The sequence below is a fragment of the Phaenicophaeus curvirostris genome, chromosome 25, assembly GCF_032191515.1.
Source record: "Phaenicophaeus curvirostris isolate KB17595 chromosome 25, BPBGC_Pcur_1.0, whole genome shotgun sequence".
In the NCBI taxonomy this organism is placed as follows: Eukaryota; Metazoa; Chordata; class Aves; order Cuculiformes; family Cuculidae; genus Phaenicophaeus; species Phaenicophaeus curvirostris.
The window spans coordinates 5,788,140-5,858,921 of record NC_091416.1 but is presented as its reverse complement, the minus strand read 5'-3'; the positions used below and the strand labels follow the sequence as shown (position 1 = coordinate 5,858,921).

Sequence of the window (70,782 nt, the reverse complement as noted above, 5' to 3'; positions counted from 1 at the left end):
TGTGGAAGGCTGTCAAAAAAGGGATTTTTCCCATAACTGCCTTTCTTTCAGGGGAAATGGTGGAGCTGCAGCCAGCTCTATTCGAAAGCTCTTAGGTTTCCAGTATTAGGCTGGGAAAATAATAAAAATAAGCTTCTTTGGAAGAGGGTTGGTATTTCTAACTCTTAATAGAGCTGATTTTCGGAGCAGCATGAACAGTGATCAGTAGTTGTTAGAAAATTGTCAATGGGAGACACAGCAGCACAGATTAAAAATGTCAGTAGGAGCTCTGGAACACAGCTCAGCTCCCGTTCCCTTCTCCTTTGCCATATTTCTCAGACATATTATTAATTATTCTCAAAGAGCTTTTGTAGGTGTCTGTCTCTTCAACGTCCACTTAAAGGATGATCTATGAAACTCTGGCTGAAAAGCTTGATCACTTTGCTTCTTCAGCCCACTACTCAGCTATAAACACCCACCTCAAACCTCCCAGACATGCAAAAAACCAATCCTGACACACAAGTCCCCTCTTAAGGTAAGGTGGGAGCTGCTCACTGTTCTGGCTGCCAGCAGAGCTCTCCTTAAATCATCGCTGCTCCTCGTTTCTTTATCCCGTTTTCGGGTTGCTGTGAGGTCCCACCAGCTCCATGCTGGGCTGGGAGAGGTCTGCTGCTGACCTGCTGGAAGCAGATTTGCAGAAGAGGCAGCTTCTGCTGGTTATCACCCCTCAGCACTCAGTTTCTAGGTCCTACACCTCCACCAACTCATTATTAAATACCTCAAGTGAGACTCGATGCCTTGGTAATGCAGCCGAGGGATGACACCCTCACAGCTCAGATACTACAAGAGCATTAACAGCGTAGGGGTTGGCAAACAGATCAGTTCCCTAGATTTTAATGGAATTGTTGAATGGTTTGTGTTGGAAGGGACCTCAAAGCCCACCCAGTCCCACCCCTGCCATGGGCAGGGACACCTCCCACTGGATCCAAGTCTCATCCAACCTGGCCTTGAACCCCTCCAGGGATGGGGCAGCCACCACTGCTCTGGGCAACCTGGGCCAGGGCCTCCCCACCCTCACAGCAAAACATTTCTTCCTAAGATCTCATCTCAATCTCCCGTCTTTCAGCTTAAAATTGTTTTCCCTCATCCTATCCCTGCCCTCCCTGATCCAGAGCCCCTCCCCGCCCTCCCCCCTCCAGCTTTCCTGTAGCCCCTTTCAGTACTGGAAGCTGCTCTAAGGTCTCCCTGGAGCTTGCTCTTCTCCAGGCTGAACAACCCCAGCTCTCCCAGCCTGTCCTCATAGCTCCAGCCTTTGGATCATCCTTGTGGCCTCCTCTGGTCTCGCTCCAACAGCTCCATGTCCTTCCTGTGGTCACGACTCCAGAGCTGGACACAGGGCTCCAGGTGGGTCTCACAGAGCAGAGCAAAGGGGCAGAATCCCCTCCGTCGCCCTGCTGGTCACAATTCTTTGGATGCAGCCTAGGACACAGTTGGCTTCCTGGGCTGTGAGCACATTTTGAGCAAAGTTACGCCATTGTGCTAGGAATTTAATTGAGAAACTTGTTTAGGAGTTGCTCCCTGCATTCATTCACTGGAAAAAGCTAACAAAAACAAGTGGAAGAAGGCAAAGCTGGCCACGAGAAGACATGAGGGGTCTGTTAAAGTCAAGCTCTCGCTGTCCTGCAATAATCAAAATGACAATCCCATAGGGCTGTGCTCCAGCAAAACCCAAGGCACGTTTGCCAGAGCAGTTGATCTCAAGACCTAGGGACTGGATCAGCACTAACAACACGCAACAAGGAACGCAGGGCGTTTTTATCCCCACTTTCTTCCAGCAACCATTAACTTCCTTCCTCTGCTCTTGAACTGTCTGGGTTTTTAGCATTTGGTACCATATCCCATCCTCGGAATTGGCAAGAAGATTAAAGAGGTCTGTAACTCTTGTCTTCACAAAGCATTGCAAAGGGATCATGTCACGGCTAATCCCTCCCCCACCACCTATCAGTTATTATTACAAGAATACTAAATTGCCTTGGAACCAGAAAAGTCCTTTTTATTTCCCCCCCCCATCTTAAGATTGTCTCCACTTACAATCTACAGCGTAACGTTAAACTTGTGTCTCCAGTAACACCAGCCCCACTGGGCGTCTGATCTCACCAGTGAGGAGCCGTCCCACCAGAGCCACGGAAGTGCCGGCAGACAGAAATACAGGATCCAGACTTCAGCTCCATGGGACAGGGAGACTACCTTGCGTTCTGATAAGACGCAGCAGAAGGAAGAAAGAGCCTTAGGGATTTTTCAAGAGTCGGTGAAGCCTTACAGCTGGATGAGAGAGAGCGAACGCAAGGCCGGGCAGTTAGAGCTGAGCAGATATTGCAAGCAAATACATCGCTTCCCCTTGGAGATACCATCTGGGCCAACAAACAGTAACCTGAGAGGGGCTGTGGTTACTGAACTATGCTAGATAACACCCTCACTCTGTCCCCAAGACCTAGACCCACCCTTCTCCAATCCCTTTCCCAGAAGCCTAACCTTTTTCCAGGCTCTATGTTTTTTTCTGCTGAGAAGTTTGCTTGCCATTGCCCTGTGGATTATTTATTGCAATAAGCTTTTATACTCGCAGTGATGAGGGCATCCTCTCTGCCCCTTCATCAGTCACAACCGTCTGCAGACAGCCTGAATGAACCCCTGCAGCATCCCTTTGCTTCTTTAACCACTACGGGCATCAAGCAGATGTTACCAGCAGTGTTGAAGTTCACCAACACTTACCAAATCATAGAATCATAGAATGTGTTTGGTTGGAAGGGACCATGAAGGTCATCTACTCCAACCCCAAAGGAAGAACCAAGCCAGATACAAGCTTGGAATAAATAGAGGGAATGTATTTCATAGAATCATAGAATAATCAGGTTGGAAAAGACCCACTGGATCATCGAGTCCAACCATTCCTATCAAATACTAAACCATGTCCCTCAGCACCTCATCCACCCGTCCCTTAAACCCCTCCAGGGAAGGTGAATCAACCCCCTCCCTGGGCAGCCTCTGCCAGTGCCCAATGACCCTTTCTGTGAAAAGTTTTTTCCTAATGTTCAGCTTAAACCTCCCCTGGTGGAGCTTGAGGCCATTCCCTCTGGTCCTGTCCCCTGTCCCTTGGGAGAAGAGCCCAGCTCCCTCCTCTCCACAACCTCCTTTCAGGGAGTTGTAGAGAGCAATGAGGTGTCCCCTCAGCCTCCTCTTCTCCAGGCTCCCTCCTGCAACACAACAGCACGAGCAGACACCAAGGATGTTGACTCCCAGCCCTGTGGTCTGTCCAGTCTGGGAATACCAGGAATTTCGCCTGCTCCTTGGCTTCTTGCCATAAATAAAAGCGATCCTGCTTCGGGGGCTGTGCTCTCTTCCCATGGCCGAGCTGTCTCTGCACATTCCCAAACAAATCATTACACTATGTGAAAAGAAGGCCCAAGCCCCGCAAAGCCCATCCCGCTGGCTAAGACAGGAAATATCTCCCATCATCTCAGCTAATCCTCCACCAATACAATGAGAAATGATGTCCGACCGATGCCAAAAGATTATTAAGCAAAGAACAAAAATACTGCACCGCCCACTGCAGCAGAGCCAAAGGCAATAAAAGGGGAAATGCAAACTGCAGCCAGCGGCTGGAAGGAGGAGGGGGCGAGGAGAAGCAGCAGGCGAAGCCTTCAGTGAAGCCCGCTGTTGGAATACAGGTGGTTCGAGGACGTTCAAGCTTAACCCCAGCTCCTCAGGAAGCCGTATCATCCTTTTTGCTGCACCAATGCGTCCGTCTGGCTAGAAAACAGGCTTAGATTTCTGACAGCTTGATAAATACACAGGAGAGCATGAAAGGACTAAGCTAAAGCCAAAGTGCTGATGTTACGGAGCAGACTGACACATCCTAAGCTGCTGAATAGAATCATAGAATCACCGGGTTGGAAGAGACCCACCGGATCATCGAGTCCAACCATTCCTATCAAACACTAAACCACGTCCCTCAGCACCTCGTCCACCCATCCCTTAAACACCTCCAGGGAAGGTGAATCAACCACCTCCCTGGGCAGCCTGTTCCAGTGCCCAATGACCCTTTCCATGAAAAATTTTTTCCTAATGTCCAGCTTAAACCGCCCCTGGTGGAGCCTGAGGCCATTCCCTCTCGTCCTGTCCCCTGTCACTTGGGAGAAGAGGCCAGCACCCTCCTCTCTACAACGTCCTTTCAGGTAGTTGGAGAGAGCAATAAATAGAAGCAACATAACCAGAAAGGTGTCCTTGGCCATGCAAGCTCTAAGAAGCACCACGTTCCATAGCAACATGCCAGCTTGACGAGGCACCTTCTGTCTGCTCCACAGCTTCTCCCATAAGTTTGGCGATAAGGAAAGGACAGACAGGCCATGGCATGAGTTTACAGCACAGCCCAAGGCCTGTCTCCTACTAGCAGGGAGCTTCTGGCAACTGGAGACATCATCAGCAGGGTCCTACCTGCACATCCTACCACAGAAGCACTATTTTCCCCCTTTTATCAGCACATTCAACTAACAGTTTGGCTTTAGCCTCAAAGATACCACTAGAATAGCCATTTGCAATGTTTCTAACTACATTCAGTGAGCTGAGGTTGTTTACATAGAATCATAGAATAACCAGGTTGGAAGAGACCCACCGGATCATCGAGTCCAACCATTCCTATCAAACACTAAACCAACATAGGTTCCCACCAGAATATTAAGAGCTCTGGGTTACCTGGGATCATTGCACATCGCCCAGCACGAGAACATCAGCTCCTTTTATGAACAGGACACTTGGATGCTTGTGATAGAATCATTACAATATCTCCCTACTGCTCTTACCCCTGGTGCTCAAGATCTGTGAAATCAAACAGGGCATGTGGACTGACAGCACAGGGTGAAATGTGGCATCTGCTTCAATACCAGCCCCCAAAAACCAAGTTATTCAACCTGGGAGGTGACCTATTAGCAGTATTCCTTGAAGGTTTTTGTTTCTTTTCTAAAAAGTGCATTGAAAGCAAATAGATTTAACCCTTGCAGAAAGAGCACCAATATGGGAAGCCCTGACACAGGCCACCCAAGGAAATTGTGCTGCCCCATCCCTGGAGGGGTTCAAGGCCGGGTTGGATGGGGCTTGGAGCCCCTGATCCAGTGGGAGGTGTCCCTGCCCGTGGTAGGGGGTGGAACTGGATGGACTTTGAGGTCCCTTCCAACCCAAACTATTCTATGATTCCACGAGGAGGTGCTTCAGCCTTAATCACCTGCATAGCTCTCGGTGACAGAATATTAAAAACACCCAATTTTTTCAGCCTACAGCTTGCAGACACCCCCGGATACCCATGCACATCTACTATTTCATCAGCCCTTCTCTGTCTCTGCTGGTTTACGCTATCTGCTCTAGCCAGCAATCCTTCCACTGCCACAGCGCAGACCTCGGATTCCAAGGAAAGCTGTGCTCCAGTGGTTTGCAGCCTTGGAACAGAGCTGCTTGCCAACCCCTAACAGCTGAAGGCAGACTTAATCCCCTGTATAGACAATGGCCTGGGAAACAAACATAATCGGTTTTAATTTGTTGTTTGCTTACATTTTTGATAATGAACACGGAGATCTTGGCACCCAGCAAAGCACAATCTCTCCTTGGTGAGATTTTCATTGCTGTCTCATTTCCATGCAGGAATATTAACTGATCCCCTCACTTCAGGGAAACATTTCTGGTGTGCTTTAGAGCACGCTGACTCATTTCCTGCTCCACAACACCGAGCAGTCGTCTTCCTCCATAACGTTTGGGAACACCTATGGATAAGATTGGGCTCAGAGATGCAGGGCAAGGTAGCGCTGAGAAAGGTCATGGATCACCATTGGAAGGACCTACTGGAGAGAGTCCAGAGGAGGCCACAGAGATGATGTGAGGGCTGAAGCATCTCCTGTACGAGGACAGGCTGAGAGAGTTGGGGTTGTTCAGCCTGGAGAAGAGAAGGCTCCAGAGAGACCTTAAAGCAGCTTCCAGTGCTGAAAGGGGCTCCAGAAAAGGTGGGGAGGGGCTCCTGATCAGGGAGGGCAGGGAGAGGAGGAGGGGAAACAGTTTTCAGCTGAAAGAGGGGAGATGGAGATGAGATCTTGGGGAGAAATGTTCCCCTGTGAGGGTGAGGAGGCTCTGGTCCAGGTTGTTCAGAGCAGGGGTGGCTGCCCCATCCCTGGAGGGGTTCAAGGCCAGGCTGGATGGGGCTTGGAGCCCCTGATCCAGTGGGGGGTGTCCCTGCCCATGGCAGGGGTGGGACTGAATGGGCTTTGAGATCCCTTCCAACCCAAACCACTCCATGATTTTATGAAATTAAGATTGATGGAGCTTTCATGAACCACACGTGCTTGTCCTTGAAGTAATGCCTAAATTTTAGCTCCCACCCATTTTCACCCATTCAGATTTGAGGGCAACCAGGCACATCACAGTCAGTTTTGCAGTTGGATGCTTACAGACGCATTTGAGGAGACCTAGGGACTGACTGACTGTGAGCACGCTGCCTGCTTGGGTCTCATTTTCAGCCAAACTGAGCTCCCATCGACTCTGGTTAAGCTGCAAATTGCTGAAAATCAGGCTGTTTCCTTACAGAATCACAGAATAACCAGGTTGGAAGAGACCCACCAGATCATCGAGTCCAACCGTTCCCATCAAACACTAAACATGAATATGTGAAAAAACATGGGACCAAACCCCCTCACTGGCACCACAGTTATGCTAACAATAATAAAAAAAGAGAAGGATGTTCCCTCCCAGTAAGTTTACAGTCTGAAGAGACAGCCAGACAAGGCCAGAGCAAGGGATTATCATTATCACTCGTTTCTGTGACTCAGAAGGGCTTACCCAGCAGTCACATGCAGACAGTGCTGGGAAGGAGGTTCAGCATCCCTACCTCCCACGTGCCGTGCATCAGCATCTCCTCTCTCTACACCTTCCCCACCAGCAAGATTGTCCCCGTTTGGAGACTAAAGCTCTCTTTCAGAGGGAAGAACCCTGCCACCACTGAAGTTATCAAATCCTCTGGTTTCATAAATACCCAAGACACTTAACATCAAAGTCTGATTTCTGACATCCCCCAGCTCAGACACCCCAATTTCTCCACACAGGACACTGCAAATTGTTCTAAAATACAGAGAGATCAGACAGAACATGGAGCAATGCTCCACAACCCCTCCTCATCACCAGAGCAATTACAGAAAAACTGAAACACTCAGTAGCTTCCAGGAAATCTTAAAGGTGTTTTCCTTAAACAAGAGTGACCTATTCCAGTGTCTGGGTATTGCATTCCCACTGTGGATCTATTGCCAAGTTTTCCACATGAGTAATACTGAGTAGGTGGCACAGAGGGAGCGCACATCCTCACTTCTCATCAAGCTTGAGATTTGTCACAGGCTCCAACTGGCACGCTTCCACTGGGCCATTGTAGCCATCTGCCCTCCAACAAGGTACAGAACAAACTAGAGCACGGTGGTCCTGATGCTTTGGGTGTCACTGGGTAGCTTCACAGCTTGGGACTGGTCTGAATTCAAACCTCACATAACTGTACCCTCACCTTAAAGCTGCTGTCACCACTTAAGGAGAATCATTTTCTCCTGTGGTCTTCAGAAGAGGGTGGTTTCCAGTGGAGGTTGCTCTATTAAGCTGTCAGAGCTGTTCCAGCAGTGAAATCAAGTTTGCTGTGTGGGGATGGCTTTTATTCAAACGCCTGATGACTCGGCTTCTCTTGCAGAAGCTTCCCCCATCCAAAGCTCCCAGAGGAGCTTACTGAGAGAGGCAAGGTGCCACCAGGCACCTTTGTTACACCCCATCACTCCCTCAAAGAGTCTCTGAAGCCTGTGCAGAGCCCAAGCTGCACCTATTCCTGACACAGAAACGCATGTGGCCACGCAGCACACCCAGATAATCCCCCCCCACCCCAGCCCACGCTGCCAGCACCAAGTGACAGCTGACAGCATGCTAACGCCGAGCTTGAAGGCTTGCACGAGCTCTGTTTATACATCCCAGCACGATACTTGTCTTTTTTATTTGCAATAGAAAAACCACATGTGACCCAGGCCCAGGTCCACTCCAAACCCTCCCAGGCAGCGCTGTCAGCTGGCCAGCCTTTCTTCCTCCTCTATTTACGCACCTGATGATTTATGTGCAAGCTTCTGCCACGACAAGTTATATCCAGGGCTTGGTCCCCACCCAGGAAGGAAGATGTTTCTCTCCACCAGGACAGTCGCTTCAAACACTGAGATCTCCTCCTCACAGCACCTCCCTGACTGGCAGCACCAACACCCACGTTCCCTCTTCTATCACCCAGAGCCTCAGGGATTATGAAACACTTGGGTTTGAGTGGGTTTTTTTTCAGGCCTAGCAAAAAATCTCACTTAATAAAGCTTGCTGTTAATGGTTTGCTGCCAAAACAACTGTTCTGTGTCTGGTTTTCTCCTGCTTCCATCTACCTTTTTGCAGCAGCCCACGTTTCCCAAGTTAACTCGAGGTCCAAACGTAGTGCCAACAGCATTCAAGTCAAAGATATACAAGTTTACTCTTCCCCGTCCTCATATCTGGTTACCCATCAGGAAAGGCAATTAAATTACCTGGTTGAGAAAAAACCACCACGAACAGCCATTATTCCTTGACATATACTTGTTTTCTTCTGCGTCACAGCAAGGATTTAAGTAATAAAATATCAGGCAAACAACTACACAATTCAAGCACTCGATTTCAAAAGAGTTGCTGGAGTTCAAGTAACAGAGGTCACGGTGGCAGAGTTCCTTGCATCAATATTGCCACACGTTTACTGCAAGACTTCCACGGGGCAGATTTATGCAAACTGGGCTGTAGTTACAGTGAACTTTCCAAAAATTTCCAGCTCTGGATCTATTAGAGCTGAACCCTAGGGCAGTAAGTACTCAATTAATGAGGAACCAGAAAAGCCAACAGAAGGATTCATGGAAGTCCTAGGTATATTTTATTCCTAAATCCCAGCAGCTCACCTGTAACACTTATAGACTCTGCATATGCTTGTGGGAACACACAACTGGCACAGGAATCATGGAATGGTTTGGGTTGGAAGGGACCCCAAAGCCCATCTAGATCCACCCCTGCCACGGGCAGGGACACCTCCCACTGGATCAGGGGCTCCAAGCCCCATCCAACCTGGCCTTAACACCTCCAGGGATGGGGCAGCCACCACTGCTCTGGGCAACCTGGGCCAGGGCCTCCCCACCCTCACAGGGGAACATTTCTTCCTAAGATCTCATCTCAATCTCCCCTCTTTCAGCTTCAAACTTAACTTTTCACCTATCTTAACCAGAGATAAAAGCATCATTATAGGAACCTGGAAGCCACTTGGGTTTATTATAAGCAGTTACCAATCTTCCATGCTGCCCTCAGTGGCTTTTCACCTACCAAGACCGGCAGAAAACCATTTTCCCCCCCACAGGACACAGTATTCTGTTTCAAAAGATTCAGAAAAGAACTGATAAAGCATAAGAGGTAGCATCAAAAGTGATCCAGCAGATCTCTCTCTATGATGCTTTTCCAAAAACAATGCTTGCCTTTAAGCAACCGCCTACCATGAAGCACAGAGCAGCCGCCACCCCTCTCCCCAGTTTGGTCAGACAGGCAGTAGACACCACTTAATATCCTGCTTCCTATTTCATGCGGGAATCGCTGAGTTTTCCATGAGTCGAGACCTTCACACCCACATGGTACCACTCTGCCCACTCGCTCCCACTCCCCATCTGTGGCCAATGATTTTCCACATTCCACTTCCACAACCCTTCCAAGAGCTGTTTCGCTAACAGCTTGGTCCGGCTCATACTCAGATGTTCAATGCTAGTTACTCCACTGGTTAGCCAAGCTCTTCGCATCCATGTGGTAGCAATTAAAGAATGATTTTCATTCTGCCTCTGTTTTGCTTTTGTTTTCCTGGCTTACTCATAAATCACTGTTCCTTCGCTCCCCTTCTCAGCCTTGTATTTCCATGTTAGAAGTATCTTTCAAAGAAGAGTCCATGAGAGTTCCTGGAGCACTCTGGGTTTGACTGGTCTTCTCTTTGCTTACCCCTTCTACACGTGCAGATACTTTCTCTTGTGCCAGTGGTGCACGTAGATCTCACCTCGGTGCCATCCCAACAATCCCTTTGTACTTCTATCTCCACTCAATCATCATCTTGCTATGATCCAAGAGCCCTTTCTCCCCATATCCCACTCCAGTATCTCAGAGGTTTCCTAAGCGTGGAGATGAATGCACCCACCACCCTTCCACTATGCCATACCCTCTACTGCAGAAGAGCTTTCTTGCCTCTCTTCCTTTTCTTTATGCCCCTGGGCCACTCTGTGCTACCCGCAGTGCCTCACCTCATGGTGATCATGTCTGGAGAGGGTCCAGAGAAGGTCCACTAAGATGATCAGAGGACTAGGAAACCTTCCAAACAAAGTAAGGCTGAGAGAACAGGGTTTGTTCAGCCTTGAGAGGAGAAGGCTTAGGGGAGACCTTATGCCCGTGTACCTGTATATAAAGGGTGTCTGCCAAGAGGATAGAGACTCCCTTTTTACAAGGAGTTGCATGGAAAAGACAAGGGACAAGGGGATAAGTTGCTCCTGGGGAGATTCCGAGTGGATTCCAGAAGAAAGTTTTTCCCCAAGAGAACAGTGGAACATTAGAATAATGCCCCTAGGGAAGTGGTGGATTCCTCTACACTGGATACTTTTAAGGCTCAGCTTGACAGGGAGCTGGGCCATCTCATTTAAACTATAGATCACCTACAAGGTTGGACCAGATGATCCTCAAGGTCCCTTCCAACCTGGCATTCTGTCATCCTGTGCTATTTCCCTGCTTGGAAACAAGCAAAACATCCACATCATTCTCTTTGGGACAGACCTCTCAAGGATCTCTAAAGAAATAAAAACCTCTAACAGCAGTATCGGCTCCGTGCGTTAAGTACAACCACAATTAGCCAAGTAGAAGAAGGGTACATCCACTGCTCCAAGATATCGTAACCATAGAGGCAGCCATTCAGCACTTGAGGGAAAGCCTTGGGATTTACTTGTATCACGCAATGATGAAATAGCTTCTAATCCAACACTAACTAAGAAGGATGTTAAGCCACAGCTATTAAATGAGGTATTTTTAAATCAGCAAGCCCAGAGAACTTGTATTAGAGGTTTAAAAGAGACCTGGCCAAAGTGTACTCTGGATCATTAATGTTGACTTTTAATAAGGCTTTGGAACACCAGGGGCTGGAAGAAAGCTTATGTTGTGCCAGGGTTTTAAGACGATAGAACAGGATGACCCACAATTATCCACCTGCGAGCCTGACTCCTATCCCAGGTGAACTAATGGAACAGCTGTAAAAGAACTTCATTAATAAAGCATTAAAGGAGGGTAACAGCAAATGCCAGCAGCTCGGCTTTATAGGAAGCAGATTTGTCACTAAGTCGAAAAATTCTTCTGGAGTTGAATATGTACCTAAGCTTGCGAGCTGGATGTAAAAAGAGCACAAAGTTTATACAATTTAAAGCCAACTGAGGCCTTAAGAAAACCTCAGCCTTCCTATCCCTGTAGAAGGGCGACCAAACCAGTCACAGAAACCCTGATGCAAGCCAGGAAATTGTGGGGTAAGATGGGCAAGTGATCCTTGAGTCACCATTGCATGAGCAAAGGGAAAGGAGCAGCCATTGCAGGAATTTCCCCAGTGGGAAGTGCAAAAATGTCATCACTCCCTGCTCCGGCTTTCCTTGGCTCGGTGTTTCACTTCTGAGAAGCCCATTGGCCTCTGATTAGTTTTGTCTTAAGTGAAACATCAACACGACATTCATAAAAACTCAATTAGTTGAAACCAAACCCATAAACTGAAGCACACGCATGAATATCAGAGATATTTCCAGGTACACACCAAAAGATGTGCTTCTGACGCTCAGGAATGGCAGCAAGAGCCAGAAGAGAGCAATCTCCTGCTGGTAAGGGACTAGTAAATTCATTACACATCGCGAAGGCTTTGGGTCCTCGCCCAAGGGTAAGAAGAGAAACGTGGGGGGAAATAAAGTTGCTGTTCATGTCATCTTCTGGGATGAAGCAATGAGTGACGAACAGCCAAACTGCCTCACACTTTTGGGTCCAATATTACACAAAGGATGGGCTTCATCTCCAGCAACATCTCTGCCCTGCCTCAGGCTCCTTCCTGGGAGGTCAGCTCCGGTGTGACCTTTACTAAAAGGCCAATTTTCCAACCCTGGAGCCAAAAAAAAAGAGAGGCATTTTCAGTCATCTTCCTCTTGATTTATCCCTGCCAGTTCCAGGTGGAGCAGCAGCAAGTTGAGGAGACAAGTCATTCTTCAACTCTAAAGCCATCAGCACACAGCTATGAACATCAGATATCACCCCTGCTCTGCCAAACAGCTGGGCTACCCTGGGCATCTCCAGGACAGATAGAGGGGCTGGGAACAATTTCAAATCCCCCTGATGGTCATTGCTGAGCCTACATGACTTCATCTCAGTTACTGCTATGTTTTTGAGAGTCAAGAATAACATTAGTTTTCCATATCTTGTGGTTTTTGGAGGGTGTGAATAAATTCTCTTCCTGTGAGTTGTTTAGGTATCAGTAAACCCAACCCAGCAGTGGGGAAACCGTTGAGCAATACAGAAGGGCCATGGTGCAGATGTGGCAGGGAAGGACTTGTGTGACGCATCGTGAGGTCCTAAGTTGGAACCCTCAAGAAGAATTGCAGATACTTCTTATGGTCATGATTGGTCTGCTCAGAGAGGTTTCCTAGATACAAAGCCTGAGCAAAAAGAATTTCCTTTTCTGCACTTCCTTTTCTGTATTTGGTTTCACACCTTATACACATGCGTGACTATGAACTGCCAAAGGAAAACAGACTCACATCCTTCCAGACCACCAGGAATCAAATAACCTCCCAAAAACTCCAGAAAAAGAGCTTGTTGACATATCAACAAGAAAAGCTTCACCATCATGATCTCCCACCACCACGCAGTCTTTTCCAAAAGATGCCTCTTAGCAGAAGTGTCATTGGTCCTACGGTCACTCAAAGTCAAGCATAGCTCAGAAGGTCTTACAGATAGCATCTATCAACCTTATTTACCTCACGTTGGCTGCTTGAACTACAGAGTAGCCAAAAGCAAGGCCTACCTGTTAGGCCATGGCAATCAGAGGACCACAAAACATGCCCTGCAGAACCCAAAATCAAAGCTAGTTTTGGTCTCTGGTTTCATTCAGCTCAATCCCCATGCTTGGCACACATTTTCACCAACTGATCCTTGTGAATTCCCAGGGTTGGAAGTCCAGAGCAGGCTACAGAGATGACCCAAGGGCTGGAGCACCTCCCATATGAGGACAGGCCGAGAGAGTTGGGGTTGTTCAGCCTGGAGAAAAGGCAGCTATGGAGACCTTAGAGCAGTTTCTAGTACTGAAAGGGGCTCCAGGAAAGCCAGGGAGGAGCTCTTGATCAGGGAGGGCAGGGATAGCACAAGGGGAACTGTTTGAAACAGAAGAACGGGAGATTGAGATGAGATCTTAGGGAGAAATGTTTTGCTGTGAGGGTGGGGAGGCCCTGGCCCAGGTTCTCCAGGGAAGCAGTGGTGGCTGCCCCATCCCTGGAGGGGTTCAAGGCCAGGCTGGATGGGGCTTGGAGCCCCTGATCCAGTGGGAGGTGTCCCTGCCCATGGCAGGGGTGGAACTGGATGGGCTTTGAGGTCCCTTCCAACCCAAACCACTCCATGATTCCAAGCAGGGAAGACACAGTGAATGGGGTAACCCAAAGCCTGTAGGCTTCCTAAACCCATGGTGGTTAGGGCTACTTCCTCCCTCACCTTTGAGTTTCCCTTCCTCCCTCCAAAAACATCTTTTTTTTTTTTTTTTTTTCAACTGTGCTCCTCAGCTGAGCTAAAGCCCACAAAAACACATGGAAAGCTTTCAGTTCACTCAATGGATTCTTGAATCCAACTCAAGAGGAACGAACCTCCTACGTGAACAAGTGCAGAAAGAACAGGAGGAGAAGGAGAGACCTCATTTCTGATTCTACAAGGGGAAACAGCAAAAAAATTACCTAAACCTTTAGGAACATATTTATATTTTGATTTCATGTAATATTACTTCCTGGTTTCCAGCACGTATTCCCTGGGCGTCCCCTATCAAATATCAGGCAGTATTAAATCACTGATCCCTGATCCCCGTAGCTCTCAGAAAAACATCTGTACTAATTTGTTGGTTTTCCTTAACACGAGGGCCAGATGAACTCCTCCAGGGCTCAGCCAAGCGAGATCGCTGACAGATGCAGAATAGAAGTGCAAAGATTTTTCCTTTATTAAAAATAAGGTTCCACGCTCCAAGCCCCGAGCTCAGAGTTTGCCAGAGTGATGAAATGACACGCGGCAACCTTGATCCAACACTGTTGTGGATACAAAAACAGGATTCTTACCTAACGCTAGCGAATGATTCCTCACAGCACATCCAAATTGGCACAGACCAACAAGGTGAGGGGTCTGGGAACTGGATCCAGCCCCCTTTTACAAGGGGTCTCCAAAATATCTACACACCTTTGAGGCATTCAAGTTCACCGAGCTGTGAATGTAGCAAATTTGGCGCTCTCCTCAACACTTGTGGGACCTCGACTGTGTGGCAGTGGTTCAGCAAGAAGCTGCCTTCTCAAGAGGGGCAGCAGATGTGAAGGTTAAGCCAGCTCTTAGTCCTTGCTGTTCATCAATCTAGATCATCAGCAAAGGAATGAACCACAAAGCCCCAGAGGAATGAGTGAGAATCATCATTGGTGGGCAGCCCTTGGCACCTTTCAGCTCTTTCATCCTAGACATATCCAGGGAGTTAAACTCACTCTGTGGATGTATCAGCTAGTTTGTAGAAGCAAGCAGGAGCTCTGAGCCGCAAGCATCAGTTTGCTCCTACTGCTTTAGCCATAACGTTTTGCCTCAGTGGCCTCGTGCCCCCAAGTAAGGTGTTCACACAGGTATTTATTAATCATCACGAAGACGTCCGTCTCGGCTACTTCAATTTCCAGCCACCACAATAAGCAGATCTAGCGATGTTCCTACATTGCAGATGAACCTGTGGATCCTCTTCTGCTTTTGCCCTGCCCTAGGCAAGGTGCTGCATTCCAAATCCAGTTAACTGCAGCCCAGTTGAACGCCCACCCTGCCCCTGAAACCAAGTTCTTTTCACAGGAAAAGTGCCCTTCCAAGCTCAGAAGAATCCCATGGGAAAGTGATGCCTGCAAATAACAGTAAGAGACCTCAGTTTTCTCCCTGTCTGGTGGGCTTTGTGGTGCGGATGCTTCTCTTTCACAGAAGAGCTTGGATGCTTCATGCATGATGCTGAAGGGGTATCAGGGCAAGCCTTGCACTAAGAAATAGAAATATTAGTCTCAGTACTAGTTCATTGGCAGGGAAAGACAGATTTACATGTATAACCTCAGGCATGTGTTCAGCCCCAGAAGACTCACTACAAAACTTGTCAGCACCACAATCCCTGTGCCAATGCCGACGGTTCGTGGTGGGCATTCCCGCTATGGAATATTCTTCTCAATGATGAGCCAATCCAAATGCAGAAGACCCCAAAAAGCAGCTCCCTCCACCAGAAGGCTGAGGATGCACCCCAGCCAGGGGCAGCATCAGCCTATCGACAGGCTGGATCTGCTTCCAATAAACTTTTATAGCCTGTCAATGCTGCGAATCCTACGCAATAAAATTGGTGTCATAAAAAAAAAAAAAAAAAAGCCTTGCAGTGCCAGTGTCTTCCCCCCCTTTCTCATTTGAGGACAGCTGGGAGGGACCGATTCAGGGGCCAAATTCATAAGATTTTTATTTTTTTAAAAAGAAAAAACCCACTTGAAATTACAATGGGAATTTTCAGAGACTCCTTCTGGGCAGAAGAGCCATTTGCAAAGTGACTTCATTTCCAGAGCTGGCTTCCCTCCCAGTATTTGAACAAGCAAGGAAAGAAACATTCAGAAAGTAGATCGGTTTCAAGTTTTGTCTTGATTGTTTTCAAGTCTAACAGTCAAAACCCAGGCTTTACGGTTCCAGGCATATTCTGGGATGGTTCAGCTTAGGCTGCCAGTCCTAAGCTTTGGCTCAGAAGAGAAGATCCTGCAGAGCTCTGCCTTCAGGGGACACCTTAACCCATCACCCTAGCTCAGATAAGGAACCTGAACACCCTCAGCTGGCAAACCCACAGATTCCACCCTGACAAACCTGCATGGATTTTCACAAGGGGCCAAGGTGCAAAGCCCTTGGTTTGCATCCTTCCCCTGGGATGTACTAGGGTGGCAGTAGTTAAGGACCATTTTTAAGCAGTTTAAACCCCTTTCAAGTCCCTGCACTCAATGAAATGGGGAGCCAGGGACATTTAAGAGCAATTCAGAGACCCTAGTGAAGCATCAACTGGACACACAAGGACAAGGAGACTTTAGGGCAGCCTGCAGAGTCTTTGTTTCCTACTTTAAGATGCAGATAAAGCTGTTCCCTGAACTAGGATGTTAGGAAGATAAATAAACGGCCAATGCAACAGGCTCCCTCAGGAGGCACAACCACCTTATGCAGGGCTACAGACTAGGAGAAGTCTGGCTGGAAAGCTGCCTGGAGGAGAAGGACCTGGGGGGGTTGGTTGACAGCGACTGAACATGAGCCAGCAGTGGCCCAAGTGGCCAAGAAGGCCAATGGCATCTTGGCTTGGATCAGAAACGGCGTGGCCAGCAGGTCCAGGGAGGTTCTTCTCCCTCTGGACTCAGCACTGGTGAGGCCGCTCCTCGAATCTTCGGGTCAGTTCTGGGCCCCTCACCACAAGAAGGATGTTGAGGCTCTGGAGCGAGTCCAGAGAAGAGCAACAAAGCTGGTGAGGGGGCTGGAGAACAGGCCTTATGAGGAACGGCTGAGAGAGCTGGGGGTGTTTAGCCTGGAGAAGAGGAGGCTGAGGGGAGACCTCATTGCTCTCCCCAACTGCCTGAAAGGAGGTTGTGGAGAGGAGGGAGCTGGGCTCTCCTCCCATGTGATAAGGGACAGGATGAGAGGGAATGGCCTCAAGCTCCACCAGGGGAGGTTCAGGCTGGACATTAGGAAAAAAATTTTCACGGAAAGGGTCACTGGGCACTGGCAGAGGCTGCCCAGGGAGGAGGTTGAGTCACCTTCCCTGGAGGTGTTTAAGGGACATGGTTTAGTGATTGATGGGAATGGTTGGACTAGATCTGGTGGGTCTTTTCCAACCTGGTGATTCTATATGCAGCCCGATTCCCAGTCCCACTGGCTGCTTGGGGATAGCTTCCCCCCAGCTGATGCTTGTCTGCAATGCCTGCTTATCACTTTTCTCTGGGAGGAGCAGGGCTTTGATAAAGCTCCTGCAAAAAGCCCCAAGTAAGCAGGAGGAATCCTCCCTGCTCGCATTGTTTGGGCTGTCAGTCACCTCTGGCTTTGCTGGGAGTAACACGTGAGCCTAAGAGGGAGCTGTAAATACCGTGTGTCCCAGCGGGTGTCCAAGGGAGGGGATTCACGCTTGTAGGGTGCAAACAGCTGGAGCCACAGCCAGATGTTCTCCACCACAAGCCTTTGACGGATGGGGGCTCACACCGAGATGTCAGCTTGCGCTTGTGTTTTAGGAAAGATAAGTCGCTAATGACCGCTGTTTAAATGGTTCTTGGCAGGAAGAAACACACAGAGGGCCTTTAGGAAGAGTTGCTCTTTATCTGTCAGAAGAACAGAGCCAGTTAATGTGGCTTTTTTTGCTGTTTCCATGCTATACGTTGTCCCTGGGGTGGGTTGGGGAATGCACGTGGAGGAAGAACTGCTTTCCAAGTCTTCCTAGACTAGATGTTAATGTCTAAGACATGACAGACTGCTTGCTGGAGTCCCAAGGCTGTATCTCTTCATACCACCTCTTCAGTTCTTAAGTGCTTTTGTGTCTGGTGACAGGTAGAGGATTGACAGCAGTAGGTTTGAACAGGCACAGGAGAGGTTGGAACAATGCTGCTCTGGTCCTCCCCAACACAGAGGGACCAGCTCACACTGATGCTACTTGGCAATCCCTCTCAGAGGGTGATTTATGGTGATGAATGGCCTCTGGTCAAACTGGTTTCCCACAGCATCCCAAGCAGCAGCTCTTTGGTGAGTTCTGCTAGCAAATCAAAGAACATAATTGCCCATTCTCCAGGTTGCTTTACCTTCTGGTGATGCCATGACAAAGCCATACCCTGACAAGAGGAATCTTAATCCAAACTTGCACAGCTTCTCAAGTCACTCATTCTTGCTTTCCTATTTACCCGGTATGCCTCCCATCTCCTTGCACTTCACCAGGCACAAGTTTTTGCATGGCAGCACATCCCATTTCATAAAATCATAGAATAGTTTGGGTTGGAAGGGACCTCAAAGATCATCCAGTTCCAATCCCCTGCGATGGGCAGGGACACCTCCCACTGGATCAGGGGCTCCAAGCCCCATCCAACCTGGCCTTGAACACCTCCAGGATGGGGCAGCCACCACTGCTCTGGGCAACCTGGGCCAGGGCCTCCCCACCCTCAAATTTCTTCCTAATCTATAGTCTAATCTATATCTTCCAACTTCCAATTCAAAGCCCATCCTATCACTCCATGACCTTGTACAAAGTCCCTCCCCAGCTTTCTTGGAGCCCCTTTCAGCACTGGAAGCTGCTCTAAGCTCTCCCCACAGTCTTCTCAACTCTGGGGTGAAAACCCCCAACTCTCTCAGCCTGTCCTCGCAGCAGAGATGCTTAAGCCCTCGGCTCATCTCTGTGGCCTCCTCTGAACCTGTTCCAACAGTTCCATATCACATACACAATGATAGCATTTAACAGATCCGTTTTTTAAGAAGCAGGAGAGGTTTCTCTGAGGCCAGTAGCACAGTTGCAGCAAAACAGAGAGCATGAGAAACTAGGTTTGATCCCATCCTACACGACCTCAAAAAGGTCAGGCTTTTCCTCTTAAGTCTCCCCACCTGCACGGGGCTGGATAGCCAGACTAGAATGGTGAGAATTAACTCGTGCCTGTAAAGCATGTCAAGAGACTCGGATGACAGGTACTGTACAACTGCAGACTCTATTATATCATTCCACCGTCCCCTTCGCCAAAAATCTGCCTTTGCGGAAAAGATCCAGACTCCACATTCGTTATTAAGTGAGGATGTCTGACAGTAGTTCAGCTACACAGAGATGTTAAGTAGTAATAATAATGGAACAATACATAGTGTCTGAGGATGCTGTACATCTTCAAAGCACTTCACCAAAACATTAACTGATTACACTCAAAATGAATTGTTCGCAGCTGTTAAAGATCCATGAGGTATTCAAAAGAAATGGATGGAACATCATCCATCCCGGATCATACAGGGGATGCGTGTGCTACAGCGCAATCAAGAGCTCAAAGGAAATAACTTACAGGGAGTTCAGCTTTTAGTGCTCTTTGCTGTGCACCTCAAAGCAGTTTATTGTTAGAAAGAGATACAGGGAGACCCAAGCTCCCTCCTCTCAACTGCAAGTGAAAGTTGTGACAGAGCCAAAGCCTTATTCAAAGTTCAATGTCATCCTGTTCAAACCCCTGTTTCAAATAGCCAGATGCTAGACAGCTTGAGGCATCCACGGCGTTTACAGCCACAACCAGGAGAACCCAGACCTTGCCCCCTTGCAGCAAACACTGCAAGCTCATCCAACACCCCCTCCTGCCCGCATCTGTCTTGATTTAAGCACGGTCCTCACTACTGTAAATCCACACTATGCTGGAGAAATACACCCACCTCCCCCCACCAGCCAGTTTGCATCCCTGGCTTATGAAACCATCACCCACCTCGCCTCTGCCCACCTCTCCCACCTCAAAGCAAGCAGCTGGGAAAAAGCAATCTCTAGCGCGTAGCAAAAAATCTCATTGTCTTAACTGTCTGGTAGCACACATGCACTCAAGAGAGCACCAGGGCACTTGCATCTAAATAAACCCAGGAGATGTATTATTTCCACGTACAATTATTGGCTGGCTTTCCAGCGTTGGAGCAAGTTCCCAGCCCGTTGCTTGCCAGAGCACAGCATCTGCCTAGGCAGATGCCTGGAAAGACAAGCAGGGACCTGGCTTCTGCAATAACCATTAAGGTATGAATGGTTGTTTGTTAACAGAGCTGGAGACTCGTTCATTTACAGCTGCCACGGCCCAGTGTTTGTCACTGACCCACTTTGTGGTTTGCCTACAATCCCTCAAGGTCCCAAAGGACAGAGCTGAGAAGAAAACAAGCCCCGAGATGCCCAAACCCAACCACCAATTTAATACCACTTTACCACAGCATTAGGCTTGGCCTGGGTAGTTTATCCCTCCCAAAAGCAAAGCAGTCCTGCTCAGCGTGGTGTGAATGCCTGAGCTCTCATCATCACATCGCAGGAGTGCGGCACAGCAGCAGGGAAAGGATGGAGCACGCCCCAAGTCCAGGGAGGAGCACACACAGAACATCATTCCTACTAAAACCTGCAGCAATCGGCCACGAATCAAAGCTGAGAGGGTCAGAGCTGTGTTTTAGGTGATGAGGCTGGCAAAGGAGAGAAGAGCAGTGTCACCCGGAAAAAGCAGGCAAGACACTGGTCAGGAATAGCACACATCTGCAAGGGCCACACAGTTCCAAGCCAGGAGCTTTCCAGATGCCAACATCCAAGATGAAGGTAGAGCAGCCAGCCTTGCATCTGCGCGGGATTGCAGCTTCCTACAGGGAGCTTGAACCAGGAATCTGGGAAATCATAGCTTGCTAGGATACAGCAGAGCTACAGCGAACACACACTGACCCAGGCTGTATCTAGAGGAAAGAAAATCAGTGCCTCATTTTCTTCAGTATTAGAGCTCACGGCATGCACAGTCTCACGGGAGTTTTGTTTTCAGCCTTTTCTACCATTTGCACGCTGTGTTCTGGAGATCATCCTGCCACACATCATCAACATCTCCAAAGATCCCAAGGTGACTGCATTTAAGATGAAGCCTCCAGTGCCCTCCAGGAAAACAAGCATGTCCTCGTAACGGAGACAGCAACCTATGTAAGGGTGAGCTATTTAAAAGCAACAGCCTGTGGTACCCTGCCAAACTTTGTGCTTGAGGGGAACATCTTAACACATCTCTCCAGTTTGCCCTTAGTTCACAACACCTGGAAGCAGCAAAGTGGCTTTTGTTTTGCAAACCACATTCTAGTGGGGGATCACTATGTCTATTCAAGTGCTCTGGGCTCTACAAGAGAGGAATCACACCTTACACTGTGCTAAACCTAACTGGGTTTTATATAGATTAAGGATATTGTTTAAGCACACCCTCCAGCACACCACACCAGCTCCAGATATAGGCTCGAGGACACAAGCATAGAATGGGGGCTGAAAAGTTCCGTGCAGCCTTGTGCACAGTAGAAAATATCCTCATAATGCTACCCAGCACAGCAGCTTGAGAGATTCGTTAGGGTCTGATATTGAGGGCAGTGCTGCACTGGACAGAAGGATGCTGCAAGAGGCACTGTGGTTGCAGGTCAAAAAAAACATATTTAAAGAGTCTTTCAGGATTGTAGCATCAAACCTAGGGCAGCTGTCAGCAGGCTGCATCGCTGAAGTCTGAAAGTACAGCTTAAAAACCTTTGTGGAGCATCAGAGTGGGAAGAGCCAAGACCTGCCTCCAAACAAGACTGGAGCGCGTTGGCAGAGCTACATGCAAGCTCCCAGAACCAAGCAATGGCTCAGACACAGGCTGGGCTTGAGGTGTTTCTTGTGGGCACCCTTCACCTCAGACGCTGCAGGAGGGTCTGTGCACCCACATGGTCAGGGAGGAGAAACACAGAAGGGCAAAGCACACACAGCACCTGCTTGAGCTGAGCTTGAATCCAGTCAATGCTGTCAGCCTCTCACTTGTAAAAAAAACCCACCACAAATACAGTTTCTTCCATCCAAGCCTCTCTCCTTCCCCCTCTGAGCTCATTCATGGCTCAGGCTCCGGGACAGCTGCCGGGTTGCCAAGTCCCCCCAGCTCAGTGAAGCACAGAGGAACACGATCGGGATGATAGCCGGGCCAGCTGTTAGAAATCACTGCAGGACTCAAAACTACTAAAGAAGAGACCAAGCAGGGGGAAAAATAAACGGGTAGAAAGCCCCTTAAGTCCTTTTCCTCTGCCTGGACATCGCGGTCTCATTGTTACCACTATCCTTAAATCGCCAAGTGAGCCCTGGCCAACAGGACAGCTCATTAAGAATGTTTTAAAAATACACTGGGTGGGAACTGGGGAGCCCAGGGAGTAGGTAGGGGAGTTTTTCACACCTAAGTGACTGTTTTAAATGCAGCTCAGGTCAACACAAGTGACCTGGATCCTGACTAGGACCAGCACCAGCAGACCCTGGTGTTTAGTCCCCCCTCCAGGCATCAGCAGAGCCACTCTGAAGGCCACGGTACTGTGGGAAGGCGAGCTGTGTGCCCAGGAATTGCAGGTACAGGAAGGCTCAAATACATTTCTATAGTGACTTTGCTTCCAGGAGTTGCCCAAACTCAGCCTACAACCTCAACTCAAAGCTAGAATGCTATCTCTACAAGAAAAGTCCTTTCTCACTACTGTCTCCCACAACGAAATCCACCAAATTCATTTGAAAAAGCCATTTTGTTTAAATTAGAGCACATTAATGCAGGCAACAATACCCTAGTCTGTGTTTATGGGAAGCATGTTGTCTTCCCATGGTGACTTACACAGTGGGCTACCGAATGTCCTCAGCTGACACCAAACATCAGAGGGACATGGAGAGAACGGAGAAGAGCAGGATGTCTGCTCCCTGAACACGTCAGGATCAGGAACAGCACAAGCTCGAGAGCTCAGCAAGGAAAATGGGATTTTGAGACAAATAATCCCAGGAGCCCCACTGACAGCAGGCAGGCCACAGCTTGGGCTTGTTCTCCCCAAAAGAATGAGGACAGGGGGCAGCTGGTCAGGAACATTCTTGCCCAAATACCAGATTTTGCACAGGAAACCCTGGCCAAGGGGATGAGGGTCTGCCCCTGCACATCAGAGTGGGATGGGGCTTGGATGCCATCATTGCCGGTGTTGGTGACAGGACTGCGTGGGAAGCTGAAGGAGAGCAGCAGCACTCAGGCAGTTAAGAATGTTTTCTCAGCATATCACCTTACTGCTGCTCCGCAGCCCTCGAGGCAGGTCTTCGCAGCTCCTCTGTGCTCAGCAGGCAGGCTGGGCCCTTGCAGCTGATTTCAATTTCAGCCATCACCAGGGGCTAAAGTTATTGTTCCACTTTCCCTCTGCTCTCTGGCTGGTCTCAGTGGCCGCTCTCCCTCCACTCACATGGGACCCAAGCCAAGACACAAAAGCATGGTAATTTCCCTCAAGATTTAAGGTGCCTTCCTCTTTTGGGGTGGGAAGGGGGCCAAGCTGACGCGTTGCTCCATCGGCACTACCACTGCCAGCCTCACCAGATTTACCCCGAGCATCAGGACTCACAAGATGCATCTCCACACCTCCTTGGTGCTGTGCTAATTCCAGAGAAGCAGCAGAGCCCCAGTCTGTCAGCTCCATTTAGCTTTGCTGCAGGCACATCTGCTGAAGCAAAACCAGAGGTTCTACTCCCTGTTACAAAGCTGGAAATAAGGTTGCAAGAAAAAAAAACAAACTCAGAGCGGACACAGTTCTAGGCTGCACCTGTCATCACGATGCCTCCTGAGATGTTTCCACCATCATCTCCCTAACACACAGTGGTGTTTCTGTGTGGTGTTTCTCCAGCACAGAACCCATCCCACCTTGATTCAGGGCAGTGTTTTAACCCCAGCGTGGGGCCATCCAAAATCCCCAGCCCAAGGCACCGCCGGCACATGGCCATCCAGAACCTCCCTTTAGCCCCTGCACATAGCCACCCAGAACCCCCAGCCCATCCTGGCTGGAAGTTAAGCACCGTGTTTCACAGGGGAGAGGGAGGGGACTGCACATCCTCTGTTCAAGACACTCTTGGCTCTTCGGAAGAGGCAATCATTGCACATACATTTCAGCAAACCCATGGGCTCCCACATCCTCTCAGCGCATTAAGAAACAGCTGACTAGTTCGTTATTAGAGAGTCTGGTCCAGATGCACTCCTCCCTTCCTGTCCTCTGCCTTCCAGAAAGCTGGTCTGTCCCTCTGGAGGAGGCTCTCACCTACAGCAAAGGCTGTGGCTAAGAAAGCTGAAGGGTTTCTCATTTTTGGAGAGAACAGGAGCCACTACAACCTCTCTCCTGCAACTGCTTTTCTTCACCAAGCCTCCAGCAGAAGCACCCTGATGGCTTCCTACCCTCATTACAGCCCCAGCTTCTTGCACTGCTTCTTCCCATTCCACAAACTCTTTCCCACTGTCTCCAGGTGAACAATTTAGAAGCATGTTTCTGCCTAAACACTACTCCTGGGTAACTGGCTTCTTTCTCTTCTATTCCTTTATCCTCTGAGGCTTTGCTGCTTGCACAGAGGACAGGACAGACAGACAGGCTGCTGCAGCCCAGGGTGCTCTGTGGAACAGTAACTGCAGGGTGAGGTAAGGCAGAAGGAAGCGGGTGCTCCAGGCTGAAGGGAAGGACAGCCAAGGCTGTTCCCAGGATCTGGAGCAAGTTAATTGATAAATACCAGAGTTGGACCTGAAGGAAAGCTGGGCATTCACAGCCAAGACAGACAAATGGCTTTGGAAGAAGCCCTGGCTTTTGTTGCACAAGATCTATGCAAGGCACTGACTGTACTCAGAGGCAAAGGAGGAATAAGTAAATGCACACCCCCTCACTCAGTTTTGCACAGCCCAAAACACAGCTCAGCACAGGCCACCAGCTTCCCATCTACCAAGAAAAAAAGCCAGCCCTGCCGCTCGCCCGGTACAGCTGCCCCTAAGGAACGTGGCATAAGCAGCAGCAAGATTTCAGCCTCCCCCAGGGCTCTGAAAAGTCAAATGCACACACCATCCTGTACACTTTCTGTAACTCTCAGTACTCAACAGTCTTTGAAACCTCACGGGAGGGTCAGCAGTAAGGAGGACCTCAAGCATTCCTCCCCAAACCACATTAGAAGAACCAACTGCTAGGTAAATAAAACCTGCAAACCTTTCCGTTTGAAGCCTCACAACATTTAGCAATGCAACCTTGTGCCCTTCTGGACACTTGTAGTTGACAACTCATTAAAAGAAAACTCCAGTTGGTTCCCACCATTCCATAAATTCACTCAAATTCCAACTTACCATGCAAGCAGCAACTCGGATCCAGCCAGGACCTTCTCCACCGCATGTGGTAGTTCGGGATGCTCTGAGTGTTACAGGAAGCACTTGGAAACAAAGAAAAAAGAAAGGTATATGTCTTCAGAAAAATCCAGGCATAACACACATCTGCCTTAAGTCTTTAGTCTCCTAAGTCACTGCAAGACTCTTACCACAAAGAGTCCACCAAACACACCAGGAAAACTGCTTCTCTCATCCCTTCCCTAAATAGCTCAGCCTCACCTGAGCCTGGTTTATATGAACTCAGACAGGTTAAGTGGAGTCACAGGGCTGGCTTCTTCCTCTTCTGCAGGTGGTTGGCTTACTTCGTGAGCTCTATTCCTCCTCCTTGTTTCCCAAATGGCCTCAGGTGGCCCAGGGAGCAGCCTTTTAGGTGCACTTTGAAGCCTCTCTGTCAAACTGAGACTGGAAGGTTTGGAAGCCCTGTATTTATTTAAAAAGCTTAGAGAAAGCACAGAATGGCTGTGCAAGAGATCTTATCTGAGTCAAGTACATGGAAGCACTCACCTAAAACACCTCTACAACACACATACAACAGGCTTCCCTTCTTCTATGTGCCAATACAATCATAAAATTACAGTTATTTAAAGAAAAATCACTAATGGGCACTTCCAGTCGTAGCAAGGGATGTAAACAAAGCTGTGTGCACACACACAAACACAAAACCCACGTGCACATCCCTGTGTGCAGATTATCTGTCTTCCGTTTGTATTTGGCTTGGCTGCACAGCCTGCTCTCCATGGGCTCGGCCAGCAGATATCCCAGCTCAGATAAACACCAGGCAGCTGCTGGGAGCCAGAGATATTCTGGTGATTAACAGCTGTGTGGGGCTCTACAACAGAGACCCCCCCGACCCCGCGATCCATCCAGAACAGGCTGTTTCGGTTCAGATTTCTGTTTGTCAGGCGAAGGCTGGAAGCGATCAGAGGAGATTCGCTGCAGAATGCGCAGGTGGGAAACCTGGTGAGAAGAAGCCGTTGCCCCAGATCCCATCCCTTTCCCGGCTTTGCCCAACGCCTCTTGCAGCCACAACTGCCAAATCATGATGGCTTATTTCAAGTTTTCCTGCACTTGGGGCAGAATAACCCTGTGCAGCTACAGACTAGGAGAAGTCTGGCTGGAAACTGCCCGGAGGAGAGGGACCTGGGGGTGTTGGTTGACAGCGACTGAACATGAGCCAGCAGTGGCCCAGGTGGCCAAGAAGGCCAATGGCATCTTGGCTTGGATCAGAAACGGTGTGACCAGCAGGTCCAGGGAGGTTCTTCTCCCTCTGGACTCAGCACTGGTGAGACCGCTCCTCGAATCCTGTGTTCAGTTCTGGGCCCCTCACCACAAGAAGGATGTTGAGGCTCTGGAGCGAGTCCAGAGAAGAGCAACGAAGCTGGTGAAGGGGCTGGAGAACAGGCCTTATGAGGAGCGGCTGAGAGAGCTGGGGGTGTTTAGCCTGGAGAAGAGGAGGCTGAGGGGAGACCTCATTGCTCTCTGCAACTCCCTGAAAGGAGGTTGTGGAGAGGAGGGAGCTGGGCTCTTCTCCCAAGTGACAGGGGACAGGATGAGAGGGAATGGCCTCAAGCTCCACCAGGGGAGGTTTAGGCTGGACATTAGGAAAAAAATTGTCACTGAAAGGGTCATTGGGCACTGTCAGAGGCTGCCCAGGGAGGTGGTTGAGTCACCTTCCCTGGAGGGGTTTAAGGGATGGGTGGACGAGGTGCTGAGGGACATGGTTTAGTGTTTGATAGGAATGGTTGGACTTGATGATCCGGTGGGTCTCTTCCAACCTGGTGATTCTATGATTCTATGATTCTATTAAATCCATGAAGGAATAGCAAAAAGCTTACAGTGAAGCCTATTCTCATGGCATTTCTGCTTTAACGTAACTGAACACTTCACAAGATGGTCTTGCAAATGTTTCACTTTGGGCCTTTTGGAAATGGGTTCTTCTCTTCTAGTACAGACCTGCAGCAAGTGACAGTCTTGTCCTGGAGGAGGAGAAGCTGGGAAAAGGAGACAGGCCTGGCTTTTGGCATAAGAATGGGGCCGATACACAAGGAAGACAAAAGAAAAGAGTTTCAGCTGCAATAGGGGAGATTGAGATAAGATCTTAGGAAGAAATGTGATGGTGGGGAGGCCCTGGCCCAGGCTGCCCAGAGCAGTGGTGGCTGCCCCATCCCTGGAGGTGTTCAAGGCCAGGCTGGATGGGGCTTGGAGCCCCTGATCCAGTGGGAGGTGTCCCTGCCCATGGCAGGGGTGGAACTGGATGGGTTTTGAGGTCCCTTCCAACCCAAACTATTCCATGATCCTATGAAATATTATTACCCCTTTGTACTAAGAGGACATGGGATGCATAGCGGCTATAGCCAATCATTTCCAAAGAGTACAAGGAAATTCCCAGTCTGACTTTCCCAGTTCCAAAGGGGAACCACAGCAGGACTGCTGAATGGAAATCCATCCCGAGCAGCAGCAGCCTAAGATGACTCGCCTACAACTGTGGAGCCAAAGACGTTTTGACAGGGAAAAGAGGCGAAAAGTGGGAAGTTGCTCACAATGCGACTATAAATTCGAGGGATTAGTTAATAACGTGTGGTCTGAGAAAACAAACACCTCACCCTATAAAGCCCCTAGTTCAAATAAACTGGTGCTGTGTCATTAAACCCCACCATCCGCATGCCTGTTTCCCACTGGGTCTAGTGTGGAATTTAAAGGGACCACTGGGTGGAGAAACAGTCCCCCAACATCAGCTTCGGGGCGCTTCAAAATCCAGATGTGGCTGAGAGACACCGTGATTTGGACTCATCGCTGCTCATTATTTGCATTGAAACTGAAACATGTAGAGCTGAAAGTCCTAAAGCTTTTCTGCAGGAAGCCTAAGTTGAAGGTGCTGAGCTATAGCAACAGCTTCTTGTCTTCAAAATGATGAAGCCCATGTGCCCTAGAAAGCCAGCAAGGTGTGTGGAAAGATGGCTGGTTGTGCCTAAGGTGACCGCGTGCCCCATGGAGCATTTCTCCTCCTCTTTTCCCTCCCTGCTCCCAGCTCCATCCCTGCAGTGCAAGAGGGATAAAAAACTGAGAAAAAAGGTCTGGTACTTAAGTTCCCCGAGCTCAGTGTGGGAGTGGAGACCTCCCTGGCTCTGCTCAGGTCGTACTTTCATGCCTGATTGCAGCTCATCAGGGCCCGAAGTTTAATAATGAAACAACTGTGGCTAAGAGCTCCCTCTGACAGCTTAACCCATGGTTGTAATTAGGGAGCAGCCCACACAGCCTTTCATTAGTGCTGCACAGTACAAGACAAGGGGTGGAACTGGATGGGCTTTGAGGTCCCTTCCAACCCAAACCATCCTGTGATTCTGTGATATTCCAACCCCCTGCCATGGGCAGGGACACCTCCCACTGGATCAGGTTGCTCAAAGCCCCATCCAACCTGGCCTTGAACACCTCCAGGGATGGGATGATTATTTCCCAGATGTTGGTGACTGCAGGCAGTCCCTGAGTTTCTCCTTCTTTCTAGACAATCCATATATCCCTAGATGAGCCTGACCACCTCTTTCCTTAGTCCTTGGGTCACTGTTTTAGGCCGTGATTCACCTACCAGCCCTCTTGGCTACTGGCTGCGATGCCCTGCGGCAGTTGTGGTGATGCTGGGTACCTGGGGTGTCTGTACCGCTTCCTCTGTTTTCTTTCCTCAACGATTATAAATATTTTCTCACATACCAAAGACCAAGCACACTAAGAAACAGACTCATTTTGTAGACGATAGGGAGAACAGAGTCCTTTGGGGTCCCTACTTTCTTCCTCCTTTCTGTCTTTCCAAGCAGAACCTGCTTCTCTCTCCTAAACTGCAAAAAGCATTTTGGTTTTTGTCAGTTTGATTCTGCAGCTTCACGTTTTCTTACTCCAGGGCAACGTCTGCTCTTCTCATAGCTGTTTTATAGAAGGGCTTGTGATTGTAAATGGCAAAGCAAAGGGAAAGGAAGTAAACTGGTTGTTGTGCCAGAATCACTCTTGGCGCTCCTCCCATTTCTGTGTTCTCTTCCATTAGAAAGCTGGAATCAATCAGAAGTGAGCAGCACACCGGTGAACTGATGATCGGGGAGCAGAACCAGCACTCTGGTCACTTACTCTGGTATAAAGTGGTGTAGTCCCATGCAGGCAACAGTTATCCTCAACTACAAGTGGTGGGGAAGGAGAATAGACTCCGAGTGTTTATTAGCAGTCATAACCTTAATCAAATAACACTCAAGGATATGTAAAGAAATCTGTTCCACTGCAGCCTCCCAAGCCAAATAAAGGAGTAAATGGGACTTCTATCAAAAATCCCTTTTAAAACTCATGCATGTTAGATTCTAAAAAACATATCCCAATTTCTTGTGGAGCAGCCAAAGCTCCAGAGGAGCCGCCCAGATCAAACCAGTGGGCCAAGCATTCAGGCTGCTGCTGTCACCAGCTCCAACTCACCAAAGAAAGGTGATGCCCCAGGATAAACCTGCCTGCTTGGGTGTTTGTAGAAGGAAGAAGATGCTCTTCCCTACGCACCATCCATACAGGCATCTCACAGCTCAGAGATCTCAATCTACCCATGTCAGGAGGACAGGAGCCCATTTTCTCCCTCTCCCTCATCCATGCGGCTCCTTTAGTCCGCGTTTAAGTTTTATGTAGAATTGCATGGGGGAAAAAAAGAACAGAAAAGAAGCAGTCTCTGTGTAATAGAGGTGCATGTAAATAATCACTGGCCTAATCCTCTTTGACAATGAAAGATGTCCAACCAGAAAATGTTAACGTCTGTTACTCAACCTGAAATTTAAGCACAAGGAAGTAGTGTCAAAAGGGGACTCGGGTTCCCATAAAAGCCTCTCTAATTCCAGGCCCTGGGCCCCCTCGCCAAAAAAACAGAGCAAACTTCCAGACATAACATCTGAGGAGTGCAGGCCTCACAAAGGGACTTGCTAACCTCTGCTGGAGAGACAACCCCCAGGAAAACAAGCAGAGCGCAGCCTTCAAGCGCAGATGAAGTACCTGCCATGGAGGAGAGGCACGGATTACATCAGAGATCCAGCAGGCTTGGGTACTTTATCCCCCCAGGGCTGGTGAAGCCCTCTCAGGGGAGTCATTTGAAACCAGACTGGAGATCCCTGGAGAAGGTTAGTGGCTGGAGTCTGTTGTCCTCGGCTCTCGTGCAACAACCCTGAAGTTGATGCACAACAGAAGAACCTAGCTCGGTGCGGGCAGAAGAGCTTCTGGGCAGAGAGAGGTGATTAAATAATCTAATTGGGGTTTCAACTCTCTTGCTTGATTGCTTCCATCCCACTGAGGATGTACAATGCTTGAGGTTCGCCATAGTTAGGACTGAAAATCTTCCTGAAAGCAGCCCCCATGGGCTGGGGAGTGGAAGGCACCTCCAGCCCAGTGGATGCTCATCTCTGCGTGATGATACTAAAGAAGAGAAGCAGTAGGAGCCAAAGTTTTGGCTACTGTTAAGAGCAGAGGGCCAGATCAGGACATGGTTTTTCACAAAGGAAGAGAAGATGGCATCGTCTTTTCCAGGGCTAGCAGCTAGCCTGCTGTGTTCCCTGCCTCCACCAACATTGCCTTGCCTGCCCACAGCTCTGCAGCTCCTCATGGCCCATCGGAGCATCACGCTACCAGATCACGTTCTTCTAGGCATGAAGCACCCAGGCAGGAACCTGCCAAGGGTAGGTCAGAGTCCACCCTCACAGCAATGTCCTGTGGTCCATCAGAAAGAGCCTTTGCAGGGGTAAGAGCCTGTCCCGTTATTGCACAAGAGGAATCTCAAATTTAAGAGCTGTCTCCATAGCATGCACAAATATTCCTTCCAGCCTGGTTGTGTGACCACCATAACTCAATAATCAGGTCCATTGGAGAGCAGGTAACTTCTTTGACTTAGTTTCTTCCATTACCTCAAACTGCATGGTCGCACACGTTGGGTGAACTACTGGAGCTTCAGCTTGTGCTGAAGACCCTACAGGTCCTGCCTGTGCTGCCTCTGGTCTGCAAAGCTTGCATGCTGCACCCTCTGCTGCACAGAATGCAGTGACACCCTGATGAAAGAGAAATATTAGGAGGAAAGTGTTGGGAAAATGGGCAGCAGCCGGCAGAGAGCAAAGCTGCTCAATTGAAGGACTTCATGCTTTCCCTTTTGCCATAAGCTGGGCTGGCCACGTTTCATCTTTCTTTATCCAGAGCCTCCAGACACAAGACTCCACTGGTATTAAATTCCCGCTGCGTGCGACAGTATCCCTCCCCTGATACACTGGGGAGTTTCTCTGCACTGGTTGGGAATTTTCCGATGAGATGGTTTCTCATCGGAAAATGCCGATATACTGAAATCAAAGTCCTCTGTGGGAACGTACCAGTTTCGGGGAATCTTTCATGGGAAAATTTTCTTCAAAGCCAGGCTGGAGCTTTCTGCCTGAGAAGCGTCAGCAAGGGCGCTGTGCATCCAACATCCCCATCACCTGCCAGGGCCGGCGTCCCCCTGGATGGGGACACCAAACCCTTCCCTGTGCTTTCTTCTCCCCATCTCCCCACCCTGAGGACCTCACACTGTGAGGTTCATGTTTCTGCAGAGCACAGGCATGAGACTTATTTTACCTCTTTGAAATGCTACAGACTGAGAGATCTTGGGAGGAAATGTTTTCCCATGAAGGTGGGGAGGCCCTGGCCCAAGTTGCCCAGGGAAGCTGTGACTGCCCCATCCCTGGAGGTGCTCAAAGCCAGGTTGGATGGGGCTTGGAGCACCTGATCCAGTGGGAGGTGTCCCATGGCACAGTGTTGGAACTGGATGGGCTTTGAGGTTCCTTCCAACCCAAACCATCCCATGATTCTATGAATCGATGACAGCCTTCAGCCCTGTGGGCAGGACATCATCTCCAGGTTATTCTCCCTCTGTACTCGGCCCTGGTGAGACCGCTCCTCAAATCCTGTGTTCAGTTCTGGGCCCCTCACCACAAGAAGGATGTTGAGGCTCTGGAGCGAGTCCAGAGAAGAGCAACGAAGCTGGAGAAGGGGCTGGAGAACAGCCCTTATGAGGAGTGGCTGAGAGAGCTGGGGGTGTTTAGCCTGGAGAAGAGGAGGCTGAGGGGAGACCTCATTGCTCTCTACAACTCCCTGAAAGGAGGTTGTGGAGAGGAGGGAGCTGGGCTCTTCTCCCAAGTGACAGGGGACAGGACGAGAGGGAATGACCTCAAGCTCCACCAGGGGAGGTTCAGGCTGGACATTAGGAAAAAAATTTTCACGGAAAGGGTCATTGGGCACTGTCAGAGGCTGCCCAGGGAGGTGGTTGAGTCACCTTCCCTGGAGGTGTTTAAGGCACGGGTGGACGAGGTGCTGAGGGACATGGTTTAGTGATTGATGGGAATGGTTGGGCTCAATGATCCGATGGGTCTTTTCCAACATGGTAACTCTATGATTCTATGACCTCAGGCTATAGGAAGGGCAGATCTGGGTATGAAGCCGTGCTCGCCAGCAATGTGCCTCTCCTAGATCACTTGTGCACCAGCTTTTCCTGAGAAAAACTGGGCAGAGCCTTAGGACCAGCCTGAAGTGGGGCTGGAAACGGGCTCAAATGTGGGACAAGCTCCCTTTTGGGAGGTGGGCCTTGTCCTGCACACAGCTCTAGCACTAGGTGCGGTGGCGCAGTGGGGTTCACCAGTGTCCCCCTGTCCTCGGTGGTTTCCCTGTGTCCCTCTCAGGCTCTGCGATGACTGAGACAACAGCACCACCTTGTGCCTCTCCTTGGCTTGGGGAAAAAGTGGAAGGGACAGCCCCGAAGCTCCCTCTCGTGGCTCCTGAAACGAGGAGGTCGCACCAGCCAGGAGCAGAAGTTCCTCTGTACGTCCCTTGATGTGCAAGGGTTGAAAGTAGGTGTGAGTGCAAACCAGACCTTGCATCTTCCAGGCTTCCCAAACTGAAGCATTTCAGAGAAACCATTCCTGGGCATGGCAGGACGCGGCAGGTTCGTGCCTCTTCTGCCCCCAACTCCATCCACAGCAGCTGGGGTCCACGCGAGGACATCGTGCAGGCAAAGGTTTGTGCTCTGGGCAGGCAAGTCTGGATCTGATAGCTCAGACCTGCTGCTGCAGAACGTGACAAGTTATTTCAGGGGCTAAATCTGCACTAAATCTGTGCCTAAATGAACATCTGAAGGGCTGTGCTCCTTCAAGATGTGCTCAGAGCCAAGGGAGGTGTCTCCATCTGTGACCTGCTGCCCGTAAGCACTAACCTTACAGGCAGAATTAACTTAAACCGCCAAGTTCTTTGGTGGTTCCAGGTGTTTCAGGATGCTCACTGCAAACACGCTGTTGCAACGTCAACAGTGGCTGCAAGACTTTCCAACACCTGCAGTTTCAAAGCCGGCACTTTGAATTCAGCACAGACCTGGGGGGGATTTGCTCATATGAAGCTGTTCCTATTCTTTCCCAAGTGATTTTTTCTCCCCTGCTGCAACCACTTTCTCATTTGTCATTATGAAGAAATTGGGTCTTTCTGAAGTTTTCCCCCAGAATGACCCAGAGGGCTGGCAGATTGCAAAACCTCCGCGAGCTGTCTTATCTGCCAGTGCTTGTGCCGCACTCCAGGCTAAACACAGCCGCTGCCAAGCAGAAAAGATGAACTTTGTTTCAAGGACAATACAATCTACAGACCAAGTGTAAGGAGCTTTTTAAAGGGTTTTAGTAGCTTTAGATGTAGCCTAAAGATGAAGATCCATCTTTGCCACCTGAGAAAAGTAACGGCAGCAGTCCTGCTCTCCCCTGTTAATCTCATATCTGGACTTTCTGGGGGTACGTGATCTGAAGTCCTCTCCCCTACCCACAAAATTTTCCTCTCAAGCTGCAATACAGAAGTGCACTTTTCAGTCCCATTCCTCTTCTTCTCTCCACACAATTTCACTTTTTCATAGAATCATAGAATGGCCAGGTTGGAAAAAACGTTTGAGATCATCAAGCCCAACCGTACCTGTCTCCTACTAAACCAGATCCCTAAGCACTTCATGTACCTGTCTTAAATCCCTCCAGGTGACTCCATCACCTCCCTGGGCAGCCTCTGCCAGTGCCTGAGAACCCTTCAAGTGGAGACATTTTTCCTAATATCCAATCTAAACCTCCCCTGGTGCAACTTGAGGCCGTTCCCTCTTGTCCTATCGCTTGTTACTTGGTTGAAGAGCCCACCACCCACCTTTCTAAACCCTCCTTTCAGGCAGTTGTAGACAGTGATAAGGTCTTCCCTCAGTCTCCTTTTCTCTAGTTTAAAAGCCATCCCTAACCACTGCGCTGCTCAACCGTGCTCAGCTCTCCTGTGTCCTCAGCCTCCCACAGGCACGGGGCTCTTGTTGACGCTGCTCTCCAACTTGCTGGAGATGCTTCCCCGAGGCTGCCAGCCAGGATCTGACCACGCTTGACTAGCGCGAGCCTAGCATTGCGAGTTAAGCCTGTCTTCCCGTGTCCCTCACCACACACGCTGAACCTTCCAGGGACGGCGTGCCAGCCTTGTTGTTTCACTATCGATGAGATAATGTCTCTTAAATCTGGATCCCTGAAATGAGGGCGTTCAACCCCCTCTCGCCTGTGGCTGCATTCCAATTTCAGGACAGAAATGACCAGAAGAAATATGAGAGGTTAGTGACACTCTTGGCTTGGAAATCGTCAGCCTGTCGTGGAAAGGAATGTGATCAAAAAGAGACATTGCTGGTGTTTACTTCCAAGCCCCTGCTGCGTGATGCACTTTAATACAGGCTGCTCTAACACAGCTTTTCGGCTTCAGGTGAACCTTGCTGAAGGGGGTGGAACAGGTTATTTTTGTTGGTGGAGCATATTGGGTCAAGAACAGCCCTTAAAAAGGATGACAGAGCTTCCCACCTATTTATACCCTGGACACTGTTTTCCTCAAGACAGGAGAACCAAGGGATGGAGAGGTTCTGCATCCTGCTTTTCCACGCAGGTGGTGGCAGGAATGTTGCCTAATGCCATTCTGAGTGCCTGCCTCGAGGGATAAGAGTTTTTTTCTTACACTCCATAGAGACTGCTCTGGAGATGCACACGAACATTCAGAACTGGATGATCCTTAAGGCCTGTTCTAACCCAAACCATTCTATCAACCTGGGATAAAGCTCTCGAAACGAGCAAGGATGTGTTTGTGCTGAAGTGTGTTGAAAACGACAGCCGTAAGCTAGTTTATCAGAATTTGCTGGCACGAACAAAAGGAAATGCTTGATGGAGTGTATGGAAGCAGACCTGCTTCAATAAAAGCCCATTGCCTTTCGAGATGGTGATGAAGTGCAGTGCTAGGAAGGCTCTTTACCAGTCAGTCACGCTGGGAAAGCTCCGGTGGCTTTGTCTTCATCACTTTATCACAAAAGGAGTAACAAGAAGCAATCTCCATCCTCTCAGAGTTATTTAATTGTTCCAGCAGCCTTTTTTCTAGAGGAGCCACTTCCTCTCCCAAGGCCACGTCTGGAAGGGCACAGGAGGTGAGAAAGAAAGCATGCTGCTGGTGTGCTGGTGTCTGCAGCACGTCCATGCTTGGAGATGAAGGAAGAATCCAAGAATCTTTATCAGCCCAATCAGACAAAAACGTAGATGAGATCCCTACCGGCGCAGGAGCACACTCCTGTCACACAAATTCCTCCGGCAGCCCCAACTGTACCAGTGGCTGATAACATCAGAGAATCTGTCGGGAAGAGGAGATTACAGAGTGCTAATGCTTTAAAAGGCCTCAGAGTTCCCTCAACAGCTGCAAACATAAGCAAACTGGAGATTGCGTTGCAGACAGCCCATCCAGCAGCATTTTTGCAATAAACAAGCTCTCAGCCATCAGACGGAGGGCATGAGCTGTCAGCGCACGGAGAGCTCAGCTCCATTAACTGCGCTGGGAGCAGCGTGTCCTGCACTCCGTGCCAGCCAGACACAGAAGGGATGAGCCAGCAACCTGACAACCTGATCTTTAAGACAAGCACAGCTCTTTCACACCCTCCTGTATCGTGATAGCTCCCAAAGCACCCTGAAATGGCATCACTTTTCCAAGGGACGTGGCTCATAGCTGCCCTTACAGCGCTGTGCACATCACTGCCTCACAGGAACCGAGTGATGCTATTAAATATCAAGCACTTGCCATGAAGTTGACATTTCTAATCCCCACCCTGCCTTCTCTTTTCACACACTGGTGGCTGGGCCCTTTCCCCACTGTGAGGGGCTTTTCGCCCCCCTCCCCGTTTCCCCAAGCCTTATTGCTCCTTCCCACTCAGAGCCGAGAATTAAAAATAATAAAGGGCCCTTGAACCGGAGGGGGAGCGTCTGGTGGGGGAAAGAGCAGGTTTCTTGTTTGAGCCCAGGATTCATCTACCCCTCCCTGCAGAGATAAAGAGGCCCTTTCACCCCAGCAACCAGAAGGTTGAAGCTGGATATGTGCTTACCAGCGTGGCCGTGGCTGGGAGCTGCCAGCCTGGGGTCTGACGGCGCTGACATTTCTACTTCAGATTAGACGGTAACGGTGCGAAAACGCATTAGAGTTGCTGGGGAGACTGGCCCTTCATAAGGCTGCACGCTTGGGAGCGAGCCGCTGTAGCTATGAAACGGGGCCACGGCGTGGTTTCAGCCCCCTTCTGCAGATTAAGGTTAATAAGAGCCTCCCCAACCCGCCGTGCCCACCGCGCGATCCCAGCGGAGAGCAGACCGGACGGAGGTGGGAGCCCAGCGCCTCTAATATCCCCACCGTGAGCGCGCTGTGCCCCGGCTTTTGTTCTCTGCTTCTGCCCAGTGATTTTCATTACAAATATCCTCTTATCATGCACGCACGGGGGGTGGGAGAGTGGGGAGCGAGCCCACACAAAGAGAAAGAAAAGGCTGCTTGCTGGAAAATCAGTAATTACAGGGCTTGGGTTTTCCTTGTGGAGGATTCATATGGATTCGACATGGCAGCATTTCACACGTATGGCCCCTCCGGGGGCAAGCTCCTGGTTCCATTTCATTATCGGCAAGCTGGGCTGCCAGGGGAACTTTTGCCCCCGAAATGAGTTCCCAAAAGGGGACAGTTGCACTTCTTTTATTATTTGCTTTGAAAGCAATTTCGCTGCTGCCCCCAGAAGCCCCCACGGTCGCTCAGGCGCGCGATGGGAGAGCGCAAATGCCAGGAGTTGGCTTGTCATCACAGCGCTGCCGCAGCCACTAAGTATGAGAAATCTCCTTAGACGTGGTCACCACCTACTTCAGTAAAACCTGTCGGTGTTGAATCAACTCTTCAAACATCTTCTAACCCCATGCGTGACTTGTGAAGTCTGTGCTCTCAAGGTGCTTCTAAAGATAAGCAAATTCTCTTTTACAAGGCAGGTAAAACACAACCCACATATAAATGAATGCAAGTAAAGAGGGGAGATTGAGATCTTGGGGCCAGTTTTTCACCTTTCTTGGTGCTTGACCAAAAGCTCTGGGGCATTTTTAGGACACCCCACAGTGGCAGAACTGATGACGAGAACCAGAAAACTCTGTAGGAAAGATGTTTCTGCCACCAGCACATGGACTTCTAGGCAAGCTACTCTGATCCTTGGTGGTTTTATGTTGCGTATAAGGACTCACATCGACCCACTGTGGCCTTGGACCCATTTGATGACAAATACTAAGAAACCTGCTGCCGTGGACAGAGTCCCACAAAACCAGAAGTCACTCCTGTCCATGAAGGTTCACAAACTCAAGGTGCACCTATTTTTTTCTTGCTGTCTGGATCCATTATTCCTGGGCCAAATGTACAGCGGGGAGTTGAGCTGTAGCTTAGGTTTCAGGTAACCCTGATCTGCTACTAAAAGAGTCCCAGTTCATGGTTTGGCTCCTTGTAAAGACAAAACCATTTGCAAAACTCAGACCCAAGCCCTGCATTTGGTTTCCAAACATCCTGAATTTTGCTTCGCTTCTATCTCTTAATTCCCATCGCCTTTTCTTTCTCTCCTTATTTCTTAATTTCCATGGGTCTTAATTTCCTGCACCCGAGCCCCGCTGAGACCAGGCTCTGCCTACATGGGATTGCACGCTACAACCCTTCCCTCTCGAGGGAAAGGTCAGGAACGGAGGTTTAGTGTGTGAGAAGAAAGGCAGCAGCAGACAGACGGAGAGCCCTCATAAAGATCTGGCTGTGAGCCTCTCTGAGAAAATGTCAGGTTGGGGAGGCTATAATAGCTTTAATCTGCAGTACAAGGGGATTAAAAGACTCGTTCTCACAGGACAAAAAAGAAAGGAGCAGAGCGGAAGGAGCAGAACAAGGGGAGAATGAAGGCTGCAAGGGGAGGAAGGGAGAAAGTTAAAGAGCTCAACTATAAAGAGCATCGGGATTTAAAGAGCTCCGTCTTCCAGTGTAATAAATGTGAAGTGGCCTCCGTGGAAAAGGGGCTTTAGCCAATGGCTTCGCTCTTTCACACTAAGCACACACACTTCAGCCTTCTTCAATCAAGGCAACTTGTTATGTTTGGCTTTGTTGATTTTCGGGGCCAAAGGAGTAGGAGGGGGAACCAGAAGGTTAATGAAGCTCTGCCAGATGCGACACTTGAGAGGAGCGGGGGGCATTGTATTTTTTAAACAGTGGTTTACGGTCTTTGATCCTTGCCCCTGCTGTCCCCCCTCCAGCACGTCCCTCAAACTCTGGTTGTCCTCGAGGGCCATGGAAGAGCGAAGGGGCCTGGGAACAGGAAGGAAGTACTTCGAATTGCAGGACGTTCTCCTCAAGTACTGCTTGAGCAACCTTTTCAGCAAGGCCAGGAGATGAAGAGAGCGTCATTGAAAGGGTACGGAAAGAAGGCGACTTTAAATACTTTTCAAAAGGAATAAAAAAACCAACCCAGTGCATCAATTGCAGGAAATGTAAAGGCCAACAAGCCACCAACACAGCCAAGCAAACTGCATTCCAAAAGGGAAAACAGGTACTCAAAGCCAGCTTTTAGCACTGCTCATGTCCTGCAGGAAGCAGGGTTTCTTAGAGCTGGATGCTCACCTCAAACCAGGGCAGGACTGCCTCACTAGATTAGTAGGGAGGTTTGAACATATTTAGATTAGAATCATAGAATCACAGAATCATAGAACCACCAGGTTGGAAGAGACTCACCGGATCATCGAGTCCAACCATTCCTATCAAAACACTAAACCATGTCCCTCAGCACCTCATCCACTGTCTGTGTTCTCCTCGAAAATAAGAGGATTCTTCCCCCACCTGGAATTAAAGACATACCTTAGCCTTCAAAAATCTTTGAAGAAATGACAACCTAGGAAGGTAAGATACCCATCCAGGAGGCCTGAGTTTCCTCCCATGAACCCACTCACAACCAAGGGCACTCTGAGAGGGGAGAATCATAGTATCATAGAATGGTTAGGTTTGGAAGGGACCTTAAAGATCATCTAATTCCACCTCCCTTGCCATGGGCTGGGACACCTCCTGCTGTTTCAGGTTGTTCCTGGCCTGGAACTCCTCCAGGGATGGGGTAGGCCTGACTACTCTGGGCAACCTGAACCAGGGCCTCCCCACCCTCAGCATGAAGAATTGCTTCCTAATGTCCAATCTAAACGTTTCCCCTTTCCAATTTAAAGCCCTTCCTCCTTGTCCTATCACTCCAGGCCCTTGTAAAAAGTCCCTCCCCAGCCTTCTTGTAGCTCCTTTCAGCACTGGAAGCTGCTCTAAGGTCTCCCCAGAGTCTTCTCTTCTCCAGGCTGAACAACCCCAACTCTCTCCAGCCTGTCCTCATAGCAGAGGTGCTCCAGCCCTCAGATCACCTCATGGCCTCCTCTGGACCCATTCCAACAGTTCCACCTCCTTCTTATGTTGAGGATTCCAGAACTGGACACATGACTCCAGGTGGAGTCTCACGAGAGCAGAGGGAGAGAATTCCCTCCCTTGACCTGCAGGACACGCTTCTTTTGATGCAGCCCACTGCAACACTTGCTCCAAGCTTTGATGCCACCCACCTTCCCACTTCAGCAATCTTACACACCGAGAATAATGCTCCACGACACCACCAAGTGCCTAAGGCAGGTTCTCCTGACTATGGTAGCAGCTTAGCACAGCGCTGAGGCTGGTTAGCACTCCACAGGAAAAAAATAAAAAGGCTTTGTAACATAATAAGCAAGTTCCAGACAGGAATTAGAGTGCAGCATATCCAGTGGAGACAGGGGGCTGGAGTGGCATTAAGGTAGGAAGAATATAATTACCTGAACTGGACTGCAGCCAAGATAATGATATCAATTTAGTTTAAGAAAGCCGAAGTGCCAAAACCTGGATTTCACATTCACATCCAGAAGATGGCAAATCACAGCATCCGGATTCTATTCTTCTTGCTGGAAGGAAATGTCTCCTGATAGCTTTTCACCCCTAATAGCTACTGCCTGTGCCCACGATAGGAAAGCTCACCTTCAACTTGATGGCCAATGCCATCCCAGCGCACAGCCCTGTAGCTACTGATGCTCTGCTACGAGGCAGCGCCCGCACCTTGCAGGACAGAGAAAACATGATCCCACTCTCTGTAACTCGCCCGCAGGCAATACAGCCATGCTCAGTCACAAATACAGTCACAAGCAAGCTCCCTAGTTCGATCTGGTATTAATTATCCTCTGTTCTGCAGAGATAAATGCTTAATCCTCTGGCTGTTGACACTGGAAATGGACCAACCTACCCCGGGGTGGATATTATACAGGGGAACTTGGCGTCAGCTATGATCCCCGCATCATGTGCTGTACAAATGTGCACTGGCTTGTAGGTAATGGATTTCATAGGAGGCATGGGATCTTTCTTCTGCAGAGCTAATCCAGAATAACACATGACCCAAGCATTCACTGTATCAGGTTTTGCTTCCTCCCTCTGTTTTTTTTTCCTTCGATGTAATATTTCAGATCTCATGTGGAATTTCTCATTTTCAGACATTCACTGTTTCCTTACAGCTTATCAGCTTTCCTCCTCCAGGACTGATATCGAGGTGAACTTCCACATGGTGCTCAAGGGATGTGGAGATGGGTCTGCACAAGCCCTGCTTCTTCAAGTATCTTTCACCTCCTTCCAGGTGAAAGGCCAAAGATTTCCACACCGCTTCTCTGGTTTCACACTTGCTGGAGAGCCTAAATCAAGATGTTGGCTTGTCAGGAAGAAAGAAGCAACACTGATGCTACCACAAATGGGAAAACTGCCCAGGGCAGTGGTGGAGTCTCCATCCCTGGAGGGGTTAAGAAAACGTGCAGACGTGGCACTTTGGGACATGGTTTAGTAGGGGTGGTGGGGTTGGGTTGATGGTTGGTCTGGATGATCTCAAAGGTCTTTTCTGACCTTAGTGATTCTATGGTTCTGTACCTGCCCCGTACCTTTCCACTCCCACCTGCTCTTCTCTTCCCAAGGGCTGCCCGACAGGCAGTTTCTTGGAAAAGGTGAATGTTAAACCCAAACACAGAAACAAGTTTGAAATGGAGTATTATTGTACAGAAAGTCAGACCATGAGTCACGAGCACTTGGGAGCATGGTTTTGCTCCCCATTTAACAACAAACAGGTTCTCAGGACAGCGCTCTTCTACTGACTTGAACAGCAGCACCTGCAAGCAGCTGATACAAGGGCTGGAATACAAGAAATGCTACAGGAAACCAGAGCACGGTGGCCTTTTTTTTGCCCCAGAAAACAATCTAAACCCAAGCTCTGGTTCAATACAACCACTGTTTAGCTTGTGGTGGTGCCTTGAAGCTCTGCACCACCGCACGCTGGGTGGGACACGCACGCGAGCAGCACCCGCTTCCAGGGAGCTTGCAGTCTATCCAGCCAGCACGGGGGGAAACTGAGGCGGGGGGAGATGAAATGCTTTCCTCAGTGCCACACAGTCAGCACATGGCAGGCTGGAAGCAGATGGCCTGTGTTCAGTAGGACCCAGAGAAAAGAGTTCCCACCAGAAGCATGTGCTGCTTTGTACCCAAGATGATGAAAGAAACCTGCAACTTCTTCTCAAGACGTGCCTGCTCTCACCACCTTCCCTGAAGCCTTCTACTCAAATTCCTGCAGAAAGAGGGGGTGTTGGTGGACAGTGGCCCAGGCGGCCAAGAAAACCAATGGCATCGGGGCTTGGATCAGAAACAGGGAGGGCAGCAGGAGAAGTGATTGCACTGCTGCACTCAGCATTGGTGAGGCTGCACCTTGAATCCTGGGTTCAGTTTTGGGCCCCTCACCACAAGAAGGACAATGAGGGGCTGGAGTGCGTCCAGAGAAGGGGAATGGAGCTGGGGAAGGGGCTGGAGAAGCAGGGTTATAGAGGAGCAGCTGAGAACCCTTGTGCTGTTTAACCTGGAGAACAGAAGGCTGAGGGGAGACTTCATCACTGCCTACAATTCCTTGAAAGGAGATTGTAGTGAAGCAGGTGCTTGGCTCGAGGAGATGGCCTCAAGTTGCTCCAGGGGAGGTTTAGGTTGGAAATCAGGCAGAGTTTCTTCTTTGAAAGGTTCTCAGGCACTGGCAGAGGCTGCCCAGGGCGGTGGTGGAGTCTCCATCCCTGGAGAGATTTAAAAGACAGGTGGATGAGGTGCTCAGGGATTTGGTTTAGTAGTGGACAGGTGCAGTTGGACTCGATCTCAAGAGTCTTTTCCATCAAACAATTCTATGATTCTAAGAAGGAGCTTGCTGGGAGTGTTACACACATAGCAAGTTAAAAAAATGAGGTTTTTTGGTTGCCTGTTTTGTTTTACTAAAGCAGCATTTCTACTCTTAGTCCAATGGAAATAAACTTCCAGCCCACCTGAATGCAGAATTTTGCTTTTGCCACCAACATGCTCAAATTAATCTGAATATTATAGTGAGGCATTAGAAAAATGCTGAAGTTTTTATTGAATTTTGTATTCCTTAATAAAAAGATACAGAGAGGGGCCACTTGTTCCTACGCTGCTCCCTGGGAGCTTCACCTCAGCTGTGAGAAAGGACTAAGAGCTGTGAAGGAGAGAATGGGAGCTTGTAGCCCAGCCAGTAAGATCATCAGAAGGGGCTCCAGCAGCCCTGGTTTCTACTTTCCTCACTCTACAAAAAGAAAGGGGGTTCTGGAGATTAAAACAAAGATCTCACAATCCAAATTCCTGGGGTCTTTTCCCAACTCTGCTGCTGACTTCAGAGTGCATGCAAGTTAACTTATTTCATCTCTCTCTGTCCAAGCTCCTGCCATGTAAACACAGAGGAAAGTTGCTACTTCACCAGGCAAGCAAGTTTGCAAAGTTTTGCAAAGCACAGATTTCGTGGACCCTATGTGAAAGTGCACACTCCAAGCAGTTGCCCTGTACAACCACAAATCATTGTCCCATCATCCTGGCGAAAATATTTATCCCAGGATACACATCAAAACAAGTCACTACAGCTCACAGTCTGGGATGGCTTGGAAAAGCAGCTGCTGTTCTGTGCTGGGTGGCACATTGTGACTGGATGAGCTTTCTAGAGCCCTGCGCACAGAGCTGTTCCAAGTGTGGACACAAAATCAAAGCACTGCGACTTCACCATCAACAACAGAGCCACGGTGCTGCTCCCAAGCCCATTGCTGCGGTCGAGCCCGCTGGCTGTCCAAGACTGTGTCCTGTATTCCTCCTGGACCCAGAGGCGCTTGCTCCTCTTCCAGAGCTGGCTGTGACAAGCACTTTTGTGCAGGAGCTAATTTACTGCTGTGTGCCACACGCGCGGCAGCTCCTCTTCTCTTACACCTTCCAGGTGAGTCCTGGGGACTAAAACGTGACTCAGCAGGCAAAATACAAGGTAATCTTAAAGTCTAGCTAAGCTACTATTCCTCTTTAGCCTGGTGACAGGTCTCTTTTCCAGGACCACGGCCCACCCTGCCTGCATCCTACTGTTCAGGCAGCAAAAGATGCCAAAAGAAGACCATGTCAGAGCAGTGGCAGTGGGAGGCAGCTTATTTTTGTCCCAAAGGCAGGACAGCAGCTTTGATTTCTGCGCTGCTTTTGACCTCAGGGGCTGTTACCACATCTCCATACTCCATTCTTTCCCCATCTCGATGGGGCAGTGCAGGCACAGGCTGCTTAGAGAGCAGGGACAGCATTTGGTCCTCCCTTCACCTGTCCTGGAGAAACATCTATCAACAAGACACTGTCACATCAAGTCTCTGCATGCCTGTGCCAAGCGGAGCCTGAGGGCACAGAAGCAAATCTTGGGTGATGTCTGCCTTTCAATGTTAGAGATGTTCAGAACAGTGGGGCAAGACAACAGGGCTTGTGGGCAGCCTGTGTATCCTTCTCAAGATTGTCCAGCTCAGCTGAGGCCAGGCATCTTCATTCCAGGCTCTCCATCAGGTCAGCAATGGAACAGAAGCCGTAGGGCAGAACGGCATCTTCAGATGGGTTTAATCCATCACCAGCCAACCCAGAGAAGCCTGGCAGCAGCCTCATTTAGCACTAGTTGGAAAAACTCTTCACGAGAAGCTCCCAGGCATGTTCAGTAAACACTGAAAATCAAATCACCCCATGCCTGTGGCTGCTTCTCTCCCCCACCGCTGGCTACACCAGCCCAGTTAATGTGCTGAAATTACTGCTCTGTCCAGGCCAGTAGAGGCAGACGGCGTGACAGCTGTGGTCTTAAGCCCATCGCTGGAGCCCTTCAGAACCAAGAACTCCAGTAGAATGTCCAAGAGGCAGAAAACCAGGTGCCTGAAATGGAGAGAAGACAAAGCTTAGGCTGGGCAAGGAACAGGGCAGCTGGGAGATCAGCTCCAGGCATGCAGAAGCCAAAGCTCATGCAAGGAAGAAGAATTCTGACTGCCATCAGGGCAAAGAAAAAAGACCTCAGACCCTAGAAGAAATCTTTCAAGGAATGGTTCAGGTTTGTTTCCACCCCTCAAAGCAATGGGTGTTTGAAGCTGCTGAGCAGCACAGAAAGCACAAACCCATCTGACAGGCTGAGTTGATCAGCCTGGAGAAGAGAAGGCTATGGGCAGACTTTAGAGCAGCTACCAGGACCGAAAGGGGCTCCAGGAAAGCTAGAGAGTGAGTTTTTACAAAGGCATGGAGTGATAGGATGGGCTTTAAATTGGAAGGGGGAAGATTTCAATTAGACATCAGGAAGAAATTCTTCACAATGAGGGTTGGAAGGCCCTGGCCCAGGTTGCCCAGGGAAGCTGTGGCTGCCCCATCCCTGGAGGTGTTCAAGGCCAGATTGGATGGGGCCTGGAGTCCCTGATCCAGCAGGAGGTGTCCCTGCCCAGGGTAGGGAGGGAACTGGATAAGCTTTAACGTCCCTCTTCCAACCCAAACCAGTCTATGACTCTATGATCTCCTGGAGTGAGGTGGCACATGCAGTCAATCATAAAAACTTTGCTTTCAAAACACACAGTGATGGGTACACAAACACCACACAGCTACACAGTTCCCAAAGGTCCTCTGAAAACAACAAACTAAACCAGCATTTGGTCTTCTTTCCTCTGACAATCCCCCGACATCAACAAACTAAGCAGGCCCAACAACACAGTGAACAGAGCTGGCTCAATAATCTCCAGCCAGACCCAGGTCGTAGACATGCACCTTCATAATGACCACGCCAGATGCCCTTTCATAGTGCAAGCCGAGGGAAATTAGCTGGATGTGTCCTACGCCAGGAAGCTGGCAGCATGAATTTCACAGCAAGCCCCAAGCGTAGCTTTGCAGGCTCTATCGCAAAGCCTATCAGGGTAAAGAGACTAAAATCCAGGTACCTGTTTATCACAGGCTGGCCCAGGGACTCCAGTACCAGCTTCCAGCTCATCCAGCATTTACCGGTTCCAAGCATTTCTTGGATCACATCTGTCAACATCACAGACAAAGCTTTAGGAACTGCACGCTTCCACTGTGGTAAAACAGGGTCTGTCTTCAGCTGGTAGGGACTAAATCAAAGTTTGGGATGGTGCCCCGAGCCCGAGGCATCTCGTGCCCAATATTACCATGACAGAAACCAGTCAGAATGATAGAAAAGTGTTCCAGCCTGAAACTGGTAGCACCTTTTATCCCCCAAGGATAGTAAGGGCCTCTTACACTGCAGCAGGGAGTTAAAAGTCCAGACTGGACTCACACGGATTAGGCAGCAGCTGCTTTAATGCCAAAGGTCCCAGTGTCAGACTTCAAGAGAGGGAAATCCAGTGCAGCTGGGCTCATGATATCAGTGCAAAAAGCCACTCTTTTGAGTGAGAAGCCAAAGGCTTTGCTTTATGTTTCCTCTCAGTGCTGGCACCTTGGCAGCAGGTGGGAGCAAAGCATGGCATGGGCTTTCCTGAGGCCTGCCCCATGTGAGGTGGCTCAGCTGGACCTGCACCACCAGCACGAAGCACCAAGCCTGTGGCCAGTCTGCAGCTGGGAATCACCAAGACCCATGTCCTTCCTCTCTGAGCGCTTATGCAAACTATCTAGAACTGGGAAACTGTGGTTTTTGCTTGTGGGAAACCATTCAAACCTCAAAGGTCATGAATGTTCCCCAGTGCCTTGGCACAAGCAGACTCCATCTCTGTCTTTAAACACATTTCCAGAGATGCCAATGTGCTGGCGGGTTCCCCAGCCTCCTGCACTGCTCCCTGGGGCAGCTGACACAACTCTGGGGAACACTTACTAGGCAAGACGCCCATCAGGCTCTGCAGGGCCTGCTCTGCTGCTGCTTTCTTCTGTTCCTCTGTCCTGGCTGGTTTAGGCACTGCTGGTAAAACTCCTCCAGGCCAGATGGATTCCTGTAGCAATTGGAGGTACTGGACCCAACGCTGGGTGCAGGTCAGGTTGGCCACTTGGACTTCCAGCCACCTGCAGGCACAGGGAGAGAGGGAGAGAAAGGTCAAGGAAAGTCAGATTTGCTACCAACTCAGCAGCTTTGTGTTGACCAGAGGCCCTCGAGGGAAAGATCCACTTGCCGGGTAAGTTAAGACATATTTTCCAAGCCTATACCTTAAATTTTTTTACCAGTATTACTTAGCTGAGTTTTGCCATGCACCAGGTAAAGAGGTAAATGTTCCCTGTCTTATCAACAGAAGCACATACGGGAAGTCACAGGGGAAAAGCAAAAGCCATGAAAAGCTCCATCATCCTGCTGGGAACCAAATGAGGAACTTGTCCCTAAAGGGAGCACAGGTAAGGGACATGACTGGCCTTAATCTCCTAAGTTATCTCCATGCACAATCCGAAAGAGAGTTGGGAGAACCACCAAAACTGGTGTTTTACCTCTAACTCAACCTCTATGACTGGAAGGACACAAGCATGTTCCAGCACTCCCCTCATCAGCTCTTTTGCTACCAAGAGAGCCATGGAGCCTGTCCTGGAGACCCAAACGCATCTTCCAGGCTGGCAAAGCAGAAATATCCTGCTACTTTGTTCTCCTCTCACCCCCTTGCTGTCCAGTCCGGCTCCATCCATCAGTGGCCGGCAACAAAATCATTGCCGCTCCCATCCAAAAACTCACGTTGCGCATCTATTAAAAGAAAAGTTAGGTACCTGCCAACAGAGCTGCTCGTCGGCCCTCCCACTGGGCCAAGACTGTGCCCTTTATACGGTAACAACCTGCAACAAACCCCGACGCCGCAGGAATGCGGCTCCACATAAGGGCCGGGAGATGTGTCCACACCACCCAAGTGCTGGCCAGGAAAGGTTTCTAAATCAATCACGCAGACCCTCTTCCCCAGACATGAAATCATAGAATCATAGAATAACCAGGTTGGAAAAGACCCACCGGATCATCGAGTCCAACCATTCCTATCAAACACTAAACCATGTCCCTCAGCACCTCGTCCACCTGTCCCTTAAACCCCTCCAGGGAAGGTGACTCAATCGTCTCCCTGGGCAGCCTGTTCCAGTGCCCAATGACGCTTTCTGTGCAAAAATTTTTCCTAATGTTCAGCCTAAACCTCCCCTGGTGGAGCTTGAGGCTATTCCCTCTTGTCCTGTCCCCTGTCGCTTGGGAGAAGAGCCAGCTCCCTCCCCTCCACAACCTCCTTTCAGGTAGTTGCACCTGTAACCTGTGTAACAGCAAAAGCCTCAGCCATCAGTCAAAATTCACCACTGCTTAAAATCTTTCCCTCCAGAAGAAGGAGAGGCCAGCGGATGAATCCCTGATGCCACAGGAAGTTCCCCATCAATTTAAGAAGCTCAGGATTGAGCGGTGCACGGCCTGCTGCCGCCGTCCTCATGAGCGGGAGGCTCCGGAGGCAAGAGAGAGCGTCAGGCCAGGGCTGGGGTAGGGAGAAGGCTTGTGATTTCGCCAGTACTTCAAGAGTCCCAGAGGAACGGAGTCCACAAGCAGGGCCAGGAGACCCGTTCCTCTTGGCAGCTGGCGTTCGTGCTTGCAATTCCGTCACCACTACGCCCCGGCAGCTCATAGTACATCCAAGAGCATGGGCCCTGCCAAGGCAAACTTTATTTAACCTGCGCTCTGCCAGACTGTCTGCATTCTTCTCAGGCGAGGCATTTGGGCCAAGGGCATCTTTCCACACACAACCAGGACAAGGCGAGCAGAGAGGTGGGAACAGAAACATCTAAACGTAACCAGGGGCAAAGGAATGGTAGGTAACCATCATCGAAGCCAGGGCTGCAACGGGATGATCCCTCCTTCCACGTGGAACCTAGGAGATGCCAGCTGAAAAAGCAAAAACCATTAAAATCCTGAAAAAGAGCCTTGGTGCAGCAGTGAAGCCTGTTGTCTCAGAGAAAGGTCTTACTGGAGCACGGGCAATGCTCCTGCTGATCCCAGTAATAGCACTGGAAATGGGTTGACACGATCTTCATGCTCAGCCTCACCAGGGATCCGAAGGAGCTTCTACAGAGGACAAAATGTCACCACACAGCCTTGCCTGGGAAAAGGCCTTGTTTGAAATACAATTGCTTAAAAGGGTTTTTATCTCCAGCCATCAGAGGAGTTTAACACCCCATATCACGTTAAACCCTCCAGCCTTTCCCATCCAAATTAAAGTGTTAAACTTCAGCTCCTCTAGGGGCAAGAGCTTTCATTAACATGGTTTTCCATTAACACGCTTTCTTATGCAACCTGCTTTCCTAATTAAAAATACATTTGACAAGCAGCAGAATATCAGAGACTCAGGGACAGAGCTGCAAGCAGTACAAGCCTGCATCTGGGGAGACCAGACTGAACCTTGACTTGAAATTCACCTCAGCAAGAGTCATTCACCATCCTTTAAAAGGTTGTAGGAAGCAAAGAAACAGCTTTCTACTTCTTAGGAATGCCCCTAAAGTAGCAAAAAAATCAAGCAAATGGTGGGCAGAGCGAAAGCTGAACTTAAGAGAGGGGAGCAGACATTTCCAGGCAGCTCAAGAGCAGATGGAGAACTGGTGCACAGCAAAGGTTCCGTATGAACCACTGTTTCCAGCTCATTGATTTCCATAAAGCCACCAGAGGAAGGAAACACGGCCTAGAAGTAACACCTATTACTCTGATCACATGTGCACGCACTGTGACTAGGCAAGTGCTTATAAGTCTTAGTTCCCACAGTGGCAAAAAACTGTTGATGGATTCTTTTACTTAGCCTGGCAGCAGGATGTGAGAACGGCTCTGTTGGCTTTGCCCCACTCGTGCTGATGCCTCCACGCAAGCTTGTAGAAGAGGCCAACTCGCCCCATCACGTGGTGCTCAGAGAGCAATACTCACTGCTGGGAAAGGGGAAGAGGCACCTGAAACCACAGAGCATTAAAAAAAAGAAGGAAAAGTAGGAAAGCAGACAAGAGAAGAAAGTGAAACCACAGCTGGGTGCAAACGGAAGGAAGACTAAAGTCACTGTGCACCAGGTTCCCTTTTGCCAGCCTATAGGATCACAGAATGGTTTCGGTTGGAAAAGACCTTTAAGAACATCAACTCCAACCATTGATCCAGCCCTGCTAAGTCTGCCACCAAACCATGTCGCCAAGTACGACATCTACTCATCTTTTAAACACCTCCAGGGATTGTGACTCAACCACCTCCCAGACCAGCCTCTGCAAGTGCTGGACAGCCCTTCCAGTAAAGAAATTCCTCCTAATATCCAACCTAAATCTCTGAAGCCATTTCCCCTTGTCCTGTCACTGTCTATCAGGGAGAAGAGAACAGTGTGGGGGATCTATCCCCAAAGCAATGGGAAGAGAGGAACTGTCAAGACTGGTCTGTCTGCCTCAGCATCCTCCCTCGGGGAGCAGCCGATGCTCTCAGATACTCTAAAAGTCAAAACAGAGTAACTGCCTTTTCCTCCCTGCTCTCAACTTGTTAAAGTCACTGCCAACACCCGCTTTGGGGGATGCGGCCAACATGCACGAGCAACCGAGGAGCTAAGTGACTCCTCAGCGCTCACAACTGCAGCTGCAGCTAAGGGAGGGCCATACCAAGCTGCATTGAAAAATCCTACCTGAGACAAACGCAGATTTCTATGCAAACTGACCTTTCCATCAGACAGACTCGCTGCACCAGGAACAGGATTAACAGCTCACACTTCTCACACAGGAACTCCAAATATGCGCTGGTCCAAAGCTGACCTTTGCCAGATCACAGACGATTTTTCGTACTATTAAAGGACTGAGCATTTAAGATCCACGCGTCACATCGAAAGCACACACACGCCTTCTCCCAGGTAGAAATAAATCCAGCAAGAAACAGAAATAGACCCATCTTTCTTTTTTTGGATGGTTATTTCCATTCATAGCCTTAACAAGAAAGAAAGGGAAACAAACCCATCACTGAACCATCTCCTTATACTCTGGCTGAGACTGGAATAGACAGAAAGTGACCTCCTAGGCTCAGACGTTCAAATGCTTTGATAATGTCCCATGCAAAGAGACAGACTGCAAACTCTACGAAGTCCTGGACATAAGTCTGGAGGTGCATAACTTGCCCATGCTGTAAGGGCCCTCTCTTTGAAATAGCTGTGGATGGAGGAATGAAATGGGTGCTAAAAAAGAGCTGATTTAATGCCATGGCTTAAGCTGGAACTCCAAGGTCAGCTCAAGGGGCCCATTAAGACAGAAACACCCTGGGAATGAGAAACAGAGCCTGGGGTGTGCATACCTTGGCCCTCCTAGAAGCAACAAGGGCTTCTAAGACAAAGCAGCCTATAGTAAAGATGAACAAGAGTCAAGAACAGGCAAAACACAGTACATGGACTAGGTTTTACCTTCCTCCTGCGAGCTGGAGGCATTCACTGAAGTGGGCTGCCCAGAGAGAGCAAGCTCAGCTCTACAAGTAAAGATTGGACAGGTCGGATTTGCTTAGTGAGGGGAAGAAAAAAAAAGATGGACTAGGAATGGACAAAAAGATACGGCACGATCCTAATTTACACACACTTGCTGGAAGCTGGTAAAACTCTGCTTCTGTTTTCCATCACAGTTAGGAGAAAAACTGATAAATTCATTTGGACTGAGGAATGGATGAGTTAAACATGCTGAGTGTAGCTAAAACCTGAAGGAACAGCAATTGTGATTCTCCCAAAACTGGGGATTTTAAGGATGCTGAAAAACGCAAGCAGAGCTCATGTTAGGAAGACACAAAAGCCTCAATTAGCTGGCTTCAGCTTCACAAATACAAATAGCTCTATAGATGTACAGGAGCTGTATAGAACAGTAGCAAGACCAACTCACCACCTCCTACCTTCCACCCCAGAACAAGGCCTCCGCTTCCCTGAGGGCAGCTAAAACAGCGTAGCTAAGCAGAAGCTCAAAAAAGGCCCATGAGACTAAGGCAGTGAAAAGGATTTAAGAATAAAGCAACATCTGGAAATGCACAACCTACTCAAGCATCTGACTTATGGAATCAAGAAAAGCTGGTACTTCAATCACCCGAGCATCCTTCCCTTCGTAGCACTTGTCCTCCAGATTCTTGAGCAAACTGTGTCTCAAACAGAAAGAGCAACATTTCAATGCTTTGACTGTAAAATTTTTCTGAGCAAAGCTTGTAAATCTGAAGAAATAGCTGCAGCGGGCACAGTTAGAAGAATGGAAAAACACTGAGAGCTTTTGCCCCCCAGGCTTGGCTTTTAGCACCTGCTGCTTGAGCCCAGATCCACCTTCTCGGCACAGAAACACATGCAGCCAACTGCTGGCACGCTCAGACAACTCAGACACCTTCCCAGTAAACCTGCACTTGTCCAGGCCACCGGTAAAATCCTATGTGGAGGAAGGAAATGGGAAAGAAAAGAAGAAAAGCTCTCCATAAATCAAAGAATGCGAAGCACCCCGAGTCCTTTTAAACTTCTGGCGAAAGACACATACAAAAGTAAACTATCCTCCTTGCCTTACTGGAAATGTTCCTCTCCTGCTGCCCTATAAAAGGTTTACAATTGTATATGCTATAAACAATACGTCCTGTGCCCCTGCCCCAGCACAGGGTAATGAAGTGTTTGACCAGTGAGGCAGCAGCCCCGTGGCTGAGTGCCCTCCCCTCGAACAAAGCGTCTTGCCAGCCTCGCAGTTCTGCTGTGGGCAACCACACTGAAGGAAGCAAGAACCAAACCAAGCTGCAAGGAGTTCATGCTGGTAGCATTTGCACTAGACTTACCAGCATCAGCATCTCACCAGCGTAGGGCAGTGGGATTTTTCTACCTCTTTGACCCTGCTGGGGAGAGGTAGAGCTGGCAGAAGCCCCGTGAGAAGCGGATATGCAGGACATTTTACTGTGGGGCAAACAGAAGGAAAAATAGATCATCCGCTATGGAGTGCAGGCACAAAGTCGCACCTCGGGGTTGGGATCTGGGGCACCAATTTGCGCTGCTTTAAGTCCTGCTCCCTCTGAAACACACCTGCTGCAAAATGAAATCACAGAATCCACGTGTGTTCCAAGAAGACCAATGTTTTCTCCCCCCATGAATTCGCTGAGCTGCTCTGCTTTCTGCTTTTCTCAAGTCGGATCTCCCTGTGACATCGTGGGGCTCAGAAAAGGGGGAGAAAACTATGTGATTAGGAAAAAAATTGTCCCCAAACCCCTTTGATTTTTCACAAAGCATCCCAGCTTTCGATAACATCTTCATCAAGTATTTATTGAGCCAATTAAGCTCTCAGCGGTGCCCCAGGGAGAGGCCAGGCTGTCTCAGCCAGGTCCTGCTCCACGCAGATTGCTTCATTATAGCCCACTTTGGAATCAAACTACATAAAAACACTGTTAACCCCTCAGAGCCCAGGGAAAACTAAATCCAACAAGGAGAAGTACTTCCTCTCGATCCTTTTCTCCTTCGTCTCATCTATTTGAAATAGGAAGCTGTTGAGGGGCTTGTTTTTTTTTTATATCTGGGAAAAAAAGTTGGCACGAATCTCATCGCTGAAACAGAGTCAAAAGGAAAAAAGAGAGATGCAGTTAAAAAAATGTTGCAATTGTTATCAAAGCACAGAGCGTTTGCTTCATTCTAGCGTCTGGTTTTGGAAGAACACTGCTTCTAGAAGAGGGGAAAAAAAAAATTTGTTTGGGATAGAGATTCAAAGCCAGATCCAAAATTTCCAGGTGCTTGGAGACAACTGAACCGAGGCCTGTTTCCAAGCTGATTTTTATTTACTTTTCATACATACACCAAGGCACACAAATCCCAAAGATCGCTTCTGCTGATGTACCACAGGCCTCTGATTTCTACTGCTCCTTGCAGCTACAATGGAAATCCAGAGGCAAGCAGGACAATGCCAAAGGAAAGTGGGAGCACTCATGCTGGGAACAGTTTTAGCATAAACCTTCCGGGCTTCTCCTAGCACCTGAAGAGCATGAGCAGACCCTTGCCTTTAATGTCTTTTTCAGAGATAACACAAGGAAGAATCAGGGAGCCTCGGCAGCATTGCCTGCCCAAGCACAGCCACATCCTGCCCCAGGATCACAGAATGGTTTCAGTTGGAAAAGACCTTAAAGATCATCAACTCCAACCATCGAGCCAGCCCTGCTAAGTCCACCACTAGACCACAGAATCATAGAATCACCAGGCTGGAAAAGACCCATTGGATCATCGAGTCTAACCATTCCTATCAAACACTAAACCATGTCCCTTGGCACCTTGTCCATCCGTCCCTTAAACCCCTCCAGGGAAGGTGACTCATCCACCTCCACAGAATCATAGAAGGTACGACAGGTACGACATCTACTGGTCTTCTAAATCCCTCCAGGAATGGGGATTCAACCACCCCCCTGGGCGGCCTCTGCCAGCACTCGACAACCCTTCCAGTAAGGAAATTCCTCCTAACATCCAACCCAAACCTCCCTTGGTTCATCTTAAGGCCATTTCCCATTGTCTTGTCACTCATTACCAGGGAGAAGAGACCAACCCCCACCTCACTACGACCTCCTTTCAGGTAGTTGTAGAGAGCCATTAGGTCTCCCCTCAGTCTCCTTTTCTGGAGACTAAGCAACCCCAGCTCCCCCAGCCGCTCCTCACAAGGCTTGTGCTCTGAACGCTTCACCAGCTTTGTCGCCCTTCTGTGGACTCAGCATCTCGATACCCTCTGCGCTGGGTGACACAGGCTTTGTGCTGACCCCAGTGCCCTCTGGCACCGAGAAGAGGTCTGGCTTGCCGTCTCGGCTCTTGGACACGGCTCCTACACGGCTCTAGACGGCCAGGGCTGGGCAGAATTGCTTGCCCACTGGGCAGCGAGTTCCCAGCACCCTCGGGGCTGCAGGTGTTTGGCTGCCAGAGCAGGCAGGTTTACTCAGGGACATTTAAGAGGGTCAGGCAACACTACATGCTGGTGGAACTTTCAAGTCAAGAGGATCAAGGAGGCTGCCAAGTGTCTTTGCCTTTGCCAGTCCTGCTGGCACAGAGATCAATAGAGAAAGAAGAGAAAAAGCAGGTAAAAAAAACACCCGGTAGGCAGCTCCCCAAAGCTGTGAGCTCCTTGACTCACACCGGCAGTTGCACAAGTGCCCATGAGACCTGGCCTGGCACGACAGGCTCTGGCACAGAGCCCCGGAGCCAAGAGGACTGCAAGAAGGCAAGAGGAGCATGGGAACGTACACAGGGGGAACCCCTGCAGCAGCTCACCCGAACCCACCCTGTGCAATGGGCAGCCTCCGTGCCACATCTCTGCTACAAGAGGGATGGGAGAGAAGGCTGCAGCATCCTTTGGACTGGCACAGTTGTCCATTCTGCCACAGGGGCCCCAGGCCTGCAAGACCCTTTAAATTGACAACCATAGCCTCCCCAGGACCTTCCAGCCCCGCTTTTAATGTATGTATTCAAAACCTGTCCTGTGTGTTGCCCAAGCGTCTCTTCTCTCCTCCGAAACATTCCAGGGCTCACTGTCAGCATCACAGAACCCAAGAGCCGGGTTGTCTGCAAGACTACAGTCCAAGACTCAGCTCCAGGGTAGATCTGAGCTCAGATGGGCTTTTCTTCCCAATGGCAGTTCAGCAGTAGCTGAAACCTTGGGAGAACCAGCCCAGGAGAGGAAACCCTATAAGGAAAACAAGCCAGAACTCTAGGAACCAGAACTACAAGAATTTGCAAGAAATTGCTCTCATAAAAGCCTGATGGTCACCCATAATCTGCCTCAAAGTGTCCCTGCCTCTCCACCTACACCTCACACAGACTGGCACATCACCTCCCCACATACACTAGTTTTGCTGAGGAATAACAGGAACAAAGCCTGGAGGAGCACCACAGCAACCCAAAGCGAACGGCAGTGCCGAGCTCTTGGGTAAGGCAAGGATGCTCTGCATTTATTTTAACTTGGTGGAAGATGACACCATCAAAGCTGCCTGCGTAGTTCCACACACTCCCTTATATACACACAGGCACTACCAAGCCCTGGCACAGACTCTGCCCCGGCCTCGCTCAGGTTACAGGGTGCAGACAGCTGGGGTGTGCTGAGACACCTCCCCTCTGCTTGGGGGTTTGCACTGCCATGGCTTTCTGTTGCGATGCACGGGAAGGAGCGAGGAAGAGGATACAGACCTGGATCTGCACCTAACACTCTCCCAGGCCCACCCCTGGGATCCTGGCACGCTTTCCTCCAGAAGGAGGAGCGGATGTGGTCCTGGGAGAAGCCCAGCAGCAGCTGAAGGACACGGCGAGCTGGTACCTGGTGGCTCAGCGGCTGCCCTGGACTCATCACGGCTCTGGCAGTGCCTGACCCAGTGAACATTGTGCTGCTGGGGATGGACTGAGGGCAGGGCACGGGGTCACAGCCACGGCAGGGCTCGCATGCCTGCCATGTATTTTTAACACTGCTTTGATTGGGAAGGCTCAAAAAAGCCCACGGATTCTCCAAATGCCTTTTAGATCTTCCACCAAATGCCCCCAGAGCCCAGAATAGCCCCATCTACTCTCCTATGCAAACAGCCCCCAGCTCTAGCCTCCCCATGAAAGAGAGATCTGTGTTTCCAGCCCATGGGAGGGAAGCGAGAGCCGGACAGAGGAGGGGTGCGGAGCCGTAACAGGGCAGTGGGTTTGTTTACAGGCACAGACCCAGTGTGCAGAGTCTGTTGGAAGCTCTCCTCGGCCCCAGGGTCGAGCCTCCCGGCTCCTCCGCCTTCCCTCCACCCGCTTCTCCTTTCGGCTCCAAAAAAGGATCACTCCCTGTTACATAATGGGATGAGCTCTGCATGGATGCAGGCTTGCACACGCGGCCTCCCTTTTACTTAACAATACCTTTTTCGGTCATCCAGCCTTCCTCCTCCCGGCTGCCATCAAACTGACAGCGAGGGGAGACGGATAGCGCCTGGCTCCGGCTATTTCAGCTGCGGAGGCGAGGGGAGAGAGAGAAGCGCGGTGGGATGCTCTGTGCAGAGAACGGCAAAAGGGTAAGGAGGTCCCACGATCAGCAACAGTGCAGTCACAGCGGTCACTTGATGTCACTGCAGGGGATGCTGTGGGCACTGCAAGCCCAAGAGAGAAAAACCCCTAAGGAGAGGGGGATTGGCTCTCTGGAGAAGCTGGACCTCGTTCTTGGTGTTTTTCTGTCCTGCACCTTGCTCTTGGTGGTTTTTCTGTCAATTCTTCTGCTCTGGCATGAGGCATGCTTGGTGCAGAGCAGCAGCGATGCGCACAAAGATAGCTGTGAGAAAACTATAGGAGCAGCACACAAATACAAGGAGTATCTAGCAATAACCCCCCTTCCCAGTACCCAAAATGCTGCTAGGACACCTTTCCACCAGCTGCCACCTAACCCAGCCCTTGACAGGAACACAGAAGGACCTCATCTCTTGCAGGGACGATGCCTACTCATGCTTTGCGACCAGCAATGGTTAGAGACAGGATGCGTACCCACCTGCTGCCCTATCTTCATCTGCCTGTTCCAGAGGTGGGAGGAATGATGCCCCGAATAGCACACACTCCCAGAACAGCTTCTGGTATTCTCTCTACCCGTAAAGGGTACGTAGACACTATGCCAGCCAGGATGCCACTGCCAGGGCTGCCCCAACAGTGACCAAGTTGCAAATATTTAACTGGAAGAGAAATGCAACCAAATTCACGCTGTGTGTCTGGATAGGCAGCTGGTGGCCCATCCGTGTCCCTGGATAGGGAGCTTCTTGATCTGCTCAGGACAGCACTGGCCACCCGGGCAAGCCATGAGCACCATCCTGCGTGGCTCAGGGACAGGGTGCAACAGGAAGCCAGCACAGATTCCCCCTCGTTCCTAATCCTCCTCCACTGCAGAGGTATCTCCACACCTCATCTCAGGCATTGTCTGAACTCTGCTCTCACACCAGACCACGGCTTTCACAATAGGCAGACACCGACTGCTCTCAGTGCAGTTCCTGTGCCCTAGCCCTCCACATGGGATTCCAGCACCACTAAAAACCTGCCAGCCTTGATTCAAGATAGGAAAGCCTAAATCCTGTCACTCCTCCCTTTCAGGAGACCCAAGTACTGTCCCAGGCACAACCTTCTTGGTTGGGGTGGTGACTACAGCAGCAGAAACAGGGGAGAAAAACACTCATTGCAGCAATTCATGAGCAAAACCATCCTCCTGGCGGCAGCTCAGCTCACACTGTGTGACTCCCTTCCCCTATCCCCCTCACTTGGCCTGCGGGCTCCTGACTGTCCCAGAATGACAGCCAAGCCAGCGTCAACACGTGGATTTCAGCAGGAACACATTCAGTCCTAGGGACACAGGGTTAGTTCAAAAGGTTGTAATTGCACCTTGTCCTGATCATCACATCAGGGAGCCACTGGGCTTCCCAGTATCACCTCCAGCCGCTTGCTTGCGGCACACGTGGCTTCATCCACGCCCGTTGAAGCGGAGCAGCTACAAACACATTCACCATCACGCTGCTCTGTGAGCAGAACTCGTGGAGCTCCTCCACCTTCCAGAGCCAGGCATGTGCTGTGTGTACGACAGCTCTAGTGGAAAATACCAACATCACGTGTCGGCGCAGCAGGCTCCCTGGGTGACTGGGACACAGCTTATTAGGAGGTGATGACGTGCATATTCAAGCCCTCATACCTCTGTGCTTACACACAAGGATTGGGTTCCAGCTCATTCTGTGAGAGACCAGAGCCCATTTTGGAGAAATGGGAGCAACACCCACCTCCTCCCACACAAGGCAACAGACTTGGCAGCAATGCCAGCAGCCCCTGACCTCAAAGTGCTTCAGCAACCTCTGCTGAGGGCAGCTAAAATTACCAGGTTGTTTATAATGGGCTGCCCTGCACATTCTGACACTGGCTTTGGATGCCTGCGAGAGAAGAAAGGGTGCAGGAGCGGGAAAAGCACTGCTCTGAGAGTGCCCGTAACCAAAGTCCTTCTGGAAAGTCTCTCCTTTTACTCTAAAGGACTGTACTCTCAGCTAGCGATAGTCACTGACTGACACGAGAGAACAGAAATGCTCTCTGTTTGTGTGTATTGGCCTGGTGCCTTCCCACACAGAGGTACCGGCCCCAGAAATGCTTGGCAAGTACATACCAGCTGGAAAGGAAGCCCTTCCCTGATACATCTGTGGGTCACTCACTGCCTAAGGCACAGGCACCCCTGGCCTACTGCAGATCAGAGAGGGGAGCAAAGGCCCTGGGAAGCTGTGCTTCAAGATGTTACTCGACAAGCTGCTGTTCCCTGTGCCTGGTTAGTCTCCTTTTGTAGAAAGAACAAGTTGAGCTTGTGGACAGCAAGAGACCAGGAGGCCAGACTCTCCCTGGAGAGACACTGGACACTTCCAACCTTCCATGAGGCCAGAAGCTTCCCACTCCCGTGGCTAGATCCTTCCTTTTCCCTGTTGTTAAAGGATGGGAGGCTGTCTGCTAGAGTAATGCTGCTACTCATGGGGAAAACAGCTCTTAATGCAAATCTCTCAGATGTTTACTCCACTGACATGTGACATCATCTTTACAGAAACTTTTGTTCGATGCAATGGAAAGCACTCATATGCATTCAGGCAGGAGCCCCAGTTTAGACTAACTTCAAAGGCAATGAGCTTCACAGAGCTGCGAGGTTGGTCCCTGAGGCCTCACCTTTGAATGAGGGTCCCAAAGAGCAGGTGCAAGACCTTCTGGATGTTGTCCGTGCACAACCAGCTCCAATGATCCATCAGCAGCAGATGAAGCACGTCCAGGGCCAAGTCAGCCAAAGCCGTCTCAGAGTCTGCTAGGAGGAAGAGAAGGGTGGAATGAAGAAGCCAACTTGGAGCCCAAGTAAACCTGGTGGGGTTCCCCAGGGCTCAGTGCTGGGTCCAGCCCTGTTCAATGTCTTCATCAATGACCTGGATGAAGGCATCGAATGCAGCCTTAGCAAGTTTGCGGACGACACTAAGCTGGGTGGAAGTGTCGATCTGCTGGAGGGTCGGGAGGCTCTGCAAAGGGATCTGAACAGGCTGGACCGCTGGGCTGAGTCCAATGGCATGAGGTTTAACAAGGCCAAATGCCGGGTCCTTCACTTGGGGCACAACAACCCTATGCAGTGCTACAGACTGGGAGAAGTCTGTCTAGAAAGCTGCCTGGAGGAGAGGGACCTGGGGGTGTTGGTTGACAGCCGACTGAATATGAGCCAGCAGTGTGCCCAGGTGGCCAAGAAGGCCAATGGCATCTTGGCTTGTATCAGAAACGGCGTGACCAGCAGGTCCAGGGAGGTTATCCTCCCTCTGTACTCGGCACTGGTGAGACCGCTCCTCGAATACTGTGTTCAGTTCTGGGCCCCTCACCACAAGAAGGATGTTGAGGCTCTGGAGAGAGTCCAGAGAAGAGCAACAAAGCTGGTGAAAGGGCTGGAGAACAGGCCTTATGAGGAGCGGCTGAGAGAGCTGGGGTTGTTTAGCCTGGAGAAGAGGAGGCTGAGGGGTGACCTCATTGCTCTCTACAACTACCTGAAAGGACGTTGTAGAGAGGAGGGTGCTGGCCTCTTCTCCCAAGTGACAGGGGACAGGACAAGAGGGAATGGCCTCAAGCTCCGACAGGGGAGGTTTAGGCTAGACGTTAGGAAAAAGTTCTTTACAGAAAGGGTCATTGGGCACTGGAACAGGCTGCCCAGGGAGGTGGTTGAGTCACCTTCCCTGGAGGTGTTTAAGGCACGGGTGGACGAGGTGCTGAGGGATATGGTTTAGTGTTTGCTAGGAACGGTTGGACTCGGTGATCCGGTGGGTCTCTTCCAACCTGGTTATTCTGTGATTCTGTGATTCTGTGATTCTGTGGTGGGAAGCATTATTCAAAACTCACTCTTTTCCCCAACAGCCTGCTGGATGCTCTTCTACAGCCTGACACCTTGTGCCACACACAGATGAGCTGCTGAGCACAACCAGCCTGGAAAGGCTCCGATCACTCTCCTTCATTTCTACTTCCATCCAAACAGCCCGAACCTCCCTGCCAGCAGGTGCACCAGGCCGGAACGTGGCTGCCCAGCTCCTTCTCTGTTGAGCAGAGGGATTATCACTCCCTAGTCCACACACAGGGATGGCAGTGAACCCAAAACAGGTGAGAAAGAAGGCCAGGAGAAAGGTACATTGTTGAGGACTGTTTTCCTAGTCATCAACAAAACTTTCCCCTCTTTCACTGTGCGGTTTTCCAGATGCGAGACTCCAGTCAGTGTTTGCAGGCTGCCATCGTGTGGCAGGTCCAAGCCTCAGCAGGAAGATGGATGAACCAGGTGCACCAGCTAAAACAAAACCCCACACTTGTACCTCCACACCCCTGGTGACACAGACCTGGGACAGCAAAACCTCTCTCTCCCCTCAGGACATCAAAGCCTACAGCATAAACACATTCTACTTGCTGGGGAGTTACTTTTATGCTGCTTGGCCCCGGAGTGTCCTAAGTGTTGATCAGAACAAGGTTATAATTAATACAAACCAGCCTGAAACAGCCACTCCTAGGCTAGAGCCCCAGTTCTAGGCTACTGCATCAGCTCTGTGGACAGTGAGCTCCAGTACAGCAGCTTCCCCATCTCTGCTATTCCCTGATGCCTTTTCTTTCAACCACTATGCCTACAGAAACATGGTTCACACACCATTTACTGCTGGAAATAAAGGGGAGAGGGATTCTGGACCCTAATAGGTCTCCTCTTCTCCTCTTCTCCAGGAAACTGGACTAAACTCCAGGCCACTATCTTTTCCGAGAGGGCATATGACTGCATTTGGTGCTTCTTGCTCTGGGCCACAGACAAGTTACTCCTCGATTGCTTGGCCCTTTGAGACATGCCTTCCCTGCGCAAAAACTGGAGCAGGCTGTTTAGCTTCCCTGCAGCCTCATACAAAGAGCACTGTCAGCACACCCTGTTCCCACAGCATTCAAACCCCTTTTCTCAGCCAGCTGCTGGCCAGCCGCTTCCGAGAAGTCACTCAGCGAGCACACAGGCACGTGTGTGTTTTTAGCCAGCTGCTCCCAGACATTTGTTCCCCTTACCCTGCCAGACCAGCCTGCCCCATCTTGGTTCTGAAGCACTGCAGACCTGCAGGCATTTGACATCATTAATATAAAATTCCCTTAGAAGTTTGGCTAACTTGGTCTGCCTGTATCTCTTGTGCTCTGTGCAGCCTCCAATTCCAGCCCTGCTCCCCAGCAGCCCCAAAACAACCACAAGAGTGTGTTCAAAGATGAACAGGGGAAGGAATTGGACTGATGATCCTTGTGGGTCCCTTCCAACTCGGAACTTTCTATGATTCTATGCTAGGCAAAGCTGGTAGCGTGGGCTGGGTTTCAGAACACCAGACCCATCCTGTCATAAGCACGTGCTTTCAATCAGAGCTTGCCAAACTTGAACCACCAGAATGAAATGTTTGGGAAGTTCCAGTTGATACAGCTCAGCTATTCCAAGGAAAAGACTGGAGAACATACTTTTGCTCGCATCCAGGATAATCTTGTAACTACTCTAAGAGGCTGTAGCACCCCTGTGCTTTGGAGGAAGGATCTATAATCAGAAATGGAACATCATTCTTTCAGCTGGGATTACATATTGCTTTTCCTACCAAATAATCCAAACTTAACTGAATCTCAAAAGGTTCATGGACATATCAAGGCTAACTTCAGACTACCAAGAAACTGTAATTTGGCCATTTTTCATTTCCTAAGAGCTTGATTTTACACTGTTCAAACTGCCAGTGCTGTATCCTTTGGAAACTATTTCTGCAGTAACTGTACTGAGTTAGGGTGAAGATCTACAGTGACACAACTGAGCCAAGACCCAATTTGCTTCCAATAGCAGTAAAACCCAGAGTAACCACTCCACAGGACTGGGAAAATGTAGTTTGCCTTGCGTTTCTTTCATCAAGGCACAACAGACAGGAGACTATGTTCTCACAATGAGTACCTGGCAAGCTGTGCCTGCAGATGTTGGAGATGAAGCACTAACAGAGAGGCTGAGCTCACCAGAGTCCGTGTCCAGATGCGTCCCCTGCTCCGATGCATCCAGCCTGTCCATATCGTCCTGCACGGAGCTTTCCTTAGTTTCTCTGCCTCCCTCACCTTCGGGAGCTTTGCTGGGGACTGCCTCCAGCAGCTTCTCTTGCTTCTGGATGAAGGACTCCATAGCAGCCAGCGACAGGGTGCCAGAACCCTACAAAACACCAGTGCATTAGAATTAGAATCACAGCAGAGAGCTGAACAGATATGCGAAGTCTCCACTGCCCAGACAGCCTCCCACCACCTGGTTTGCACCACACTCTATCCAACAGCACAACCAGGGCTGCTTATTGCCTTTCTGCAAAGGCCTGGCACGTGGCAACAAGGCTACAGCAGCCACAACCCCCATGCACCTGGTTTATTTCAAGTCAGTACCCAACCAGGGCAATGATTAAGATCATGAAAGGATTACAAGAGGGGTCTGAACTCACAGTGCTGCCCTCCCTGATAGAGTACACGATCCTGTCATGGGCTTCATTCACACTCAGCACTGGAGCAATTTTACTGGATGAGAATCTCAGCCTGGACCTGAAGAGGAGAGAGACAGCACAGGGTTTGCTCCACAAGCTGTGAGCGGTGAGTTTCCTAGCTTGAGCCAAGAACCTGGACCAGCCTCAGCCAAGAAATCGGACCACCTATCTTTGCCCAGGTTCACGTCCAAGCTAAGAAATCTGATTAGACCTAATGTGGTTTAAAAAAGCATCTGCCCCCAGGATAACTCACAAGTGGCAGTAAAACCATGTAATAAAAGCATTTAAGTGCTTTTCCTCAACTACACATGGGCCTAGCCAAGGCTTTCCAACATTCACCACGTACCCACACATCTTCTTTGGCAGGTAGAAGCTTTAGTACAGACGTAGGCATTTCTGTCCAGTGAGGCATGAGCATTGCAGCATAATAGGAAAGTGTTCAGAAACGCCTCCGAGATGAAACACGCTCAGGATTGTGAAATCCAATTATAAACATGCACACAGAGAAAGAAAGATATGAAAGGGCGTTTGGGATTGTGGGACAAATTGTAAAACAGCCTGTTTATCACTAAGGAATGTCCTTTTCAGCCAAAATCCTTCAAAACTTGTACTTTTTTGGTTTGTCTTTTTGTCCAAAGCAGCTTTTTCTAGCAAAACATCTCTTTTCTGGAAAAAAAAGCTGTACTTGTGAAGAAATCTTCCCTTCTCGGTAAGGGAAGAATCACTAGTGAGCACAATGGGGCTCATCACCCCCAGCAACACCAAATAAACAACTTGGTGAGCAACAGACATGCAACGGCCTTAAAAATTCTCCAGGAGCATCAGCATCTTTCCCAGCAAATGCTACCAACCCCACAGCTCCCTCAGGAGGAAACACACCTTCTGGGAAAAACAGAGCATTCCTGGAACAGCCTTTTATCCAAATAGGAACTCAGACACCCCTGCTCAGCATGTGAAAGCAATTCAGCTACTGTACGAGAATAACCGTACAGGTCAGGCACCAGGTCAGTACTTCCTCATGATGGAGTCAGTTCGCCTATGAAGTCCTTGTTCTGCATAAAGCACAGGGGAAGCTGAAAAAAGCCTTACTTGTTCGCCTTCTTCCCATCTGTCTGAGATTTCCCATCCACTTCAGACTCGCTAAGATCCTCCGTGGGGCTCTGGGGCTCTGACCTGGGGAACGCGGTCTTCAAGGTGTCCACAATGGCATTGACAACGATCTGCAAAAGCCAGGAGGGCCATCAATTATTGAATATATTCCTTTTTCTTTAACACCAATTAAGAGTTTTCAGACTTGTGCTCTACACTGTACGATAACTCCCAGGCTCTTTGAAACAGGTTCTAAATCTTTCTAGTGTTATGGCTTTCTGGGCATGCTCAGACCAGCTACACAGAGAGCATTCGAGGTTTTTGGGTACTGCTACAGCAGGTGGAAGCCCAAGAAGCACATCTAGGTGCAGTCAAAGTGGTTTAGAAATATAGTTTCCTGCTTGTCTACCTTATCTATCCTGGAGACAACAAAGGGCTTCTTGACAAATGCAATCCTGGCGTCAGTGTTCAGGGCGAGGAACTCCTGCACCTCCTCGCTGTTTGCAATCTCAGGGACTGCACATAATTGCTGCAAGAAAAGATGTGGTTTTAGGTATTTATGAATCAACTTTGCAGCTTGATCATGTAAAGCACAGGTGGAAGAGAAGCAATGTGCCTGTAAGTACAGAGCTGAGGCACACAGAGGCACGCAGCAAGCATCTCACCTTCAAGAAAGATTCTAGCAGGCTCTTTCTGGCTTCCACTTTATCACTGTCCATATTTCCAAATGGGAGATCTGGGAACAGTTTCTTCGGGCCTTTGATATCTATAAAGGAAATAAAGCCTTTAGTAAGCTGGAGAAAACTGCAACAGTCGTATTAAAACCTTAATGCTATGACTACCCAACATGCTGCCTGGAATCACCCCAAGATAATGCACCCCTCAAACGTGGGTGGCTGAACCAGACCTTTAATCCAGACACAACTTGAGTTCTGCTGATACCATATCATCCCTGTCTTTAATGTTAAAGAAGCAACAACATCAGTTTAGCACAAGGATCACTCAGAGAGCCCCAAAATTCCCAACATAGCAGTTTTCTAGTCAAAACCCCAGATCTGTCAAACCCAAAGGATTATACAGGAATCTGCTAAATTCAAGGACATTTTATACATAACTAGCACTACAAAAAACATTGTTTTCTATTTTATAAAAGCTTATTTTCAACACCCTACTTGCACACCACATCCCTGTTAAGGTGCAGAACTACAAAAGCGAGTGTTTTGATCTGAATGGGAACAAGGATGCTTTGAAACACCGAAATTTGCTACCAAAAGAAAGAAACCTCTCCTCTAGCCAGCTCTGCACAGATCATCACCAGCAGCCCAGCATCAAGAGCTGCACAGGGAGGGCAGTATATCCCCAGACAGAGAAGCAAGGACTGGGGTGAGAGGAAGAAGGATTTTCTCAGGAAGCTAATGCAGGCACTGACTTTTCAGGAACTTGCGGAGCTCCTGTTTCTCCTCCAGTCTGGTCTGCAGGTTGAGGAACTCTCGGTACCGGCGGTTCACGGTATGGTAAGCCATTTGCTGAAGGCTGCCTGCGCCCTCACCTTCCAGGGCTGTCTCATACTGAGGAGAAAAGCAACAGCCATTAATCCTTACAGAGTCTGAAATCCTGATGTGCTGTAGCCCCCATGGGCCCCACGGTCCCCAGACTCCACAGAGGTCCCATCTAGCAACTCCTCAGATTGATACTTCCAGAGGAACAAGGGCATGCACAACATGCAAATCCCTCACAAAGAAGGGAATGGGGAGAACAGGACATAAAAGACTCGCCCAGCCCCACACAATTCTTGGCCAGGAATGGTAATTCCTATCCCGCACCAGAATGGCTACAGGGAAAACACTCCCTCATTCCCTCGCTGCCAGACAAAATTCATTGTTGAGGGCTTGCTCTCTGTGCATGCCTCATCTCCAAACACCAGCTCATGTTCCCCTGGCAGGGCAGGGATCTTGGAAAAGGGGTGACAGCTAGGGGAGGCTTTACCTTGACGGTGTACAGGGTGTAGGGGTGGAAGCCGGTCCCGCTGTGCTCTCGGGCAGTGATGGTCCCGGTTATCCGCAGGTTCTGGATGACGACCGGCCCGTCAGGGCTGCTGAGGGGCTCAAAGCTGAATGTGCTGATAGAAGCCGTTGGGGAGGATGAGAGCAGGGGCAGAGCCTGCCCTGGGTCTGGGGGACTTTGTGGCGGGCCCTCTGCGGCACCTAGATCCTTCCCCAAGCTGCAGGGTCTCTGCGACGAGGATTTCCGGAGGACAGTTGGGCTTTCCTCTTCCTTCTCAACTGCTGGGTCAATCTGGATGTCGGGGCAGGAGCTCGGCACAAAAGCAGAGGTGGAAAGAAGTCCAGCATTTGAGCTGATGGGAATGCCCTCCTCCAGGTCCCCCACGCCATTCTCTGAAGTGGCCGGTCCCTCCAGTACAGTGCAGGTGTCCTGGAGAGGTTCATCAAGGAACTCCCCCATAGGCGATGGTGCCAGTAGGTCAGTGTCCTTGCCTACATCTGGCCCAGGGGACTCCAGCTCCAAACCCTCAGAGAAGAGGGAACCCAGGGCTCGCGGGCAGAGCAACTGCTCCTCTGCATGGCATAACCTGCTCACTGGATCCTCTCCCTCCTCGCCAGCCGCCCCTGCCTCTCGCCTGGGCACCTCTGTGACCCGCGGGGAGAGGGGCAGCATGGCAGGGGCGGTGCCCAACTGCACCGGGAAGGGCAAGAAATCAGGCACCGGGGGGGCAGAGGGTGGCTCCTCTCTCCGGGACTTCTTGGAGAAAGCTCCGATGAGCAGCAGGTTGATCCAGTCAGGATCAGCCATCTTCCTGATGGCCGGCAGCAGAACATTGCAGGTGACCAGCTCCACCACCACGAAGCGTCCTGTCCGCGTCTCCAGGTGGGGCTGAGGCACCAGTGCCCGCAGCAGCGTCTCCACAGCAGCCCGGGCATAGGCAACCTCAGCTGTCGGGCTGTGGAGGGCAGGGTGGGGCCCTGCCAGCCGGCTGTACTCTCGCCACAGGGCCTGGCCGCCCTCCGGGTCACCTCTCAGGGCCTCACGGGCCTGCAGGTAGCTCTGCAAATGGTGGCCACAGAGAAGGAGGAGGCGGCGGGCCAGGGCTTGGCGGTCGATTCGCGCCATCCGCTGCCTCAGCTCGGTGGCCAGGCCCGTCATGGCCTTCTCCACCTCGGCTTCGAAGGCTGGTTCGCTGGAGACAGTGCGGTACCAGGAGGCGACGAAGTCCCGCACCACTTTCCGGATGGTGTTGGCGATCTCCCTCTCCAGCTGCCCCTCGGCTGCCGGACAGTGAGGTGGGGGCCGCAGGGAGGTGATGAAGCGTTCCAAGCGCAGCCGTCGGCCGGGAATGCTGAGAGCGTGGGGGCCCAGCCACCCACCCAGCACGGCCAGTGCCCCGCAAAGCAGCCCCAACACCCGCAGGTCGAGCAGCAGCTGCAGGGCCAGCAGCCAGCCCAGCACGGCCACCAGCACCAGCAGTGCCCGCTGGGCTCCTGAGGGTCCCTGGGCTGGCATGATGGGGTTGGGCAGAGGAAGCCGCTTTGGGGCTCTGCCAGCTCTTTCCTCAATGGCCTGAATGGTCGGACAGTGGCTTAACTAACTGGGCTCCTCAGCGGGCACTGCGGTTTGTCAGGGCTCAGCCAACCAGTGTGCTTACTGGGAAGCAAGGCTCAACAGACTGGGCTCATCTTGAAGGACTGGGGCTCACCAGGGCCAAACAGACTGGGATCCTCTGCTGAGCACCAGGGCTGAACTGCCCAGACTCCTCACTAGGGCCCTACATCAGGGCTTAACCAACCAGCCCTTCACCAGCCAGCAGGACTCAACTGACTGAGTTCCTCATCGCACACTGGGTTCACTGGGGCCCAACCAATCCAGTCGCTGCACTGAGGCTCAACGGACTGGGCTGGCACTGGGTACCGGGGCCCATGGGGTCCTAACTGACTGAAGCCCTGCACTGAGACCCAATCGATTGGCTTCTGGGGCTCAGACCCAATCGATTGGCTTCTGGGGCTCAGACCCAATCGATCGGCTTCTGGGCCTCACCAGTGCTTCACCAACCGGTTCTTCACCGGGCACTAGGGCTCAACTAACCAGGTCCTTCGTCGCACACCAGGGCCACTGGGGCTCAGCCAGTGGGGTCCCTGCACTGGCACTCAACTGAGTGTTCTCTCATCAGGCACTGGGGCTCGAATGACCAGGTCCCTCCCCAGATGGTGGGGCTCACCAGGGCTTAACCAACTGGTTCTTCCATGGGGTTCAACTGACTGGGTCTTCCATCGCACACCAGGTCACTGAGGCCACCCAGAGGGGTCCCTTCATGGGGACTCAACTGAGCAGTTCCTCACTGGGCACCGGGGCCCACGTGGTCCTGACCGACCAGGGCCCTGCACGAGACCAAATCGGTTCCTCACCAGGTGCTGGGGCTCACCAGGGCTCAACCAACTGGCTTCTCACCAGGGTTTAACCAACTGGTTATTCCCCGATGCTCAACAGACCGTGTCCCCCATTACACACCGTAGTCACTGGGGTTCAGCCAACGGGGTCCCTGCACTGCGGCTTAGCCGCCCGGTTCCTCACCGGGCACTGGGGCTCAAATAACCAGGTCCCTCATCACACACCGAGTTACGAGTTAAGTGGGGCGAGGCCAACGGGATCCCTACACAGGGGCTTAACCAAGAGGCTCCTTTCCAGCACCGGGACTCACCAGGGCTTAACCAAGCGGCTCCTTCCCAGCACCGGGACTCACCAGGGCTTAACCGTGTCCCTCACCGCACACCGGGTCGCTGGGGCCCAGCCAACGGGGTCCCTGCACTAGGGCTTAACCGCTCGCTTCCTCCCCAGCCCCGGGGCCCTCGGGGTCCTGACCGAGACCCAGCTGAGTGGTTCCTCCCCAGCTGCGTGTCTCGGGCGGCTCTCCGGGCCCGCCGCTCTCCTTCCACCGGCCCGGACGCCCCGCGGCCCGCACTCACCGCCCCGGCCCGGCGCCACTTCCTCTTCCGGCCCCACTTCCGGCGCCACTTCCGGCACCGTCTCCGGTCCCGCCCCCCAACCCCGCGCTCCCTCTGGTGGCGGGAGGAGGAGCCGCAACGTGCGTCGCAGGTTCGAAACTCCCCTGAGGATCTAGAGCTGAAAGCGGCTCCAGGAAAGGTGGAGAGGGGCTTGTCCAAGGGCCTGGAGTGAAAGGATGAGGGGGAATGGCTTTAAATTGGAAGGGAAAGAAGAGATCATTTGTTATAGGTTCCTAACCTGTTATAAGTTTGAATATTATGTGTAGTTTCTGTGATTTTAGAACAAAAATATAGAATTAGATTGAACAATCTGATCTCCGGATCTAATCTAACAATCTAATCTATGTAGGAGAACAATATAATCTCCTAAGGAGCAGGACAGCCAACTGAACATGAGCCAGCAGTGGCCCAGGTGGCCAAGAAGGCCAATGGCATCTTGGCTTGGATCAGAAACAGCGTGGCCAGCAGGGCCAGGGAGGTTCTTCTCCCTCTGGACTTGGCACTGGTGAGACCGCTCCTCGAATCCTGTGTTCAGTTCTGGGCCCCTCACCACAAGAAGGATGTTGAGGCTCTGGAGCGAGTCCAGAGAAGAGCAACAAAGCTGGTGAGGGGGCTGGAGAACAGGCCTGATGAGGAGCGGCTGAGAGAGCTGGGGGTGTTTAGCCTGGAGAAGAGGAGGCTGAGGGGAGACCTCATTGCTCTCTGCAACTACCTGAAAGGAGGTTGTGGGGAGGAGGGAGCTGGGCTCTTCTCCCAAGTGACAGGGGACAGGATGAGAGGGAATGGCCTCAAGCTCCACTAGGGGAGGTTCAGGCTTGACATCAGGGCTCTAGAAGGGTGCTTGGGGTCCCTACAGGGTTCCTGAGGTTTCTAGATGGGTATTCAGGGGCTCTAGATAGGTCTGGGCACGTTTCTAAGGGTCAAGGGGATGTTTGTAGGGGTCCAGAGAGTCTCAAAAGGGGTACTGGGGGTCCAAGATGGGTCATGAGTAGCTCTAGAGGTGTCCAGAGGGTCCCAGAGGGGTCCTCTGTGTCTCAAAATGGATCCTGGAGGTTGACAAGGGGTCCTAGAAAGCTTTAAAGGGGACCCAGTGGGCTCTAGAGGGATCCTGGGGGTTTCTTGAGGGGTCCTGGGGGTCCTAGAATTGTCCTGGAAGGCTTTAAAGGGGTTTCAGGGTGCTCTAGGTGGGTCCAGAGTGTTCTAGAGTAGTCCTGGGGTTCTCAAAAAGGGGTCCTGCAGGTCGAAGTGGGGT

The 70,782-nt window shown here is 50.3% G+C and overlaps 1 protein-coding gene across 3 annotated transcripts; it reads right to left on the bottom strand.

Annotated features, from left to right (window-relative positions):
• Positions 1–40,367: 40,367 nt before the first annotated feature.
• Positions 40,368–68,534, bottom strand: SNX19 (sorting nexin 19). Of its 3 annotated transcripts, XM_069876472.1 has the most exons (12): positions 68,301–68,310; positions 66,502–68,115; positions 65,945–66,083; positions 65,181–65,281; positions 64,925–65,044; positions 64,516–64,646; positions 63,388–63,484; positions 62,924–63,110; positions 59,582–59,711; positions 46,822–47,006; positions 45,938–46,025; positions 40,368–41,347 (listed from the first exon to the last, which is right to left on the bottom strand). In XM_069876472.1, exons 2-12 carry the CDS (start codon positions 68,032–68,034, stop codon positions 41,149–41,151), a joined length of 2,910 nt encoding a protein of 969 aa, XP_069732573.1. In that variant the 5' UTR covers positions 68,035–68,115; positions 68,301–68,310; the 3' UTR covers positions 40,368–41,148. The 3 variants fall into 3 exon arrangements, with proteins under 3 accessions (XP_069732573.1, XP_069732572.1, XP_069732574.1); XM_069876471.1 differs by having other exon boundaries at positions 66,502–68,534; XM_069876473.1 differs by lacking the exon at positions 40,368–41,347 and adding an exon at positions 41,678–44,897 and having other exon boundaries at positions 66,502–68,526.
• Positions 68,535–70,782: the final 2,248 nt, after the last annotated feature.

Bases quoted from the DNA above. Each gene is read 5' to 3' on its own strand.
- SNX19 (XM_069876471.1), bottom strand. From the start codon at position 68,034: ATGCCAGCCCAGGGACCCTCAGGAGCCCAGCGGGCACTGCTGGTGCTG. The intron at 66,084-66,501 runs GTAAAGCCTCCC...TTTTCTCCTCAG, and splicing joins ACACCCTGTACACCGTCAAG to TATGAGACAGCCCTGGAAGG. The intron at 64,647-64,924 runs GTAGACAAGCAG...TGGCTTTTGCAG, and splicing joins TTGTCTCCAGGATAGATAAG to ATCGTTGTCAATGCCATTGT.